At 29.9% G+C, this 72,089-nt stretch overlaps 2 protein-coding genes, 1 long non-coding RNA gene and 2 other non-coding genes across 12 annotated transcripts; 4 read left to right on the forward strand and 1 right to left on the reverse strand.

The window, feature by feature from the left end:
• The first annotated feature begins 23,695 nt into the window (after window positions 1-23,695).
• Window positions 23,696-25,914, forward strand: LOC149989287 (uncharacterized). The gene is made up of 2 exons (XR_016503012.1): window positions 23,696-25,119; window positions 25,549-25,914. It is a non-coding gene; the product is annotated as an uncharacterized LOC149989287 (long non-coding RNA).
• Window positions 25,915-27,704: 1,790 nt separating this feature from the next.
• LOC112283000 (receptor-like serine/threonine-protein kinase ALE2) lies at window positions 27,705-37,278 on the forward strand. 8 transcript variants are annotated; one of them, XR_016503010.1, is made up of 11 exons: window positions 27,705-28,328; window positions 29,581-29,824; window positions 31,065-31,892; window positions 32,357-32,653; window positions 33,083-33,466; window positions 33,686-33,904; window positions 34,390-34,788; window positions 35,269-35,515; window positions 35,671-35,818; window positions 35,941-36,768; window positions 36,964-37,278. XR_016503010.1 is itself a non-coding variant. In XM_090250574.1 (10 exons), exons 3-10 carry the CDS (start codon window positions 31,730-31,732, stop codon window positions 36,394-36,396), a joined length of 2,313 nt encoding a protein of 770 aa, XP_090106700.1. In that variant the 5' UTR covers window positions 27,705-28,328; window positions 29,566-29,824; window positions 31,065-31,729; the 3' UTR covers window positions 36,397-37,278. The 8 variants fall into 8 exon arrangements, 7 of the variants coding, with proteins under 7 accessions (XP_090106700.1, XP_090106699.1, XP_024377048.1 ...); XM_090250574.1 differs by having other exon boundaries at window positions 29,566-29,824; window positions 35,941-37,278; XM_090250573.1 differs by having other exon boundaries at window positions 35,941-37,278.
• Window positions 37,279-45,605: 8,327 nt separating this feature from the next.
• On the forward strand, window positions 45,606-48,046 carry LOC112282821 (putative serine/threonine-protein kinase WNK7). Its single transcript, XM_090250862.1, has one exon. The coding sequence runs from the start codon at window positions 46,381-46,383 to the stop codon at window positions 46,813-46,815; it is 435 nt and encodes a 144-aa protein (XP_090106988.1). The 5' UTR covers window positions 45,606-46,380; the 3' UTR covers window positions 46,816-48,046.
• Window positions 48,047-60,604: 12,558 nt separating this feature from the next.
• On the reverse strand, window positions 60,605-60,677 carry TRNAV-UAC (transfer RNA valine (anticodon UAC)). Its single transcript has one exon. It is a non-coding gene; the product is annotated as a tRNA-Val (tRNA).
• A 1,651-nt stretch (window positions 60,678-62,328) lies between these two features.
• TRNAV-UAC (transfer RNA valine (anticodon UAC)) lies at window positions 62,329-62,401 on the forward strand. Its single transcript has one exon. It is a non-coding gene; the product is annotated as a tRNA-Val (tRNA).
• Window positions 62,402-72,089: the final 9,688 nt, after the last annotated feature.

Below are 72,089 nucleotides of genomic sequence, written 5' to 3' on the forward strand. Positions count from 1 at the left end.
CTCCGTTGTTTTTTCTCCCAATGATGCTGAGGTATCCTTTACAGGTAATTCTTGTGAAGCTGCCTCTCGAGCCTTGTCTCCTCGAGTTTGCCTCTTAAAAGAATTTCCTTCTCTAGTATCATCAAAATTTCCTAGTCTTTTTTCTTCCATCAAAGCTTCATGTTGGCTCTTAGCAATATATGCATGAACTGAAAGAGACTCAACAGGATCCTCCCAACCTGTTCTTCCTCGTATTGTAGCTGCAGTTCTCAATAAAGCTTCTCGAGGTAATTTCCCTTCTTGTATTGTAGAAACGACAGAAGTCCAAAACTCACTAGTTTCCGTACTTCCACCAATTTCATCATCTACTCTAGCACCATAACTTGCACTTTCTCGTACTACTGTTTCATGCTCTTTTAAGTAATCTTGAACCAATGCTTTCATTCTTCCCTTGCCAAAATTGGTTTGAAGAAAATTCTCCCTATCTTTCAATGCTATCTTCCCATCTTTCCAGCAAATAATTCCCTGCCGTATCATATTATTAAATTCATTGCAATCTTTTCTAGTGAGTGAAGCATCATCACACCAAATGCATCTTTGTACATATCCTTGTTTTGAAACATTCTTCGAATTGTTTATAGAAGTATTCTCTTCAAGTGTTGCCAATTTGATTTGAAGATCTCGCATTCCTCGTATAATTTCTTCCATACCCATATCTGCTTTCTTTGACAAGGATGTCGAAGGTTGAACTGTAGGCATTGTCGGTGGTGTTGTACGTACTGGAGCTTTGGGTGCTTGTATTGTTTTCGGAATATTGCTCCTATCCTTCCTCCTTTCTCTTTTGGTAAGCAACCCCACCGCATCTTCAACGTTCTTCCACTTCGTTGTCAATCCTTCATCTTCTTCTTTGTCTTCAAGAAGGGGTTCTAATTTCTCTTGCAATTCTCCATCAGCAGCTTGAAGAAATAGATCAACTTTGTTCGGCTCCAATGTCAATTTTTCTACCTTCGATAATTGAGAGTACTGCCTCTCAAATTCCCTTAGTAGCTCTGTTGCTTGCAAATTCTTATTGGGCCGTTCAATCCATCCCAGAAACAGCTTCTTAGTAACGCGATCAGCATCTTCCAAGAAATATTCGTCTTTCAATGCATGTGAAAAATCCTCCCATGAATTCCCATAACGATCCATAATCGATGTAATGTGGTCTCTTATCTCTGGTATCGTGGCAAGTCCAAATAGTGCAACCATTTTCTTCTCACAAACCCGATCTAATTCCATTTCATGAACATAACATCTTAAATACCTTGAAATATTCCTCCCATCAAATTGATCAATTTTATTGACCACTGCTTGCAATGCTTTGGTTGCCAAAGCTTCCTTTCGATCATTGCTTTGCTGTTGTTGCATTGACAATGAGAAGGCTTGAAACAAACTAGTAATAGATGGATCCATGTGCATACCTTGTCCTTTAGAAGACTCCCCACCAGAAACTTCTCCCAAAAATCCTTCAAAATTTTTATTTTCGTTTTCCATAAAAATAAAGATAAAATCAACCGAAATCCAATACCTTCTACCTCAAGCTTTCACGTCGGGTTTACCACTTATGTCGTATTACGTGCTTTCCTACTCGAGAACGCGCCAGGCGTCTAGCTGTAGAAGGTAGTATGGAGATTCACCGATAGTCAAGCAGTCTATCAGTTTTTGACTGCTGGAATATAAACGACTGCAACAATGTACTGTAAATCTATACGGATGCTCTTCAACTGCTTGTCGAAGTCTTTTTTTTTTTTGCCCCAGCCGATAGGTCTCTAGACGTTACAGAGAACCCCGAACAACCCAAACTGTTAATCTTCAATACCCCTTTGTACTTACGATCTTGTATCCACTGACTGTCCTGTTAGATTAACCCAATAAATTTCATTCACTCCGCATACTCAATCCTATAGACACCCCTTTAATCCTTCAATCACAGACGTAACTCGATTTTACAAAATAGTCAAGAGTATTCAAACCCACTTCATTTAAAAATCCCGATTCACCATTACAACACTGACTTCAGCAGCGATTGCCTCAGTCTTCCCAAAACTCTACGAAGAAGAAGAATCCAAATTCTATGTCTTTCCTTCCCCGACCTGAAGCATGAAGCTCTTCTCTCTAATTCCCTTGATCTTCAAAAACCTCCAATGAAACCGAACTGGTAACCTTGCAAAAGCTTGAAAACTAGCTTCCCCCAATTCCCCAAAAGAAAAACCCCCCTAACCTTATCCTTTGAATTTCTTCAATCTTCCATCTTAGATCCGGAATTGGCTCCCACCGTCAGAGCTTAGATCCGAAATTGGCTCACGTCATCAAGGCCTTCTCCTCCGTTTTTTCCTTTAAGAGATCCATTTACCGTAAACAACGTTCCCTGAAACAGTACAGAGAACAGGACAGCCCGAAACAGAATCGAAACCCCGTAATCGGGACCACATTGAGTCACCCAACCAATTCAGGTCCCATATTGGGTAAGATGCCCGTAGTAACCTGGATGCTCGCGTAATTGGGTCAAATTGGTCTTCGCGTCAGACTGGCTGAGGCCCCTAGTAAGACTTGGATTTTTCCATAACTAGACTGCATTGGGTTGCCCCACCAATACAGGTCTCATATTGGGTAAGAGGACCTGGATTGGATTCTCGAAATTGGATCCAATTGGCTCTTCAAACCCGTCATGTGAATTGGTCCTTCTCATCCTGCTAACTCCCGTTATTAGAATCGAATGGAGCATTTCAGTATGCCCCGGCTGACTGTAACGGGGTGACTGAACCTGACCACTCAGTATTTGCACTGGAGTTGGTCGATGCTCCCAATATTCGAGGTAACTGAATATTAATAAAATTCCCCTTTCTTTTTATTTTCACTGTATACTCGTGTTACAACACGACACCGCTCCTTGTGGAACTCATCTCTAGAAGGGGAGGTAATATCACAGACATAATCATGTAAGCTAGTAATTACATATATAAATAGGTAGAAGTAAGTAGAAGTAGGTAAAAGTAAGTTAATTCTATAGTATTTAATATCGAAGCTTCTTAGAAGCTTCATAGATGCTGCTTTGACTTCATAGGTGTCTTTAATTGACTTTTTGGATTAGAAACGTGGTCAACAAGTTGGCCATGTGCCACACATGTTGTTAGCTTAAAGATCAAGCTAATTATGTGGCCTACACATAGAAAAACTTGCCTTGTAAGTCAAGGCATGTGTCTTACAAAGTCAACACATTTTGAAGGTCTTATACAACATCGCCACGCAGCCCCTAGTTAGATAGTATATATAGAGAGAAGAGTGAAGGCTTCTTCACTCTTGTCAACTCCTTTCTTGCTTGTAGTCTAGTTTCAAGGGTCTCTAGTTTTCTTGTCTTTTGGCAATAGCCATTCTAGTTTCTCTTTCAATATATATACTTGTTTAGATATATTTTGTTACCTCTCTTTGAATGAAGGCTTACTTGTTTGAATTGTTTTTTCATCGAGTTCTTATCCTTGACACTAGAAAGGCATTGATAAGATTGAAGAAGGCTTCATTCTTGCCTCTATATATACTATCTAACTAAGAGCTATGTGGCGAGGTTCTATAGGACCTCCAACATGTGTTGACTTTACTAGCCACATGTCTTATCTTGCAAGGCTAGTTATCTATGTATGTGCCAACTTTGTCTTGTCTTGATTAAAAGTAGAATATTTTTTTTTATAATAAGATATAAGCATATTAAAAGTTGTGGATTACCATCTTCTAAACTGATATTGTTCTTAATATTTTCTTTATTCTCAAGTCCTTTCTTCTACTTATCTTGAGTAATATTAGATATATTTGTGAGTATTATTATAACACAGCTTGTTGAAATGAAGAGTGCAATGGCACAAATGTAAAAGTAATTGATGGAATTGATGCTTGTAATGCATCAATTTAGCTTACTATCACAAGGATCAATAAAAATGGTAAGAAGTGAGGTTATAGAGATGATTAGAGTTGCTTCAATATCTGCACCAAATCATGTCCCTCTATCCATAGTGGAATATCCTTCAAGTATTAGAGAACCAAGAGTTGTCTTGCCCGAGAAGTTTGATGGTACAAGATTCAAATTTTGAGGATTTACCAATAAAATACAACTTGTAATTGAACTTCAACCTCAAAGCTATTCAACTCTAAGATCACAAGTTAGATTCATTGGCACACTTCTTTCAGGTTTAGTACTATCATGGTTTTCATCCTTTCTTGAACAACGAGATCCAATATTGGATAATCTAGAGGCATATTTGACAAAATTCCAATCCATGTATAGAGAACATGATATAACTTGTGTTACACCTAATAAGATCCGAATTTTGCAACAAGGCAATTAATCTATAATGTTATATGCTTTACAATTTTGACAACTTGTAACTGATATCAAGTGGGATGATGCTGCTCTTATTAGCCAACTTTCCTATCAATTACAATATGAAGTAAAGAAATTGATGCTCAACTTACTTGATCCTCAGACATTGAGTCAAGCAATTGACTTTGCTGTGAAATGCAACAATCAATTTTTTGAATTTTGATTTGAGAGTCGTACAAATAGGCCTCAATATTACTACAATTTCATAGCAATACCAACATCTCCTCAATACATACATTCAAAAGCAAAGGATATGCAAATTGATATGATATGTTTTAAACCTCTTATCGAGCAAGAAAAGACTAGTTGCTATCAAGAAGGATTATGCTTATATTGTAGAGAACCTAAACATATTACTCAACATTATTCAAAGAAGTTACGAAATCACAATATAAGGAGCATATCTGTCAAAGAAGACAATGTGCCAGAAAACAAATTTGTCCACCTATAATAGAGACCATGCGATTGGAATCTTATACAATTTCTAATGAAGATCCTATCTTCTTCTTAGAATCCTCTCTTTATTTTATAATAGATGTACATTTAGGACCTAATAATTATAAAGTCTCCACTTTGATAGATTCAAGAGCCTCAGTTTGTTTCTTAGATGTACAATTTGTTAAAAGTCATAAAATACCATTAGTACAAAAAATCAAACCTATTGATGTAAAAATCATAGATGGTCATCCATTGTCTTCAAGAAATATTACTCATGAAACACTTTCTATAGATGTAGCAATAAATGGTCATAGTAGTTGCGCAATCTTTAATATAATTAGAACTTCTTCTAAATAAGTCATTTTAGATTTATCATGGTTAAAAAAGTATAATCCTTGCATAGATTGGATTTTTCGTATCCCTGAATTTTCTAAAATCATAATTAAGGGTGAAGTTAATCCAATAGAAATTCATAAGTTTAGTACAATTAAACCTATGTTTCTAGGTACAAGAGCTTTCTTGCATGCTGCAAAAGAAGGATCACCTTGTGTCATTTATACCAAATCTATTTCTAATGATGCGAAGACTTGAAGTGGCATTCCTAGCGAATATTAAGAATTTTAAGATGTATTTGAGAAAAAGAATGGAGATACTCTTCCAAAACATTCTCCCTATGACTATTCAATTGACCTTCAAGAAGGAGCACAACCACCATTTGATCCAATCTATAGTTTATCTCAAAATGAATTGGCTGAACTCAAGGAATATATTGAAAAAAATCTAGCCAAGAATTTCATACGCCATTTCAAATCACCAATAGGAGCTCCAATCTTATTTGTGAAGAGAAAGGATGGATCATTGTAGATGTGTGTTGATTATCAAGGACTCAACAAGATCACCATTAAGAATAAGTATCCTTTATCTTTGATATCCGGACTTCTCGATCAACTAAATCAAGCTAAGATCTATACAAAAATAGATCTATGGAGAGCATACAATCTAGTACGTATTAAAGAAGGAGATGAATGGAAGATTGCATTTTGACCTACATATGGGTATTTTGAATACAATGTTATGCCTTTTGCACTTACAAATGCATCGGTAGCTTTTTGACATGTAATGAATAATTTTTTTGAGAGTTTTTAGACAATTTTGTTATCAGTTATCTAGACAACATCTTGATCTATTCTAAGAACACAGATGAACATGAACTTCATGTGTATTATGAATTATAAAAATTAAGAGATGCGGGACTCTATGCCAACACAAAAAAGTGTCTATTCTATACTACTCAAGAAAACTTCTTAGCATATATCATTTCAAATGATGGACTTATGATGGATCCTAAACAAATTAAAACAATTATGGATTGGAAGATTCTATAAACGATAATAGATATCTAATACTTTTTGAGCTTTACCAACTATTATCAAAGATTTCTCTCGAGTTGTAGCTCTACATAAACATTTGACTTCCAGAGACAAACTACAGTGGAGTAAAGAAGCTGAAGCATCTTTTGAAATTTTGAAGTCACCATTTATTTTTGCACCAATCTTATATTGTATCAAATTTTCTCATGCATTTTTTATGGAAATAGATGCATCAAATTTTGCTTTGGATGTTATATTATTACAAATGAGAGTAGATGATAAACTTCACCCAGTAGCTTTTTATTCTAAAAATATTTTAGCAGCCAAAATTAACTATGAAATCTATGGCAAAGAGCTTCTCACAATCATAGATTCATTTCAAGAATAGGATCATTATCTACAAGGCGCTTCTAATCCAGTCAGATTTTAGGTTAAAATTTTATATGTATCTTGTTTTAGCCTCCCAAAACTACTTTAATTGGCATAAATCTCAAAATATAACAAAATCCCTTCAAAACATATTTTTCTCTTGAAGGGTTTTCTCTTCTCAAACTTTAGAAATTCATAACTCTTGATCTAACTATTCAATTTGTTTCAAACTTATAGGATATGTAGAATTCATCCTTAACTCTTACAATAAAAAAAACTAACTACAAATTCACTCCCAATCTTTTGACATCTAAGATATCCTAGTAGATGCTCTAAACCCTAATTTACTAGCACCGAAGCACTATTTTCTTAATATCTCAAGAATCCAATACTAAAATATCATCAAACTTATGTAAAAAGTTTATTAACATGAAATTACACATTTTCTAAAGTTTTGAAAAAAAACCTTATCAAATTGCTCAAGATATAGCTCAAGACACAACTACTAGTAAATCGGGTCACTTACTATCCTTAGATTGCATGTATTGACTTCAAAATCCAATAACTTGTTCACTGCTACTTAGAATCTAGCAAGCAGTCTGCAAAAAGTATAGCCGCAAAAGTTCTCTTTCGAGTCGCAGTTGCCGATCCTCAATTGCCATCTGTACGCATGTGTTGTGCTAAAAAGAGTGACAGTAGCTCCCAAATCAACACCTTAAATTTGAGCGCCTATATGTCCTTCATATAAACTCCAAATCATACAATATTTGCACCAAAACCATAGCCAAAAACCTAAACTTACTGATTCTAGCCTTCAAAGCTTAAATAGCCTTAGCAAATTAACCCTAATCTCTAATATGGCCTCGGGCAGCCTCCTCAAAGCCCATTGGTCATGATTTTTGACCAATAGGAATGGAGATTTTCATCATTCATCTCCATTCATCTATATTGGTGTCCTAATTACTCCTTTTGCTACCAAAATCCTTCTTCAATCCTTTTTCTTATAAGATTTACATAATTTATGCTCTAAATACCAAATAAAAGAACCAAAATAAGTTTTCAAATGTCACGAATGTCTAACAAAGGTGATTCTAAATATTTAGAAGTTAGTATCAATCAAAACCAATTTTAAAAGCCACTATCAAAAGAAATATTTAAGTTATAAAAATTTTATAGTAATCTTTTTAAACAACCTCTTCTCAAATTAATAATCAAATTATATTCTATAACCAACTAAAATCTACTAACATGGCTTTTACTATATTGTTAAATAAATTGTACATTAAATATATAATGATATTATTTTCACATCGTAGTTGAATGACAACACGACAACGTGGAATATTGGATGGATTTTTATTGACTCCGATGGGTATAAGTAATATGCAACTGGATTGATTTGTATAAAAATAAGAAATTATCTAAGTCTACAATAGTCCATTTAGTCACAAGGATGAGTGGTCTTGATATTGTGATGAAATAACTATATCTCATTATCCGTATAGAATGATGGTTGTTCCTTTTGATAGACATCTCCATTGATCTTTTGTTATTTTTGAGCTTGTTTTAACTGTACCTTCATTGTTGCATATAACTCTGATAAACATTTTGGTAAATCTTTTGCCAGAGGATTATGTGCTTTTGAAAAGTCAAAAGTATCAAGTTATGAATGATAACCATAATTGGCAAAGAAATGTATTTCTTTTATAGAAGAATGTATCGTGTTATTATAAGCAAATTCTGCCAATGGCAAAAGAATTGTCCAATCATCTTGTTGGTAGTTGATGGTACATCTTAAATACTGCTCCAAAACTTAATTAACACACTCTGTTTTTCCATCAGTTTGAGGATAGTATGTCGAAGATAGTTTTATATCTACTTTTAGAATCTTGAAAAGGGTCCACCAAAATCTTCATACAAATTGAGTTCTTTTATCTGATATAATATCCCTAGGTAATCCCTAGTCAGAAGTCAACTATATAATCCTAATCTCCCTTATACTCTTGACATTGATACTTCCAACTTTGCTATAATAGTAGTCCTTCAACAAAACTTTGATAAGGGCCTTCAACATGTGGTGTATGAATTATTCAAGCTCAGAAGGACAAAGTGCAAATACTATGCACGTGATCAAGAACAATCAACGATTGTACATACCATAAAGATGTAGCAATACTACCTATTGGAAAAGCTAGTGGTTTTTTGGACTGACCATCGATCCTTGCTACATGATTTGCATCTAAAAAATATAAAATTACAATATCATTGTTTGAAAGAACAATTGTAGATTTTTGATATCCAGCTTAAATACAAATAAGGACAATAATATATTGTACCAGATAATTTATCATAGAGACCAGATTTGAAGGACAAATTAAAAGATAAGACAAAAATCACTACCATTAGTAGTATCATTTTAGATTTAACCAAAGAGGCAAAATGGAAGAAAGCTACATAATATTTTGTGAGCATTTGTGGCAATTCATCATAATGATTGGAATGAATACTTGATATCCTTGAAGTTTGCTTACAATGATAGTATTCAAGTAAGTACTGATTATTCACCATTTTTTCTTAATACTAGTTAACATCCAATTACACTAACAATTCTCTATCGTTCTATTGATTCTAACAACTCGACAATGAAGGAATTTATATAACGGCTTACAATAGCCTTACATGGGATACAGCATCGCCTCTTTAGTACACAGAATCAATCAAAATAATATACAAATAACCATCGGCAATACAAGACCTTCCGGAAGGGTGATCAGGTATTACTCTTCAATGTTAACTTGTCACTTGTTACATCAATCCAAATCCATAAACTAGCACCTCAATGGCTTGGACCTTTTTGCATTTTTGCAGTGATATCTAATGCCATATATTGCCTCAAGCTTTTGCCACATATTCGAGTCCATCCAATCTTCTATATTTTGAAACTAAAAGAATTTCATATCAAACCAAAGCACTTTCCAAATTAATACTAACCACCACTACCACCATTAGTTGTAGTTGATGATCAATAAGAATATGAAGTAGACAGCATTTTGAAGCATTGCTATCTTTGTTATGGTAGTAGATGTCTACAACTTCAGTACAAAGTTCTTTGAAAAGGTTATCTCATTCATGATGCAATATATGAACCTACACAAAACCTCACTGATTGCAAAGAGATAATTTGGAGATACTATCAAGAGAAAAATAAGGATGTTTCATATTAGTAGAGGGAGATTAACTATAATAGGATAAAGACAAGATAATTATAAAAATAATAAAAATTATGAAAGTTTCTAGAATTGAGGTTAAGTTAATGGACTAGATAGGATCCACCCTAGAATATTTTAAAAAAAGATTTAAGGCAGTTATTTAGGTACGGTCTACTATAGAACCTTCTAGAAAAAAACTTAAGATGGTTATTCATGTAAGGTCCACCATAGAACTTTCTAGAAGAAAGCTTAGGGCAGTAATTTATATGAGGCCTACCATAGAATCTTTTAGAAAAAGAATTTAAGGCAATTATTTAAGTAGGATCAACCACCTAAGAATATTTTAGAAAGTCTAGGATGGTAGGATAAGCTATAAATAGGATTGGCCATGGCCTTTTAGAGCATCTAATCAGCTATGGCTTCAGATCATTTTTCTTAGTAAAGTTTGGTTCTACATCTTTTTGTTCAAATTTGTTCTATTTTTGTTCCTATTTGCTTAGTTTTATCTTTCGTGTCCTATTTTGTTTAGTTCCGTTCAATTTTATTTTGGTTTGTTTTGCCCTATTTTGTGAAGAGGCCATATGTTATTCTAGATTGGAAGGATCTTGGATTTTTGAGTTAGTCTAGTCATGTTTCAAGTAATATCACAAACATACATATATAAACCAATAACTACTTATATGATTAAATAAATGTAGATAAAAGTAGGTTAATTCTATAATATCTTCTATAGAAGCTTCTTAAAAGCTTCATAGATGCTGCTTTAATTTTTTAGGTGTCTAAAATTGATTTTTTAGCTTTAAAACATAGTCAACAAGTTAGCCATGTACCACACATGTTGGTAGCTTAAGAACAAGCTAACTATGTGGTGTACACATAGAAAACTTGCCTTGTAAGCTAAGGCATGTGTCTAGCAAAGTCAACACATATTAGAGGTCTTATAGAACATCACCACATAGCTCTTACTTAGATAGTATATATAGAGGCAAGAGTGAAGCCCAATTCACTCTTCTCAACTCTTTTCTTGCTTGCAGACTAGATTCAAGAGTCTTTAGTTTTCTTGTCTTTTTAGTAATGGTCATTCTAGTTTCTTTTTAAGGTACATATTACTTTATTTTTATTTTTTCATTTTTGTTTTGACACAAATTTTTCAAGCTTATGCATCTTTTTCAGTTCATATCCTTGACATGTACATGGAAGCCAACAACAAAACTTGCAAATGCAGCAAAGAGAGTTGAAGCTTTTTATTAACAACGTCTATCAAAATAAAGATGAAGAATAGCAAATCTTTATTATAAAAGTAACAAGATCAAATAAAGATAATACTCTATCGTCTATCTTTCTTTGTAGCTTTTGTATATTTGTGATGCTAAAGAGATGGAGAACCAACAACCAATAGATTCAATTCAAGAGCTCATATTTGTAGACTTACTAGATGAGACATTTTGATTGTCACAACCTTTAAGATGGTGAAATCGAGATGAAGATCTTCAAGAATGACATGTCTTTCTACAAATAGATGGCAAGTTATAATGTATTTGATATCACGACCTTAAAAAAGACTCTTGATGTTTGTTGATTTTATTAGAAGTAGAAACATGTCTTGATGATGTTCTAAATGGTTTATTTGAAGGGAGTTACGAAGGCTTCAACAACAACCAAATAACAATGTGGTCTCTTTGCATTAGTATGAAATACTATCAATGGCTGAGAGGACCTATTAACTATCTTTGAAGAGAACAAAGATCAGAATATGTAGCAAATACAATTCATCGCATCTTAGATTTTGTCAATATATGAAGATTACTCTTTGTGGAACTTGTCTTTAGAAAGGAGGTAATGTCATGGATATACATAAGTACTCTAGTAAATACCTATATGATTAGATAGAAGTAAATAAAAGTAAATAAAAATATATTAATTTCATAATACCTTTTAGACAAGCTTTCTACAAGCTTTATAGACACTACTTTGACTTTACATATGTTTGTAGTTGATTAATAGGTTAAAAACGTGGTCAACAAGTTAACCACATGTTAATAGCTTATGGAACAAGTTAATTATGTGGTGCACATATAGAAAACTTGTCTTATAAGTTAAGATATGTGTCTTACAAAGTCAACATGTTTTTAAGGACTCATAAGACATTGCCATGTAGTTCCTGATTAAGAGTATAAATGGAGGCAAGAGTGAAATCTTCTTTACTCTTTTCAACATCTTTTTAATCTTTAAACTTGCTTTAAGATTTTCTAGTCTTTTTGTTTTTGGCAATAGCCATTCTAGCTCAATATTATATCATCTTCGACTGACTTTCAAGTTCCTTTCAATGACATAAGAGTATATTGGGGATTTTCTTTTTTCAAGATTCATGTCTTTGACATTTATTCAAAAAAAAACTTTAATATTTGAGATTAATAACAAGATTCACAACAAAATATTTTTTTGTAGTGGATTTATTTTTAAGAAGATAAGACTATATAAAAGATATTTTTATCTATTTTTAGTTTATATTAATCATAAGAGTCTTAAATATTTTTTATTATTATATATTTTAAATTATTATTAAGCTTATTGAAACATATCTTTATTAAAATATGTATTTAAAATTATAGTTTATCTTAACAAATAATATGGCTTATAAAATACTTTATTTAGATATTTTTATCTTACACTAAAAAGAAGAGATGTTTCATATGATTTATAACAAACCATTCTTTTGAAAATAGAGTAAGTTCATCTTTAAGTCATTAGGTCAATAATTATAATTAATATTAATTTTTAAAATAAAATTTATTTGAATATATTAATGGATCTTTTTTTTATATTAAAAATAACTTTTATGATATTTCTAGAAAATTAGATTTTATAAATAATCTTTTTTATTGTGAAAGACATTTACATATTTCATAAGATGAAGTATAATATAACTTTTTAAAATTATAATATTTTAAATATAACAAAAAATAAGCTTATTTTAAGAAATTTTTAATGGTTTCAAATATAAAAGGGTGTAAAGGCATTTGTTCAATGTGGTGACAAATTCTACAAAGTTGATTCTATAGACTTCTTCCACTTCTATATCTTTTTAAGTAGTCTTGGTCATTTATTTCGATAGATTTTATTATAGAACTTCCAATCTCAAATTCTTATGATTTAATATTTTTGATGGTGGATTTTCTAATTAAAATATCATATATTCTATTTTATACAAAATTATCATAGATAAAAAATAAATAAATAAATAAATTCTTTTTGATAATAATTATTAATATCATAGACTTCTATATGATTTTATAACTAATAAAATATCTTAGTTAATATCAAGATTTTAGAAGAAAAAAATCAATATATTAAAGGTTGATAATAATTACTCTTAAGTTTTTTTTATCTTAAGACTAATAGATAAACAAAATGTGTAAATCAAGTATTCAAATAATATTTGTAATGTACTATTAACTATCACGAAGACAATTTAAAAACTCTTTTATCAATATAAAACTTTTATACAATAATATAATAATATGTTCTTATACTACAAGGAATATCTATATCTATATATATATATATATGTATCTGTGTGTGTTTTCATTCCAATGATAAATTTAAAACCAATCAATTATCTATTATGAGTAATGAAGACACTGAAGTAAATTTTTTAAAGAAATTTCCGCATGTGTATATTGATCAATTAAAATTTTATTCCATTCTATATATATAGATATATATATATATATATATATATATATGGTCTAAATTTATGTAAATTATTAATAATTTAAAAATAATAAATAATAACAACTACGATTCTATATGTATCTGTGCTTGCACAACATAAAGTATTATGGTACGTACAATAACTCAAAAACATGTAATAAAAATATTTATTTATTAATTCATAATTCATAATCTTGAATATAAAACAAGTTATTCTTGTAAGACTTTAAGATGGTTTTTTTCAAACCAAGATGATTGTTTTTAAAGTATTTTATATTTTATGTGCCTACAATAACAGCAGTTCAACATGTGATTCTTTTTAGCCAGGTCTATGTTATTTAACCTATAGGGTTACTATAAAAAATCTAAATGTTTATAATTTATTTAATTTCAAACTGAATTGTTTGCTAATGCACTGGAATAATGAATTTTAAATAAAGAAAATTCAAACATATAGCATATAAATGAGTATAAAATCACTCAACATTTCATCAATCTACATATGTATTTATCCCATTTTGTAAAAGAATTACCTTAATAAGTTATTATTTGAAAAAATCAAAAAAACAAAAAAAACACAAAAACTAATATGTTTTAAAGTAAAATGGAATCCAAAACAATATATAGCTGAATATTTAGAATTTTTCTATATTTGACATTGGAGTTTCTACAAACCATCAATAAAAATGTTAGATTATGTAAAATAAATTGTAGGGCAACTACTAAGCCCTTTTTAATTTGGAACATTAAGAATTTTGTTGTATATTGTGTAATATAGGATACAACTTGTCATTTTTGTCTTATATAAGATTTAATATAGCACAAATGAATAGTGAATGTCAAAGTCAATAGAGCTACACAAGAGGGGTAGCTTTGCATTTAAAGCTTAATAACAACTTTCTACTGTCTCAAAATTGATATTTTATAACTATGAGTTAAAAATTAAAAATAAATAAATAAATTTCATTATCTTAATATAGAACACGATTTTTGATGGTTTCATGGAAAATGTCCTACATTAAAATAAAAGGTTAAACTTAAAAAATGATAATAAAATAAATTAAAACTGTCTTTCATTAGCAGGGCCTGGTGGTAACTTACTTCCAAATTCACTATTATTTTTTAGTATAATGTTTCATAAACTTTCAACAGTGCTTAATAAATTACCATTCATTAAAAATGGATTTCAAAAAATTTGGGATCATTTAGGTCTTACCAATAACATCCTATTGAGAAAATACAGAGTCTAATTTACTTGAATAAAAAACCAAAGTTATGTGTATCATATATGGTGAAAGAAGACAACACCAACATCACTGCAGTGATACACAGACTATAAGTAGCAAACCATGGTATCTGCCCTTTTTATTTTGTTTGTATGTTTATTTTTAGATGTATACAATTTCACATTTTTCAAATATTTATGATTTTGTTTGAGACATGCTTGGGACACAAGCCACTCTATTCCTAAAATACTAAAATTAAACCATCCAAGCAAATGTATGCCTCAAACGCAAAGGCATCTGATGACATGAAAGGAGTGCCAGCAATTCCATAAAACATTTCAAAAAATATATTGAATCAAATCCATCCAAAAAAAAACTAATCAAATATTATATTAATTGCACTAGTCATGCCACATTTAGCTTGAAAACGGCCACTTATAACATGGGGAAATACGTATCCAATGTCTACAGAGCCCCTTTTGCACAGAGAGGACAACAATTTATATTATTATTTTCACATTCCATTATGAATGGGGAACATACAATTTAGATCGGAGTTGAGAAAAGAATTCTTTCTGGAGGCACAAACATGCTATCTATGGGAACCATGACAATGAAGGGAAGGTGGTTTGCAAATATATATATATATATATATATATATTTAGACATGACACAATCATATTGAAATGTTGCTTAAGACACATTGCAATCACAAAACTATTATATATGTATATATATATATATATATATGTGTGTGTGTGTGTGTGTGTGTGTGTTCCTATCAAGGTTGTAAACATCAATCATTTGTTTAATCACAGTTGTTCATAATTTGCTGGGTATTGACTACTTGTGTGGACAAGGGCCCTTGCTCAACCATTTGTTTGGCTGATGAACAAATTTTCTGAAATTGCAAAAATGAAAAATTCATAGGATGCAAGTGGAGTTTGGTGTGCAATTGTTGGCAACCCTCACAATACATCCCCAAATTCTTAATCCTGTATGTAGATATATATATATATATAAGAAAATGAATAAATAAATATAAACAAATAAAGATTGCCTGGATTCAAGCATGAGGACAATTGTGCTTTCATGGGTGCTACTGTGCACACTGATTGAACTGAAGGTTTGCTCATAGAAACCAACACACTAACAATGCATTTTGGAGGGAAGAAACATTTCTCAATGATTTTTTTGATTTATTTGAGAAGAAAATTTGTTAGTTTGATTTACAAGCATGCACAGGCAAATTTATGAAAATTTTAGTAATTAATAATATATATATACATATATATATAAATATATATATATATAACTTTCTATCAATCTGTGAATGTGTTTTTGATAATTTAAGATAAAAAAAAATGTATAGTTTTCAAATAGTAAGAAAAGCAAGAATAGTATATGTACTCGCACAATTTCCAAAAAAAGAAAAAAATCCAATAAAAAAATTATAAAATTATATTTAAAAGTTTAAGTTCGTCAAATAATATTTATTCATATGTTAATTTAATTTTCATTCTTATTTGAAATTTTTTTTAATTAAGTGTAAATTTACCTCAAATCTTAGAGAGCAAAGTAAAATTCAGATATTTTATTGACCATTTTTTTTAAAATCCCGTTTTCATAGTTTTTAAATTAAGTTATTCCATGTGTAAACAACTAGAATATAAATTCCACAACATAACATTATAGATGGTTTTACATGAATAATTTGGAAACTTAATCAACATCTCTGTCAAGTCACCAGCCTTTTAAATTTATTATCTCACAAATGGGTATTTTCCAAAAGTTCATCCATCTGCTCTATGTGCATGTGACAAATCTCAGAACCAAAATGCTTTTTTTAAAAATGAAAAATATAAATACAAACACCATTGTTACCCTCTCTTAGATTTATCTTTATTTTAATTTTCCCTCACTCTCTGCATATATACACATAGAACTTAGAATGTTTCTACTTTGACTTGAAATTATCACAAAAAATGTTTGTGTCTTCAGAAATTACGTCAAGAGTTTTTGGATCTTAGGTATTTTAATAACAATTTCATATCATCTGCATCTATATAACATCAAAGTAGAGAATGATTTTAAAACCATTGTATGTTAATGTTGGCATTTGCTTCAACATATAGACTTTGAATTGTATAGCTTTTCTATAAACAAACAATTCATGAAATATTTTTATAATTTTGTTTTTCACAATGTAATCAGTTTAGCACTAAAAAAAATCTTATGACAAATTGAGCGACATTAGCCTCTAAATATCTACATTTTAAAAAAAATTATCCTTAAATTATTACAATATATATATATATATATATATATATATTGTAATAATTTATTAAAGTAATGTGTAAGGACATTCAAATAAATACAGTATAATTTTAATACTATTCATATTCTTTATAATAATTTTATTTAAAACCATTCAAAATGTTGCCATTTTGTTTAAGCATGTTGTTTGTACTCAATGGAAATTATCCACTTATTTGAGAAAAAGCTCTTGCTTGTTTATATTTTATGCAGTTAAACAAACAGCCCTGGTTTGATAAGTGGAAAAGGCACAAGCATTATTGAAAAAGTAAACAATTATAACAAACAAATTAATAACTATGGAGTGATATTATTACAAGCATGGAGTGGTGTTACCATTCATCATGGTTTTACTTGTATGGGTCTTCATGAAAGCACTATTAAGTGACATGCACTCTTAATTCAATCCATGCTTTAAAAAAGAAGTCTCAACTATAGCACATGTAAGATTAAATTGGTGCTCACATTCGCCCACTATTTTTGAGTTGCTTGGTGTGGGAATAACTAATAACATAATTAAGGTACTGCTAATATTTCCACAATTTTTGCTATTGCCACGACAATGTGGTACCCATTCAATATATATTTATTTATATGTATTCCAATAAAAAATATATATAGTTAAATTATACAATGTGAATTCCATTCAACTCAAAAAAATTGATTGGAATAAAAGAAAACTAATTAAACATGTGGAGTGAATGGCATGTTGTAGTGGCAGTAGCAAAAATTGTGGTGACATTAGCAATATTATTGCTATTGTGCATTTGCTCCAATGCACCCAAATTTTAATGTTTTGTAATTTTTTGTAGGTTTTTGTAATTGGTTGTGTATATATAAATATGCATATTAGTTGCATTTTTATATTTATGCATATGATAAATTTAAGTCCTGGAACAGTAAAATTTGAAAAGTAAAACACAATATTTTATTTCATTTTATTTTATTTGTAACTTATATCAGCAAACAAAATATTCACAATTGTTCCAAAATCAAATTAAAATTGTGCTTTCACTCTACTTGTGTGCAAATACATATAAACAACACTTCTCAATTTACTTTGTACTATGTGGGTTATCATATTTCTGCAATTAAATCCTTACCAGAAATAATATCAATGGTAATTCCTCTGTACACAACCTAGAAAATCTTCACACTATATATTACACACATGATTTTTCTCTACCAAGGTTTTCTGTGAAGGATTTTGTTTTTAAAGATCCATCATCAGTAACATTATTATTCCCAAATAAGTTCTTTTTTTCAATTTGCACATAAATCACATATTAAATACTTTTGGACCCATTCCATGTACCATACAGTTTTAGATACCAAAATCGGCCTTAACGCTAGAATAGAGCAACATTAGTAACCTAGCTTCAGAATTTACGCGACGTGGGCACTTGATTATGGTCCCTTAATACAGTTTAGGGAGGATAAGAATGCGCGGGAATAGGGGAATGAGACGCCGCGATCCTAAAGCGGAGGCACTTCGGGCTCGACGTCACCGACGCCCACACCCCAATTGGTCGTTTTTCCCCCAAGTAGTGACGTCACCCTGTTCCGCTTTTGGGAACAACAAAGTACTCTTCTTCCATTGGTGGGGACAGCGACCTTTTGGCGGGATTAGTCCTTAATCGCACAGCCTTCTGTGGGCGACACCTGGGACTTTTAATGTGGATTGGAATTGCACTGGCCACGTGGAAAAATCCCGACCGACGTCGAATCCTCCGATCGAAGATTAAAACTCCCCCCAAATGGAACCAATAAACGGTGGTGTAGCGAGAGCCACGTAGGCAGAGCAATCAAATTCTGGAGGTCGGGGAGCGGAGCTGACATGAACCCAAGAGCCGAAGCCAATGCGGAGTCGGGATCCGAGTGAGTGGGGCTCGGTGATGAATCCCGAGCCTAGAGATGATATTGCACGTGATTAGTCCTTCATTGGAGGGAAGATCACGCGGTGGTGGGGGGGGATCTTTACAGTGGGCATGGTCCGAATCGGGTGCTGGGGGGGGGTCCCAGTGGTGTTTGTCCGTGAGAAAGGGAACGTAAAAACGCGGGGCTGGTTCTCTTACTTTGAAAATTTTAAAATAGGAAAAGGCTGCAGCCGTGAGAGGGACAGATGCTTTTACTTTTGCTTTTGCTTCTGGTGTGGTGCGGCAAAATCATTACTGCGCATGGTGCCGCGCAGTACAAGCACGGGACTCTCATGAAGTCAAAGTGCGCGCGGTAAAATGATGCTGGCGGTAATAAGAGAAGTAGCGCGTTAATAGGGGCTCTGCAGCTCTTGAATGATTGAATGCAGATTGGCGTTCCCCTCAGGCTATTTCCTTTCGTGCCCCTCGTGGACTTGTTCCCTAAGCTTCCTGCCTTCATGAGGTTCCCCTGTTCCCATGTTCCCTCCTCTTCTTTCTCTTTTTCCCCCTTGTTTCTTTCCTTCTTTCCCATGTTTTCTTTTAAAGCTTTCTATGTCATGTCTTATGATTATTATTATTAGTTTTCTTGGTGTTTCTCTTCTTCTTTTCGCTCTTTTTCTATTTTTATTCTATCTTTGTTCTTCCTTTTTCTTCCGGACTTGGTTTTTACTTATTGCTCAACACAAAGTGCATTCATATATTTTGTGCGACTCTCATGTGTGCACCAGCAATGTAATGGACTTTTCTGCATCATTTGTCAACATCTCAATTGGACAATGTTTCCATGCATTCCCCCAGTTCTCATTTATGTTTACACATAGCTATAAAAATAAAAATAAAATATCACATTTGAGGAATTTGTAGAGTGCATGTGAAGAAAGTGATGATTGCAAGAACATTATTGGATTAAGCAAATGAGACTTGCATATAAATAATGGTGGAGAGAAAGAAACAATTAAGCATTGTGTGGATAACTACATTCTCTTAATAGTTCAAAGAATGAAGGTTGGACATATTGCCTGTGCACCCAATTCATGCAGTTGTAGTTTAACTATTCCATGTAATGTTTCTTCACTTCAGACTATTCTAGTTTAAAGTTTGAAATATTAAACATGTGCAAAATATTGAGATTTGAACTATGGTATTTGTGTATTGCATATGTGCATCTTTCACATGCATTATGTTTTGATTGCACAATTATATTATGCAGAAATTATAAAAAGGATGCTATATACATATGCTTTTCAGATACAATCATATTTAAAAATATCTAATATTTGATCAAACTATTGTATTGTATTATTATTATTATTTAATATTTATATATCTATGAGAATTTTAAATTTAACAAGGTTTCTACAGTAAAATAGTTTTTTGGTACATTTCGGATTTAAATTACATTAATATATCAATTTAAAACATAATACTTAGTTCTGGTAAACAAGATAACACAGATAAATTTCTTAGTAAGTAAATTATGTTCTAATAAGAAGCTATTATTTGACAAGAGTATTATGATGGAACTAGTGTCTTTTTAATGAATAGAAGAAGAGCTACTTATCTAACCTAATACCCAATTAGTTGGGCATTGTTTTTCATACAATTTCAAGTTATAAAAAGGTTTTTTTTTGCAATGAGATCTGTTTTAATCCTCGTTTGCATTATGTACATTGATTCCTTGTCTAATCTAAAATTGTGATAATATCCAGAGTGTCATGGATAAACAAGTGTATTTAGAACAAATTTCAGAATAAAAAAACTAGAACATGCTATTTTTAAGCTAATAAACAATCAAGTGTTTATATCCTTAATGAAAGTCTCTTAAAATTTCATGTACAATAATATTGAAGAGTTAACTCGAGTTAAACATAATTTTAGATTATATTACAACATTTTATGTTGCTACATTATGTTGTTTTAACAATTTCTTTTGGTTTATAACCCAAGCATATTATGCACAATCAACATATAATTAGCGTCATAAGTTGATGGATTTTTTATTATTGTTTTATAACATTTTAAAAATTGATTCCTATAACTACTTTTTAACCATTACAGATTGATTTTAAAATCACATTTATAGTTTCGAAGTGGCACCATTACATTCTATAACATAATTATACTTGGAAAATTTATCGTCCTATATTGAATCATCCAATGAAAAAACTTCAATCTTCCATAACTATTCTAAGGCACTCATGCCAAGGCAGTAACAAAATACAAATATCTTGTCATCTGCACCATTTTTAGCTGAATAGATTAATAATTACTTGTGCATGAACATGGCTATTCTAATAACTATGCAAAAGTTGTTTAAAATGACAGTTTAACTACAATAATACTATTCTGATAATTTTTTAATCTTCTGAATGACTTATGAAACTAAAGAAGACAAAACATTTCCTTGTCTGATGCTTCCTACAGAAACATTCAGTATCATTATCTTATAAAATACTAAATAAATTGAATGCCATATTTTTCTTCAAAAAAATTTAAAATCTAATTATTCAAACTTTATTTTATATGATTTATTTACAAGTTATACTCGAACATATTTTATATATATCTTGCACAAGTGTCCATTAGATTATTGTAATTTCTATCAAACTAAGAAACTTACTGTATTTATTGATATTTTTCTTTTAAAAAAAATACATCCACTTAAAATTGCAAATAAGAAATAATTTGATAGGTTAAAATTTTCATCAATATATATATATTTATATATGTATGATTTATTATTAACGTTCATAAACTCTAATAATTTGTCAAAAAAAATCATAAGAATCTGGTTCTTTAGAATTTTTTTGTTGAAATATAAGAAATAGTTGGTACTGCAAATAAAAACATTTGTTGTCTCCTTTCTACATAACAATAATTATAAAATATTGACTTATGATAGAAAATAAATATATAAAATTAAAAATGTGGTGCCCTATTAATCTTGGAAAAAAAGAATCACTATTCTTTATTATAAGAGTCAGAGGGTTTTTTTGTCACAAATGTTTACAAGAAATTGTATAAAGAATAATATTAATTTTTAAAACTTTTTTATCTTTAAATTTCATAGTAGACTATTTCTATTCAATCATCTTATTGTTTTGAGTTATCTAGCTATCTATCTATCTATATCAAATTTTAAAAAGAAAAAAAAAAAAAAAAAAAAAAAAAGGACAAGCTATACAATCACACTTAGTATTATAATACTACATTGTGTTACATGTAAAATTTTCATATAAGTTGATAATGATATTAGGTGTCCTTTGTACTGATATGGATGTATATTTTTATACAGTTTTAAAGGTCTTTCTTTTTCAAATATTAAAAAAAACTGTATAAGGTTAGAGGATTAAGATCGACTTTATTTTATTTTATTTTATTTATTTCTGTAAATCTTTCAGAATTAATTTCAGAGCACAAAGGAATATCCAGAAAGTAGAACAATTTTTTTTGAGTGAACATATTTTAGGTAGAAGAAGTTGGATTCTTTTATAATTATTAATAATCATTTAATTACTGAGCAACATAATTTTCGGCATTTTACACCTAATTAGAAAAATGCCGAAAAAGAGATTTTTCTTTACAATATTTATAAAACCAACATATTACATACATGTATATATATATATTCATACATATACAGATAAATATATGTATATACGTATTGGTGCCACTTGTTTTGCATGTAAGATGCAAGAAGGAGAAATCATCTTGAATCACATTAGTAAACTAAAGATGTTGACAGATCACCATATATCTTTGAAGATTTTTGATGAAGACCAAGATCTGATAATGACTAAATTTATTATTATTTTATTTTTATTTTTATTTCACATATACACCTCAAAACATAATCATAAAATTGATGTACATAGTACAAATTCATTAATGAAATGAAGAAACTTTCAAATAGCATGTTGCTCCATGCTGGGCTCCAGAGTTGGTGACTGAGTTGAAGCCACTACATCCCCCCCCCCCACACACACAAACATTCTCCTTGTATCATTTGCTTTGCCCTCACAAATCTTCAGTTGTGGCCCCACATGGCCTCTCTAATATCAACCACAGTTTAGGGTTTCCTCAAACATGAACCAGCTTGAACCCAGTGTTTAATCTCTATCATCGGAATACCTTAAACCTTAAAAGAAAAAAAATGAATCACCACAATGGTTTAATTGAAAAGAAATTAACACAGCAGTTTTTGCATTTGAACCAACACATAGACTTTGCCAAAACTATCTATAAAAACACATTAAACCACCACCTCCATCACATTAAACTACCAACTTCATCCTTGTAAAGTTTGCCAATCATTGGTGAGCCTGGAATGGACTTGGAATCTTTTTACATGAAGAATGATTGTTTCTGGATTTGTGCAATGGTGGTTTAGGGTAAGGTCTACATGTTGGTTCAGGGGTGTGACACAATTTAAGGTATTTTTAGGTTGTGTGTGTAAGAGAGAGCTTAGACTTTTGCTTGTTCAAGTGCTCTATAAAGTCAGCTGTCTGACACACAGCACTGATGGTGTTGCCAAAATTAGAACTGAGTTGAGGAGAGTGCAGAGTTTGAAAGAGTTGTGATCAGATTTTGAGAAGCGGGGTACTGTAGAAAAGAATTACACATCAAAATGTGGTTACCGAAATTGCAAATGAAAACAGAAGTTGGAGAGAGTTGAAGTGTCTGCTAATGCTGTGAAGGCAAATCTTTGCTGCATTAGGATGAAGATGCCTCCAAAAGAAATCTCTCCTTCTAACAGTCTAACCAGAATGCTTACTTAAAAATTTTGCACACATTGTTGGAATTATGCTGTTTGTTAATGAAATGGGTGAAAACTCCTGTTTCAAAATAAATAAACGAAATCAGTAGAAGACTTGGATTTTGATCCTTTTTCTAACAAATAGTGGACAAGTGATGTCTGATGCTAAAGAATCATCGAACAACTCATGGAATCCAAACAAGACAAGTGAGACTTACCGATGATTAAATATAAATCTGTCTTATTACCAAACTATCTATTTGATTAGGGAAAATAAATAAATATGGTTCATAATGCATACAAAAAATAAGGCATCTCAATATGGCATATTTGGCATATAATTATTTTAATAAATGCATAGAGGGCTATAATTCAACAAGATAATTTTCCATGTTTCCTACTTTGGCTACCCTAAGAAACAATAACAATTCCTCACAAATCCTGGAAGTGTAGACACAAGAAAATAAAATAAACTAAAATAAATGAAGGTAAGTGATTTTGATCCTCAACCAAACAAAATCTAAGAATCTTAAATATAGGGGCCGTAGGAAGCATGAACAAAAACATTCTGCCAAAAACATAGTGCCAACATATAAAAGATTTAATGCAGATTGGTTGTTTTTGTATTGTTTATTTGTATGCATCATCTTGACACAATATATATTCATATATATATATATATATATAGTTATTTATTTATGTGAAATACAGAACAACACCTTAGGAAAATGATCTAGACTCGCCTTACATGTTACAATATAATTATGAAAGATCAAACAGTTAAGTAAAAATTAAAAGGAACCAAATCTATACAAAAAAATAAAAATAAAAATAAAAATCATCATTGTTTATTATTGAAATAAGTCATAGATGGCCAAAAAACTACAAGGCTATAGAGACAATATTTTAGTTAGATGGTATACAAATATGCCCCAACAGTGAGATATTAAGACTTTGTTAACATTTTTTCTTCTCACTCCTTAAATCAACCCAATGCTTCTTGGATTAAACAAAGAGAAAGCTATCTGTTACAGTCATGACTGTGGTATCTCTACTCTAAAGAATGTATCCGAAAACAACAGATTTAAAATAAAATAAAAAAAATGAAATAAAGTAAGTAAAAGAGAACAAAGATAAAGTGCTTTTCAAATAGTGTCAGTTGTAAGATATGAACTTGTTCATTCCTTTATGATAATCTGCCTCTTGTGATGCCAAAGGAATGCACAAGTTCATATCAGAGAGAGTTATCACATTTACTACAGTTGTAATTTGCACAAAACAACAGAATCAGCATGTTTGGTGTGGATGGTATTAGCACATTTAGCAAGATTTAATGGAATAGGATTGAACAGAAAAATGCCTCCTCTTGGTCTTTCATAGAGTGTTATTCAGGGAGACAGGAGCTATAAGGATTTGTAAGTAGGTTTGAAGATTTCTTAAAAAGATGAAATAAGTTTTATATATATATATATATATATATATACACACACACACACACACTTGAGTCATAGAATCATTAAGGGAATAAAAAAAATGGATGTGTTTTATGATTATTCGTCATAATATTTTAAAAATTTACCATAAAATTCTGATTACAAAAATTTAAAAATCCATGATTTTATTGTTTCATCTTTGAAACTGTTATGTTTAAAAACATTAGTAATTTAAATATTTCATGGCATGATTATTGATTAATTATTTATTTTTATTCTATCATTATATATCTATATATATACACACACAAAAAATATATACCTTCGTTATTTGATACCTCTAAACTAATATTTCTTGCTTACCTCACAATATTTGCTAATAATATTTGTTTGAAGAGACATTTTTTGCAGATTGTAAACTTCTATCTCTTAACTAATAAATCTTGCAAAATTTATAAAATTTCCATGCACGAAGCTTATAAAATAATTGAGGTACTTGTGTATGAATATATTAAAAAATAATTATGATAACTGGTTGTGGTTTAAAATTTGATTTGAATGACATTTACAGTTATTGGTATATTTATATATGGATATTAATGTTTTATTCATTTATAAAAAAATAGAAAAAAAAATCAAGACTTATTGATCATCATGCAATTTTCTATCAAACTTTTATTTGTATATAATTTACTAAATTAGAATATAGTGTATCAAAAAGACATAAAAATATTGATAATTCAGAAAATTAATTTTCATTGTTTATTTATTTATTTATTTTCCTTTAAGTTTTGTGGTGAATAAAGGTTAAACACATGCATGGCTAATTTATATTATTTGATCTTATTCAAGTTTTTAGAATAGATCCATTGAAAATATCTATTAATAATGTGTAAAATTATTTGTCAATTGTCATTGAATTAATTGCATCATCAATATGTTGTTGTATGTTTTAACATAGAACAACAAAATGAATGGATTCATTGCAACTTTTCACATTCCCATTGCTTTGCATTGAATTTATCAATTCTCTTTTTTCTTTTTCTAATTTGTATAAAAGAACCAAATACATTATAGTATAAAAATGTAACTATGTATCCATTAAATAATCACTTCTTATAGAATTGCAATTCAAGCAACTTTTCTTTCTCCATTTGTCATAGGATTTGAACCTAATTGGATGATCATGGTTTTTTTTTTTCAATCTTTTTTTAATTATTTATCATTGATTTCATATACATGCACACCTCTATAATAAAGAAATAGCACACGTTTCCTTCTAAATATGCAACGTCCTTGAGCTGAGTTCACAATTGGCTATATGGATGACATCCAAAGCGGACTTATGAAATTCATCCACAAAGATGGATGAAATCAGAGACATGAGCAGCAATGTTAACACAGGAGGATCATTGTGAAGCCCTTATGTAGTAGTATCTGGAATGGAATGTTCAGGGCAAGTTCACATTACTTTGTCGTTGGTGTTGCAACATTAAATAAATAAATTGTTAAATAAATAAATTGTTAAATAAATAAATGAAAACATGTATGTATAACCTTCCAAATACAAATAATACATGATGGATGATATGTAACAAAATATGATACGCATTGTATCCAAGAATATTGGCTATGCTATCATGTAATGGCTTATTTACTAACTGTGAATTCAATAATTGTGTTTTTCCTTTGTGCTCGTTATGAGCAATCACATAAATCAGAGCTGCATGTTAAATATATCATCAGTTATCAAGTAAAATATAGCTTGAATTAGAAGAATATATTTTATTACTATTATACAATGTTTGCAAAGCTTAGAATCCTGATATAACCGTTGTTTGTTTTTATCCCTCACACGAATAGGAAAGTAGATTAAGTGGAAAATATTCAAAATCTACATCTTACTATATTCCAATCGATGGCACAAGCTGTGTTGCCAACAAGTAACGGCTAATTTAAAGAAGAATATCCCATCCCAAAACTTTCATAATGTTCTTGCTATGGTGCTTCAAGTGTACAGAATTTTTTTTTAAAAAATAAGAGTTATGAATATTCGAGGTTGCTATAAGCTTAGGAGCTGAGCTGGCATTCAACTAATTCCTCCAACAAGTAGGTGGGGTTCAGTAACAACGAGTATCATGTTTATTTACCCTAATAAATTAGTCTATGCGATTATCTTTCATGTTTTTATACCCTTAGTAAAACAGTAGACCCGGCACGAAAGGTAAAAAATTAGGAAGTACAGTATCTCCACTTCAATGTCCCAAATACTAGGGACAAGTTTCACCAGACCTTCAAGCCGAACCGGATTGTACTCAAAAGGACCATGATAGCAAGAACCTGGCAAGACTATTTATATACATATATTGTATAATATAATAGCACGGGACAGCAAGAGGTCTGGGGTCGGGGCAGCACAGGATTAGGGGGAGCAAGTCAGACCCGCGGTACAATAGTAACGAGTCATACCGGGGGTCCGAGGTGTCCAACGCATGTCAAGGGCCTACAACCGTAGAGGTGGGTACATGAGGGTCGGGGCCAACAGAGTGGGAGTTAAGGGCGGACGGAGACGAGAGCTCAAGTATTAGAATAGTAGAGTTGGAAATGGGATTGAAATAGTCTGGCTGGGTGTAATAATGCTGGCTAAACAAGTGTATGGGAGAGGTAACGCCGGGTAGAGTCATGGCGTTGTAGCCGGCGTTGACGTGTCCAGTCACGTCATTCATTGCGGGTGTCCTCTCTCCCTCTTTGCTGCGATGTGATTCCGAAGAAGGAACTCAGGCTTCCAGTTGCTGTTCCCCGTTGCCTTCTTCACCTTCTCAATCCCAACGCCATCGCTCGGGGACTCCTCCTCTCGCCGTAGAATTGCGCCCCGTCGCTGTGGAGATCATTTTCTTGCTTAGGGCGGAGGAGAATCCGAGCACCTGATTACTGGTTCACAAGTTTTTTTTTTTTTTTTTTTTTTTTTTTTGAGGTAGTAATGGTATTGGTAGAGCAGGAGGAGTGAGAGAGCGAGGGGAAGGGGGAGACGGGGACATTGGTGTAGTAGTGTGGAGTGTGAGGTGAGGGTTGAGGTTGCGGTGTTGCGTAAGAGTGTTGTGTCATCGATGGTGGTGACGGATTGGAGCGTCAGACAGGTGTTGAGCCAATTGTGAATAGCGTTTTGTTTGAGGCCAGGCGACCTAGGAGAGGTATTTTTTTATATACATTAATTTAATTGTGTATTCACAGTGTGGTTTATTCTGTTAGTATTGCTTCATTTTGCGGTGGTGTTTGATTCAAGTCAGAGCCAGAGCTACGCGGCGCTGGTCACGTTGATCCCCGTGGATGTGGAAATTCTTGATTGGTTTGGTGAAGACCTAGTTACGTTTCAACTATTTTGTTTTAGTTTCGATTCGAATTGAGTGTAGTGAAAAGCTGCTCCGTGACTGCATTGTTACGCGACAAATTGTTCGTTGTTACGTCGGAGGAGGTGATGTTTGTTCTCCGTCTTGAACTGGTTTATGCCTCACTTGATCGGTGTTCTTTTCCGGACATGTTTTTGCTGATCAACTAGATGTTCCTCAACAGTCGTATCTGTCATTGCATTGACCTGGTGTTATAGGCCAGAAGTATTTCATTGTTTGAATGACTCATTTATCTGCGTATTTTTCTTACTCGAGGGCTTAGTTCATTCTGTTTCCTCCGAACTAATCATGCTAGCTGTTATCTTTGTTCGATTCTCTCTAATATTACGTAGCCAGCACCGCTCTTAATCTACTGGTGTTTGCTATTCAATCCAATGATCACACGCTAATGCCCGGGCACTTGTATCTTACTCTGATTGTCTCGATTACATCTCATGATTTTGTCTTTACTTTTGCTGGACTCTTATTCTTTTCAGCTTGAAAACGCCTGGGAGTTTACAAACTTAGTCTATCGCTTTTTACGCAGTACGGAATCAGGATGGACAATCTTGATAATCTGCGTGTCGAACCTAGTTTAATTTGAACCACCTTGCAATCGGAGATTATGCATAGTCTTTTGTCTACTATATGTCTACACTCTCAATGTCGAAAGTCTATTGGTATGCTTCCTCTCTCCTGTCAACGTTTTCTTTCAGCATTAAAAGTTAGCGTCTGCGTGCCCTTGATTGCCTTTCCTGCTTGCATTGTTTCTTTGAACAGCCTTTAGCTTATCCTTCTATCCAGCTTCTCTATCTTTAAAGGAAATTATATTACGAGAAGCCTATCAAATCTAGATCCTTCATCTCAAGCTAACCTCGCAAACCTTCTTCATACACGAATGGTACCTCTATTGAACGGGTGAATGGAAGCATGTAGTATTTTGCTGTTGATCTGGCAACGGGCGAGCACAACATGGGAACATCCTGCGTCCTCAGATTGTTACCGTATAAAAGAGGTTGCATCCGCAATGACGCTGTATCAGTCATTTTTTCTGTAGGTGCCAGGTTACTTGGGCTAAGTTTACTGTAAAGGGTTCAACTGCCGAGGCAACAGGAGACTGGTCGAATTGAATGTCCGTTCGCACGCCAATGATCTGGTGGAATGAGCATTAGTGCTTTCTTAGAAGTGATGGCCTCTCTCACCAGGATCTGATATTATTTGGGAAAAGAACGGTTTGTATGGTCAGCCGGCAGTAATCAGAAGCATCACCGGTCATGCCGGACTACATAGATTGGGTGAAGGTACTCACTTCTGTGTGCTGTTCTTACAGCCTCTCTTATCTCCCAATAATTTAACCCCTGGTCCATTGATCATGAATTAGCTAAAATGCTTAACAGCAACCTCAGCAACTCAAAGTGCATACTTCAATCAATTATTGCACTGTTTTACTTGTAGGTGCCATGATCACCTTTATTAACTTTTTGTGATTGTGACTTTATAGTAGGGTGTTGATCCAGAGCAAGGTCTTTCTACGTAGTGGGCTTGCGCGCATGTAGTCTTATGTTTATCTAGTTGAGAAGTAGTAATGGCTGATGCGTGAACCTGGGAGCGTCGGCTGTGTGGGTAGTTTGGATTCTATTATGGACGGTTCTTCCCAGGCCCGTGCCATGTAGTTATGCATCATCTTCTGTCAATGGTCTCATGCGCGCTGAAGTTCTATTGAGTAGTGAATAGCTGCATGTGTTGCTTAAGAACCTGGATGCAGACTTTTCGATAGTATAAATGTCTTGGCAAAGGATGTCATGGCAACGGTTCAAGGCCTAGGAAGATATTGTGAGCAATGTACATGCTAGATCAAGCACGTTCTCGGTACATGATCTCCCACTGTTATTCTGAGTGAATTTTCCCTACTGTAAGACGTAATTCTTTGGCATGTTGTAGAATGCGCCTTGAGAACTAACTGCGCTTAGACGACTGCCAATTTGCGTATTGTATAGGTCTGCGTAGGAGCTTTACAATCAACCGGACACGCAATTATTTTCTATTAATTCTTCTCGTGATTGTGAACTGTCAGATAGGATAAGGTTTTGGTAAGTTTGCAGGGTTCACGACATGGGTTGTGTCTGCTATCAAAACGCATTTTTATCAGTAGCAGGATTGTTGAATGTACGTAATATGACTGCTGGGCTCTCTGTTGCCGTCATTAGCTATTCTGCACGTTCTAATTGGTAAGGTGGACGACGCGCACATTCAAATGGTTGTTTTAAAGACTTTGATCAAAAACTTTGGGGATCTGCTGATTCTCAAACCACTAAGTCTCTTAAGGCTAATTAGAGTTGCTCCGACGGACATGATTCAGATACTTATCTCACATGAAGCTCTCTTTCACCAGAAGGAATGTATGATTTGCTCTATCCTGTGAACCAGTCAATGTACCTCACTTATCTGCATGTACTTTCTCTCGAAATGTTTTCGTCCCAAATGTTTTTGCGATTCTTAGTTTCGTTTAAGCTTATGAATCATGTGCACTGGGATGTGCAGACTATTCGAGATCGCGGCTTGAGCGAGTCTGGAGCCATTTTGGGGACTAATCGATTCTCCAAATTAGTATTTTTAAAGAGATCATGTGGACGTCAGATTGAGTGACTTTGATTCATCACCACAATGCTGTGTGTTATTATAAGATTTGGAAAACGAGCTACAAGAGCCATGAGAGAAGATCGAATCGGAAAACCTCGTCAATCAAGATTCGCAGTTGATAAAAAACAGGAAAGGCTTCCTGGAGGACCAGCGCTGAAGAAACTGGAAGTCCCACTTCACTTTTGATATCTTCTTTTCCGAAGGCCTATATTAGATCTTCGTATCATTGCCTATGGTCAACGCCCCAGACAGGTTTAGCAGGCTGAGTGGCTTTTCAATGCTCAAAAGACATAGAAAGAGGCTGAAGGACGCTGATGTTTGGTATTTCAACCCACTGTCCTCCGACATGCACACTGCATTACTGCTTGCAGATGATAGAACCTTTTGTTGGGGATTTCTTGTTCCAATTAACTGTAGAGACTTGAAGAGGGATGATTTGGTGTGCAAGGGACAAGGTGGCCTACGATCAACACACAAAGCTGACAAAGCGCTAGATCGACTGACGTCAGATATGCTAACCTGCGAAGGAATAGATCGATGAAAGTGATGGCGTGGGACCGACACCAATGACACACCTGGTTAAACAAAATTCTTGTAGATTAATTTTGTTTAGTTATTCAACAACTATGCCTTGGTGGCCTCCGCAAGTTTTGATCGTAGGGTTATGTACCCTCTGCTTCTTCGTTTGGCCTCTGGAGGTCTGCGGTGGGCGGCAGCCATCACTCCCTGGTATGTTAGTCGACCAGGTTAAGATCTTGTTGGATATTCACTTGCGTTTGCTTCTTTTGGTATATTAATCATCAACACAAATCTTCTTCGCAGTTATGGAAGCATCTAGACGGTGTCTAAGTGGTTCAGAGTACGTAAAAATCTTGTTCTTGAGATGTTCCGTATGTTAGGCCTTGAAGGGACAGCCTGGAAAAACGGAGAAAGTTGACCCAATCTTTTACTTTCTTAGAATTTTTATGGTATATCATGAATTTCCTAGCGGCGGCACCACTCAATAATACCTCGGCATCTTTTAGTTTGTTTTTTGCTTCGGAATTCGCGATTCTTACTTAATCTGTGAGCTGTGCATTCTTGGTAGAACTCGGAACTGTGTTATCTAAAACAATCATGCTCTATGGGGGACTTAGCATTTGTATTTGCACCTCAGAGGCGGCTGCTTTCCAGTATGATTAACCCTGCTTCAGCTTCTCCAGAATTGCTGGCACCAACACCAACACATGTCTTCCACACAGACCCTGTTCCACACTCCGCGGCTGTCCCAGGACCTTATACATACAGCCAGAATGTTCAAGCAGTCTCACCCTCGCTTGTGCTTTCGTCTCGCGTTCCTAAGCCTGCGCCATCCCCGCTGAACCCACCTCCCAGTCCCAGTGTTAGTTCGCCAGTACTATTCCCAACATCAGCACCAACAGGTTTCCAGGATGGGCCGGGACTGGCACCGCCGCCATCAAATTCCACTGCTCCTTCTCCCTCTCCCTCTGGTACGCATATTACCTTCTTGTTTGGTTTTTTTTTTACGTGCCTTATCGTGTTCAGAATCTAGAAGAGCCGTGCGTTCCAATCTTATTACGGGGTGGTTTTGAATTTACTCACAGCTATCTAGTCCAGATTACCATGTTCATAGTTTGAAGGAAAGTTGTGACTCTTCTAGAGCTTTTTACTTGAGCACTTGAAAGTCATAATGTTGCCATCAAAGATACCACCCTGGCAAAGTGGTTGTTTGATGTCGGTTGCGAACCAAGGTCGGTGTCATAGCTGCTGTGTATGACTAATAGCTGGCTTACTATGAACCGTGGATGGTCTGGCACTCTGGTGAAGGGTTTTGAAGTGCCTGGGCAACTTTTATAATGAAGTTTCATCTGTACTAGCAACATGTCACTCATGCTTGATAATGCATCCTTGATTTGCAGGTTGCTGTACTGTCAATATGATTGCTAGACCTGGATCAAAGGCTTTAGATTGCGAGTGTGTATATCCAATAAAGATTGTTTTTGAGATGGAGAACGCCTCTAGTGCTTTCACGAACTTGACGTCCCAATTTCAACACGAGCTGGCCTCTCAACTTGGTCTTATAGATATTCAAGTGCAGATTCAGGCATTCCAATTCGGAAACAATTTTTCTCTCAATATGGTCGTCAACATTGGTCCTCTTGTAGGTTTAGCATTTTCCCCTGAAAAGATCGAAAGTACCAATAAGACTCTTAGCTCGCGTTCGGTGAAATTTAGCAGTATCCTGTTCAGCAACTACACTGTCGTGAGTGTCACAGCATTCCTGCCTTCCTTTCCGCCTACTGGTGAGTTTGTGCCTGATGCATATCATACTGAGCTGGTCATGATAGCTTATATAGAACGCTGAATTTTCATTCCCCTTTAGAACGCAATTCAATCCTCAATGCAGTTGAAGCCTTGTCTCCTCTTTTATGCGTGTGTTTGATCTGCACTTAATGGAAAATATTTGTAGTTTCAGGTCTACAGCTGAAAGCTACCTTACTGATATTGATCTGTTGCCGCAGGTAGCTTTGTTCCTATGATATCACCAACATCATCACCTCCTTCTCTGGATGGAAATCCAGCAGCTAATGCAAAGTTACCTTCTTCTGGCTTTCGTTGGCGTCCATGGAAAACAGGTGTAGTTGCAGGTGCTGGCACGCTTTTTCTAATTTTGGTATGTATTACATGGAGGATATTCCGCAGAAAGACAAACGTCAAGGATCCTGAATCTTCCAACAAAGGTATCAATTACTTCAGAATTTTCTTGGTTTTAAGTAGTCATTCTGTTGATCAAATGCTCCTCTTCATTACAGTGTAGTCGATATCTTGATTGCTTGCTGCATATTAGTTCACATGTAGTGTTGCGAGCTATGGCCGTCTTTGAGGGTCACTCACAGAAGTCACACCACTTTCTTTATGCAAGCGCTGTCTCTCGTATTTATTTGAATAGATGTTTTGATTGGACTTTTATCTGTGCTAAAGTATGTTACCTATTCTGGTAGATACATACTTAGCTTAGGTCTTCATTGTCTGTCTCCAATATTTTCGTGATTTTTTATTTTTTATTTTTTATTTCTTTATTTTTTCCCCTAAAGCACGATGGATTTATCTGAAGGTTCTACATGACGTACACTTCATTACTTCTTACGGTACTTGTAAATAGCACATGGGCTACTTTATATCTCAGTTGGAATAGAAATTTAACTTTTGATGGTTCCGGCTGTAGCAGTAAGTGCAGTGCCGAATCCCCCTGGGACTTCGTCAACAAGAATGGTTACGACTCGTGTGAAGTCATTCCCCAGGCCTTCAAATACTAGAGTTTTTTCCTATGAAGAACTGCAGGAGGCAACCAAGAACTTTTCGCTAGAGTGCTTCATAGGAGCAGGAGGTTTTGGAAAAGTTTACAAAGGAGTTTTGAAGGATGGTACAGAAGTGGCCATAAAGAAGCTGACAAGTGGAGGAAACCAAGGGGACAAAGAGTTTATGGTAGAGGTAGAGATGCTAAGTCGACTACATCATCGGCACTTAGTGAAACTGCTGGGGTTTTATTGTTCACTTGAACCTCTTCAACAACTGCTATGTTATGAGCTCATACCGAACGGAAGCCTCGAATCCTGGCTGCATGGTAAGATTATGTTTGCTTTTGATACGTAACTGTTTTGAGCCCTATTACAACAGGACATAGTGTCAGTTGCATTTAGTGAAACGTTATGACTAGCGGCTAATCACTATTCCATACCAGATATGAAAGTCTTCGTCAATTATGTGGAAGATGTATTATATTAAGTTAACCTGAAAAATTATTGAATGGATCTTGATATCGATCCCAAGAATTTTAGAAACATATCAAGTTAATAATTTTGTGATACCTCTGTTTATAAGTTTAAGGGTGTTAATATCTTACTTGTTACAATAATTGTTCAATAAGTTAAAAAGATAATGTTACAAGGGCTGATTAACAAGTCAATGTTTCCCTTTATGCGGGGTTCCAGTTTGGGCAGCTTCTCTGCTGCTGCTTAGAATGGTCTGTCCGTCAAATCAGAAAATGAGACTGGAACGACTGTGTTCGGAGTAGCTCAATAAGTGAAACCTGATGGGTGTGCAGGACCTCTAAGTTTATCACGTGACCCGTTGGATTGGAATATACGCATGAAAATTGCTTTGGGAGCAGCACGGGGGTTGGCTTACTTACATGAAGACTCTCAACCTTGTGTAATACACCGAGATTTCAAGGCCTCTAATATTCTGCTGGAGAACAACTTCAGTCCGAAGGTGGCTGATTTTGGGTTGGCTCGATCTGCCCCAGATGGTCAACAGGACTACGTATCTACCCGCGTGATGGGTACATTTGGGTAATTAATACCTTCCATTCCAACGACTAGCCCTCAAATTGCTCTCTAGTGATCAGTTACCAGATCTTTTATTTGCACAACTTAGTGAAATACATTGCCGGAGTTTAAAGAGAAAATCTGATTCTACTCTCATGCTAACTTTTCTTGTTTGATAGGTACGTGGCACCCGAATATGCTATGACTGGGCACCTGCTGGTGAAAAGTGATGTCTACAGTTTTGGGGTTGTAATGTTGGAGTTATTGTCAGGCAGGAAGCCAGTCGATTATAGCCGGCCTCCGGGGGAAGAAAACATAGTGGCTTGGGTGAGTCTTCTCCTTCAGTCAATGTAGTACTGAATCCAAAGGCCCCTCTTTCTTTCAAGCAACTTTTAGTTTTTTATTGTCTTGAAAAATAATATTAGCTGATTGTCATATCTGATGTGTAGGCTCGACCATTAATTGAAAAGAGAAACAAACTTCACGAGTTAGCGGATCCTCGAATGGGAGGCAATTACCCTCCCGAAGATTTTGCACGTGTTGCTATAATAGCTGGTACTTGTGTAGCTCCTGAATGGAGCGATAGGCCAACAATGGGAGAAGTAGTTCAGCAACTGAAGGCAATCACTGGCAGTCATGTTTATACATTCAGTCGTGATGCCGACAGAAGTATGAGCAGTGAAGGCGAGAGAGAAGGTCTTGTAGAGACTCCTACATCTGGTGCTGCCTCAAATAAAACATTAGCGACCGCGAGACATGCACACAGGTCAACAGTAACCACGTTTGGATCTGATGGCTCATCCTCTATGTTCTCCTCCGGGCCCTTTTCGGGTCTTATTGGAATTGAGAATGATCCCTTGACGAGAACTTCTATAATATCCGAAGATCTACAAGAAGGTAGGTAATGAAGTTGTCAATTTTATCTGGTGCTCGGTTGGCCTGAGAACCAGACAAACTCCCGCTACTAATGGTAGTGACGAAGATGACATACTTGATGCAGTAAGAACAGCTTCAAGGTTTTGAGACCGGACCTGAAGTCAGCATCATATTAATCTCTTCAATTGGGGACCTGGACTTCTGCTTTCATGCATAAAGTCAATCAACATGCGCACCTTGATGGCAACTGACCTGAGGTGAGAGGAAGCTGCTGATCATCTACAGAAAACATTGAAGATTGAACAAGATTACGAAAGGGCGGAACTTCTTGTTTTAGTATTGCAGCTGCCTTAACAACGAACGGTTTTTTGAATCCTACAACTTGCTGCTGAAGTTTGCTGGTTATCTCCCGCCCTTGTACTCATTTCCCTTTTCTTCTGTCAAAACATGATAAATAACTTTTTAAAAACGTTAAGCTAAGAATTTAGCTCCAAAGGGATGGGACAGGTGTCTTGTAGTGAAATACCAGAATATTGAATTTGTCCTCCTGTCTGCTACACTGAGCATGACGGAGTAATGGTGTGCTCCTGATCCAGGCTGTGAGGCTGGGGATATTCTCAAGCGTTTCTGTTCACTCGCCTGAGAGGCTCAGGCTTGCAGGACTGCTTGGTGTAAAGTATCTTGTATCACAATGTTGGTCTTCCGAAGAATGCTTTCTCACAACAGTAGTAAGATTTTTGCGCCAAGAGCTTACTGATTCGAAACGCTGAGATAGTTAGAATTTTCCGAAATGACCTCGTTTGTTCCAATTGTGGCGAGGCGCAGCAATTATGAAATCTCGCACTAATTCCGATTGTGATTCGGTCATGTATGTGCACAACCTTTTCGAACCAATAAATGCAATTTCATTATACCGAAGAGTACTATACAAATGAATGTGGATTTCATGTTTCTTATTAATATTTGTAATGTGCTGCATGAATAAATATAAGGACCCAATGCTGACACTAAAACATTTAACATTCATACAGTAATAATAAACAACACCCATATTTTACACACAAAAACATAGCACTTGATTTTAATTCAAGGAGTGCTTATGTTTGTAAACAATGGAGAGGCCACTATTTTCAAAGAATCCATAACTTTCGATTTTTTTAAGTTTTAAGTTAAGGTGAAATTATTAAGTTTCATTTGTTTTTTGTCAATCCTAGATATGTACAACTTGTAAAATCATATCTATACAACATAGTAATGGATTACACATATAAAAAAAATAGATTTAAAATGCCTTTGTTGCATGTCATGGATGTCATAAGTTTCAACATGTCTTTTATATTTGAAATTGCATTATTCTAAGAAGAAATCCAACCATTCTTTTGCTAAACATTGATGCAACTTATTCAATTATATAGAAAATTGCATTCCATCAACATTGATACTAATAAGGATTTGGCACTAATAAATGCTACTAAAAATATTTTTTCCACATCCATAGTATTACTTTGTGTTGATACATTTAGCAAAATATGTTAGCAAACAATAAGAAGTATTTTCCATTCAAAGTAGATGGTGGTTGATCCCACTTGGTTGGGCCAAGGTGATAAATTTCTCTTCAGAAAAGGTTGTTGATATGGAGTGGATGAATTTATATCCCAAGTTTGCTTGTGCTCTTACAAATAAAACTATTGCATATCTTCAAAAATCATGTATTCTTCAAAAATAGTAATTTGTAAAATCTTGAATAAATTATACTCTCTATCTCAGCTGCATGACCACATTGTATGTAGAAGTTCAACATTCTACCTTGCACCCATACAAAGTTTGGAGTAATAGATAGTCCTCCACTTCTTAAAAATAAATCTACTCATCTTAAACCAGGTTGCAAAGCTGATTGCAACTTTCATAAAATATACAAAGACAAGTGTTTTTTTATTTTATTTTATTTTTATTTTTATTTTTTTATTTTCTATTGTTTCTATGATTATAACCATGAAGAAAATAAACTAACTAATTTTTTATTTGTTACAAAAAGAATAGAAAAGAATTGAATCTAGTGTTGATTTATTTTTTAATGATGGCTTGAATGAGTGAGTTAATTTAGTAACTCTTTGAGTTAATTTAAAATTCTTCTAAATAAATTTTTACAAGCATCTTCAATTTTATTGTTTAGAAAATAAAATAACAAGGTCTAATTTTAAGGATGCAAATTTTCTGAAATTTTAAAGAATATATTTATTTTAAAATTATTTTTAAATTTTATTTATATCACAATAATAAAATCACATCTAAAAAAACCATTACAAAAATAAAAAAAGTCATAGAGATTATTCTACTTTTAAAAATAATTTTTTAATAATAAATTAAAAAAATATCATATAAGATTTAAAAAGTAATATAAGAAATAAAATATTAAATAAATTTAAAATAAAATAATTAAAAATAATCTAATTTTAAAAAATATATTTAATTACTTTTAAAGATAAAAAAGTTGAAGATTTTTTTTTAAAAAATAATTTATATATATTAATAAGAAATAAATTAGATTTTTTACATTATAAATTTTAAGATCAAAATATTTGTTATTTTTTGTTGCACTAATCTAAATTTTATAATAATAAAGATTTATATGTTTTAAAGGCCATTCTATTTTCTTCTATATGTTATTGATATTAAGGACATGAATCTTGAAGAATTAAAAGATCAAGACATTCTTGTGGTACTCAAAAAGATTAGATAATTAATCAAAGATGATACAATATTAAACTAGAATGGCTATTGCCAAAGACAAAAATACTAAAAAGTCTTGAAAACAAGACTAAGGACTAGAAAGGCATTGACAAGAGTGAAGAAGGCTTCACACTTGCTTCTATGTATACTCTTAACTAGGAGCTATGTGGCATTGTCCTATAGGACCTCCAAAACGTGTTGACTTTGCAAGATATGTATCTTAACTTGTAAAGCAAGTTTTTTATATGTGCCCTACATAGTTAGCTTATTTTGCAAGCTACCAACACGTGGTTAACTTATTGACCAAGTTTTTAACCTACCAATCAACTACAAACACATGTAAAGTCAAAGCAATGTCTATGAAGCTTCTAAGATGCTTTTCTAGAAAATATTATGAAATAAATCTACTTCTATCTATTTCTATTTAATCATATAGTTAAATATTGGAATAAATATGCATGTTTGTAATAATTGATAATAGAAATGTGCATCAAAAAACCAATAGTTAGATTTGAACAAAAGACCACTTGTTTCTTTTACAGGAACCTTATCCACTTTCTTCTATTAAAACTATATTTCTATAAATATTTCATCATCTCCCATTTTGCATTCAAAAATGTTTTATAATCTATATGATTTTTGTAAATTTTCTTTCTATGAAATTTTAATTCATTTAAAATAGTTTTCATGCATTTTTATTTTTATATTATATTTATGTTATTAATATTTTATTAAATATATTCAATTACATGATTAAATTTAAAAATAAAATAGTGATATCAATATGTAAATTTAATATATCATAAAATTTATCTAAGAATAAATATATTTTTTTATTAAAATTAATAAATTAATAAAAATTTCAAGAAAATTATAAAATTAAATTGGTATTAAATTTTCAAATATTTTAATCAGATGAATATTTGTAATTTTAAAAGCATGTTTATAAAAACATTTACAAAATATTTATTACAACTAAAAGGATGACCACCTATAGAAAATGACAAGAGTCATTTTAAGTAGGACATCTTATTGAGAGTAAATTATAAAAATTAAAAATTGAAAGTGAATAATAAAAAATCATCTAATTGGAATTTACTTCAAGGAAAATTTGAATAAATAGTTAAAGGTTTGAACTTTACCAAGGTTAATAAAATGGTGTGTAGAATATCTTGGAGGGGTCATGAAGCATTAGTATGATCTTCTTACTTAAATATAAGATGTTACAACCTATATAGGATATAATACCTTATTTTCTATCATTGTTAATAGCAGCATTGGCTACTATAATTTCTATTAGTTAAACATCTTTTTTGTAATTTTAATTTCATCATAGTATTTTAAAATATTCAATCTTTTTAAGAATATTCTAAAGCCTTTAAACCTTGCTCTAATTTCTTATATTAGCCTTTTAAAATAATAAATTAATTTTTAATAAATTCTTATAAGCTTTTAATTTTTTTAATTTTTTTAATTATAATTCCAAATAAATTAAAAAATCTTATAATATTTTTAAGATGCTCATATTTTTAAGATAATAATATTTTTTGAAACTTTAATTTAAAATTAATTAATTTTAACTTAATTATATTTTATTACAAAAATATAAATATAAATTAATTAGAAATTTTATTTTATACATAAATAATTAAAAAGTCAAAAATTCTTTTTCATGTATTTTCTATCTATTTTTATTAAATTAAATTTTTATTTATAAAGTTTTAATAAAAAATACATATGATTAGAAAATCATTTAAAATATTGATCTTTAAAACTAAATACAAATAATCACAATCACAAGAAAGTATTAAAGCAACTAGAATAATTGCTTTTTAGACTTACTAACTATAGACGTTATACTTAAGATAACACTAATTTTCATAGTATCCTAGGATAATATACCTTTTAAAAAATTCTATATAGTAAATAATACTAGATTTTATAGCACCAAGTGGTTAAAATTCAATAAATAAAAGAACTAGTTGTTGAAAGAAGTTTACTTGGTGCCAAAAGTCAAGATTCTTCTAAACTACAATTTGTATCTATTAGTATAAACAATAATTTTTTTAGATTTTAGATTTGAATGTATAGACTATTAATTCAATGCTTTTAGATTAAATTCTATTTTTTTTTAAAATTTCCTATTTGATAATTTGCCTCTCTCTCTTTAAACTCAGTTGAATTTGATTAAATTCTATTAACAAGAAAAAATTTAATTAAATTCTTAACAAGACTCATATAATTTATGAAACCTTCTAAATTCTCATAAGTAATTAGATGATCAAATAGACTATCTAATGTTAATATTTTTGTATCTAAACAACTTAAGACATTGTTTTTAAGAAAATCTACTAATTAAGATATATTGGTAGAACTCACAATTATAAAGACTTCTTTTTACTTCTATTTATTTTTATTTTTATAACTTTCTTGCTATTATGAGTAAGAATATTTTTAGAATTATAAGAAATATTTTATTTTGGAATAAAATTATATATGTAGATATAATTATTTAATGATATTTGATAGGTTTCAATATCCATTTATAAAAAAAATCTTAATTATAATTTTTTTATTTTTTAGTAATATTTAGATTAGATTAAAATCATTTTAATATAAAAGATGGTTTTTAAAAATATACTTTTTACAACCACAATTTTTATTCAAATTATTAAATTTTAATAGAATGCAACTTCTATTAAGACCATTAGATTAGTATCACATATTTTACGCTATTCCTATTATATTTCTTCTATATACTTAAGAAGTTTTTAAAAAAATGTTAAGTAAAAATGAAAACATGTTATAGTAAAAATTGTATCAATGTAGCTTGGACTTCTATTATAAGTTTAAGTAGAAGAAATTTTAATAGCTAGACTTCTTAATCTATCCATTAACTTCTATTGAAACTTAATAGATAGCTTTATTTTGACATTTTTTAGTAATATATAAAAATCTAACTAATTCTAAATTATCAATTTTATATATATATATATATAGTCAAATATTTTTTGATTGTATCAATAAATTAAAATTACATTCAACATGAATCTTTTAATTAGATACATCTATTTTCTTATTAAAAAAACCAAAGATTAAATACATATTACAAGAAAAAAAATCTAAACTAAGAAAATAGATTTATCATTGTTTAATTTTTTATCAAGTGAATGTATTTTAACATAAAACATATGAAATATATAACATAAACAAAAAAATATAATAATATCTAATATCTATATTATATGAAATATATAATATAAAATAAAAATAAAGAAATTTATTCTATATTTATTAAAAAAAGATATTGATACAAAAATTGATTCTATTTGATCAATATCAACTATTTACATATTATTTTTTACTACAATTGATATTCTTTTATCTAATATAAGTTCAAAAATAACTTAAATATTTTAATTATTACTAATATTTTTAACATATCTCTTATATTCTTTTTTGTGTCTAATTTCTCTAAGTAAACCTTATTATTAACAATAAAATCTTATATGTAATGATGTCTAATATCTATATTATTTTTTTTAGAATGATATATTTAATATATATTTTTGATCATTGCAATGAGGTAAAGTCTAAAATTATATCAAAATAAATATATTAAATATATTTAATAATACTATTAATATTAAAAATATTTTTGTAAAGACAATATACTTTTTTTTGTGATTGAAAATATTATTGAGAATTATAAAATAGACCTCTAACTTATACATCCACCAAAAATTGTAAAGTCATAATATATAGTACATCTTCTTTTATATAAGTCTTAAATCAAATCAATATTAACAAAGCTTTTGACATTTTTTTTTTATTTTTTTTTCTCAAGTTTTATATTAACATATTTCAAATATTTATAATCTATTTAAGATGGCAAGGTATCTATTTCACTACTATCTAATGGTTTTTAAAAAACTTTATATTACATCTAATAATTATATTAATATAATATAAGATGTTAGTTATATTATAGAGTATTGTATATATCCAAGTATTTATTACACTTATATATAAAATACTAGATATATAATTAAATTTTTTTATCCATATTTCTTATATATCAAATTAAATATGTGATTAACTAGAATATTAAGAAATAAACATATTAGTTTTAATTATTATTTTTTAATGCCAAAGTGTATCAATCTTTTTTTAAAAGTATTCTCCATGTTCTCCATATGATACCTAAATTCTATGTCATGCATGATCTACATGGATATAAATTTCTAATGTACTTTAAAAAAATCTTAAATATTTTATATAATATTCTCTACTTAAGTTCGTCTTTAATCTATTTTTAAGAATATTTTTCTTTGTTGCAACCAATATACCATCAATATACAATAAAAATATAACATATTTATATGAATTATCATTTCTTAATTTTTGAAATATAAAATAAAAAATTAATTTAAATAATATCCTTAGTTTACCATAAATTCTCAAATTACTTAAATCATTGCTCATAACTTTGCTGTAATGTATAAAATGGCTTTTTAAACCTAAATATATAATTTTTTTAGGTCTTTTACAATATTTGGTATAATTTATGTAATTTTTATCTTTTATTTTTTATAATTAAAATAATAAATATAATAAAAATATTATCTAACTACTATATTTTAAAATTACATTATACAATAATTACTAACAAATATATAAACAAAAATAATCTTTATTATAAGTAAAATTATTTTATTGAAGATTTTTTATTTTTTTGTATATATATATATATATATATATATATATATATTTTAAGAATACATATTTTTTTTACAACTACTTATTCTCAAATTTTATTTGTTTATTTATTTGCAAGGTTATATTAAGTAACGACTTTAATTTTCAGGTGTAGTTCTTATAAAAAAAACTCTATTTCTTTATTTTTCATTGTCTTTTGATTAAATTAATTTTATTGCATGTAAATTATTATAATCTAAAGGAAATATAAATTTAAATAATTAAAAAAAATTGTTATACTTATATAGCCAACTTTGTTAAGAAGTTTTTCTATGACTTCTACTACTTCAAACTTAATCTGTTTTATTATTAACTATCTCAAATGTATTAGAATCTAAGATTTTCTAAAAAATATGTAAGGATTTAAATGTATCATTTTTTTAGTTTAAAAAAATCAAATAATTTTTTTTTTCTTCTTCTTAAATGAATCATTATGTTTTAGCATATAAGCTTTAGTAAATTGTACGTCTTTACTTAGCATGATCTTAATTGAATTATTATTTGACCTTTTGTATCATTTTACAATATATTTATTTTCTAAAAAGATACAGAAGTATTTCTTTTAATCTAAATTTTAACTTTTTATCAATCGAATCTAAATATAAATTAGATATTTAAAAATTATAAGCCTAAAATATTTTACAAGTCTACTACTCTATATTTCTATTGATGTCTATTCTCAATCATTATTATATATATCTATATATATATATATATATACACACACAAAGACACTAGCAATATTTTTAGATTTAATCTTAAAACTGAGTTTCAACTTAATATTGCTTCTAATATTTTAAGTTCTCTTATATTTTTTGTAGAGTGCTTAGAATAAAAGAATGATTTATAATTAATTTAAATATTTATATTTATGTATGTTTCAATTATTTATACTTAATCTTATTGCCAGATTTTGAACACTTCATCTTTCTTCTAATTTTACAGCTATTAGTCTTTTGTATGTTTTTCAAATAGCAAATTGAAATACTTTTTATTTTTAAAAATACGTATTTTTATTATTTATTATATATTTTATTTTGTAAAGAAAAAATAGTGCAAAAGTTTTTAAAGCAAGAAATATAGGTTATAAGATAATTGAGTATATTTAGTCTAGACTATATTTACTATAATTAATTAAAATATCAAATCTTTATAAATATCTGGTATTTTAAAAATTCTACTTTGCAAGAATGTATAATTTTAAAATTTTAATATTATATAATTCTTTAAGTCCTTAATCATTTGTGTGTCTAAGTTGTATATGCAATAATTAAATTATGTCTATTTATTTATTTATTTATTATTTTTTCAACAGATATAAGAACACGAGTTATCAAATATCTTTTAAAAGCTCATATAAGTTTTCAATTTTACTATTCTTTAATTGTAAATTTTTTCAAAAAACTTTTAAATCTTTCACTTTAACTTTTTAATTATAACAAATAATATCTATTACATCTACAAAGACAAAATTACTTGTAATTTAAGAATATAAAATATATTATTTAATACTTTCAAAGTAATATTAAAAATTTAAATGCAAATTTTATCAAATTTTATTCTTTTTTAGGTCATATTTGTTTCCATTAATATAATTAATTTGTTACATAATATATAAGTAAAAGACCAATTATTTTAAAACATACATAATATAGTTTATTTTTTATTTTTTAAATTTTTTATTTAAAAAATATAATTATTATTTTAGATATATTTGATTTATCAAATTTTTTATATTAATATTATTTTATTTTTGTTTATATTTTTAGTATTAATATCCTACTTATAATATTATACTAGATTTTATTGCAAAACTTAATTAATCTTAATTTTAATCTTTTTAAAGTTAATCTCCTTGTAATCCTTTTCACCTTTTTCAAAAATTTGTACAATTCTTAACGTAAAAACATGATTTTTACCTTTAATTGCCACAACCTATAATTTGTCCTTTTGACAATTTTTCCTACTTCAAAATTTGTAACTTAATATGTTACATGCCATAGTTTACCTCAACCACACTCTAATATTAGTTTTTGAGTGATTAGTTATAAAATCATTTTCTTATAGAAAATTAAAAGTTACTAACTATATTGTATATAGTTAGTAAATTAAAAGTTATTAAAATTGTGGTTCTATTAATATAATTGTTCAAGCAACTAATTTTCTTGAAGTTTGTTTATGACATATTGTAATTGTTCATTTAATAAGCATAGTACCATGCTACAAGGATATTGTTGTTGCTCCCATAGCCAAAGAAATTTTACAAAAAAATGTCTTTTTTTATAAAAATCAAAATTGAATCAATGCAGCTCCTCAGTTACGAAGAGGTCTTGGGGAGGGGCTCCATCAAGGTGGTGTATAATGCATTCGACAAGGAGCAAGGCTCTAAGGTGTCTTGGAATCATGTCGCTCTCGGTGCTGACGCCAACCCATGGCAGGTGCACGACCTTAAGTGCAAAATGCTGCAGACACTGCAGCACTCAAAAATAATCAGCTGCAAAGCGGTCTAGGCCGACAACCCGAACATGAATGTGAACATCACGGAGCTGTTCAGTTCTGGAACCCTGGCAGATTACTACAAGCTGTATGGGAAGCATTTGAAAATCAACACGTTGAAGAGCTGGGTGAAGCAAATCCAGAGTGAGCTGGAGTATCTGCACACCTGGAAGCCGCCCATAGTCCACCGAGATATCAAATGTGACAACATCTTCATAAATGGAAACACGGGCGAGGTAAAAATTGGGGATATGGGGTTCGTCAAAGAAATAAGAGAGGTGAGGCTGGACATGGTCGTGGGAACGCCGGAGTTCATGGCGCCAAAGCTTTTGGACCTGGACTACAACCAACTAGTGGACGTGTATGCATTGGGCATGAGCGTGCTGGAGATGTTAACTAGGGAGTACCCGTACGAGGAGTGCAAGAACATGCGCGAGATCTTCATGAAAGTTAAGGCTGGGTAGTATCCAAACTCGCTGCAGAAGATCAACAACCCCGAGGCACGAGCATTCATCATGAAATGCTTGGCTCTTGAATCTAAGAGGCCCTCAGTGCGGGACCTGAGGTGGGATCCTTTCCTAGTCTCGTCTACGATATGTTTGAGTTCCTCATCTACATCCTTTGCGCATCATTCCTTTGGCAACGCTGAATCATCCGATGGCGCGCAAAATTCTAGTTCTAGTTCTAGTTCAGGCAGAGGAGCTGTAACTTTGCTCCTAGTTTGCTCTGCAACATTGTCATTTGAGCACATTTCAATAAATGCGCTCTTCTTTTTATCGTCTCACTATGAATCCACCCACTTGCTCCTCATTGTTTGTGTCTGATGTGGAACTTTTGGTGTCTTGAGATGAGGTTTTGCTGTCCAGTTTGGGTGCATGAATGAATGCGTTCACTTCAATTGTTTCACGTTTTCATGGTGTCCCTATGAATGAATTATTGTAGATTTTACAATTGTAAAGAGTTTGAAGAAAGCACAACACTAGAGTGAAATTCTTGAAATGTATGATTTTATATTTTTGGTGATTCTATTGTTGATGTCATCTTTAAAGGAATGCTGCTAGTTGAAGCTTTAAGTACTGTTCAAGTGGGTGATTCAGTTTCAAATCTGAAGTTTGATTTTTCTAAGGGGTGTCTGTTAAATTATTGTAAAATCATTTTAGGTTTTTAAGTTGGAAAAAATAAAAGTAAAATTCATCTTTATTACTTTGAATGATTTTATTATATTTTTAGAATTCATAAAAATCAGAACTTGAGAGGATCAAGTTTTAATAAGATACAGATAGATTTATAATATTTTGATTTTGATTTTGATATATATATTTTTTTATATATCATACGACTAGTTTATAATAAATCTTTTTTTGCACAAAGTCCTTTCTTCTAAATTTTATGATCAATTTTGGTTGGTTAAAATGTTTTTGAACATGAAAATCAATAAAGTCATTTGTATTGAATGACAATAATGTTAAAAATACTTTGGTGTATAAATTTATATAAAATCGGTTGAAGTTTTCTTCTAAATCTTTATTATATTCTAATTTCATTTTTACTCTTCAAATATATAAGCAAAGTAAAACACCTAAAGATTTTCTTTAATAAAAATAAAAATTTATAAATCAAATGAAGTGGTCAATGGCTTTTATAATTTAAACTATGTAAATTTGTAAAAAAATAAAAATAAAAAAATAAAAAAAATCTTAATATACCATGTCTAAATTTTAAAACTCTAAAAAACCTACTTGAGTTCTTATTCTATTTATATTTTTATATTTTGCTCTATAGTCCTATATCTTTGGATCCTGTACGAATATTTTTATTTCTAAAACTTTATTAATTATAAAATTTATAATAGATAAAAAAAATCATTTCAGGATAAATAAAATTGAATTCTTTCTAAGTAATAAACAACAATATTATATATATATATATATATATATATATATATATATATATATATATATAATTAAAAACTTAAAGAAAATAAATTTAAAGAAACTTATCAAAAAAAAATCCTTAAGAGTGAATAAGAAGAAAAAAAATTTTAAAGAGCAAAAATTTAAAGAAACTAATCAAAAAAAATATTTCTTCAGAATGACTAAGGAGAAATAAAAAATAAATAAAAAAAAAGCCAAGAAGAGATATGTTTATAAACTAAAAAGTTTATACAATGGCTATTATTCGGTAAAATATTATATATATATATATATATTTCTATCATTATTTTGTACATTCTAATAAATTAGAAAGCTATGTAGAAATTTAACAAAAGTCTTAAGGCTTAGAGACCATATAGTTAATTATTACAATAATTTATTGGTGGATTTTTGAATTGTTCTTTGATTTTTTTTTTCTTAAGACAAGTTGCTCTCACTATATAGTATACATCTGTATATGAATCTAATTTTCATCAAAAAATATTTTTTGGTTTTTTCCTGAAGATGATATGATCTAATTACCTTATTTCTACATACTTCTATTTATTTTTAAATACTTGAATAGTACAAGTATGTTTGATACTTCTAACTTAAATATGATTTATAGTAATTATAATGACCTTAAAAATTTCTTATTATTAATATATTTCTTAGAATTTAAAAAAATCCATTTATACATATTTTTATTATGTTTCTTATATATTGTTATATAATACTTAATTATATAAAGTAAATGATAAATTATCTTGAAAAGAACCTTATATATTGTGTTAAGAAAAATAACTTATTATTTATATTATTTCTTTTTCAAAATAAATGATTGTACTTTAAGTCGCATATTAATATTTTTTACCGACTGTAATACTTTTTATAATCCCTTTTTAATTTTTTTTCTAATTTAATTATCTTAAAATATTCCAAATAAGCTAAGAATAAAAAATAAATTAAAAATCAACATATAAAACTTTAAAAAATGTTATCTATTTGAATTTGAAAGTGATATAAATTTTTTTTTATTGTAATATCAAAACATATGAACTTTTTCATAAATTAGATAATTAATACTTAAAATTATTTCATATATAATATTTAATTTATTTATTTTCATAAAATAGTTAATAAATTAGATTAATTAAAAATATTTTTTTATTTTTGAATTTGATTTCAAAAATAAATAAATATATTAAATTAGAAGAAAATACTACCTATCAATACATTTTAAGTGGTAGAATTGTTGAATTTAATGTTTTAATGTTGTTTAGATATAAAAAATTTAAGTTGTAAAGATTTATTCGATTATCTATGTATTGATTAGGATTTAGAAGGTTTTGTAAGTCACAAGAGTATGTTTTAGTAGAAAACCATAAAAATTTAATATTAGTAAGTCTTATAGGCAATTATTCTATTTGCTATATTACTTTCTTGTGATTGTGATTTAGTTTTAAATACCAATATCTTAAGCATTTTTTTTAGTTATATTCGTTTTTATTAAAATATTTATAAATAATATTTTTAATTTAAAAATAGTATAAAGAAGAAAAATAAAAAATAAAATAAATAACATCATGACTTTTTAAGCATTTATATAAAAAATAAAATTTCTAGTTTATTGGATTATTTTATTATGAAAAATCAAAAAATAAGAATAAATTAGCTTTTAATTAATTTTAATATCTTAAAAATATTAGAATAAAATTTCAAATATATTTAGAATTTAATTAAAAAGTTTAAAGAAAAATTTAGATAAGTTTTTAAGATTTTGTTAAAAATATGAATGCTTTGTTCTAAGGTTATTATTAAAAATTAAAGCAAGGTTTGAAGGATTTAGATGGTCCTTGAAAAAAATTAGTATTTTTGAATAACATGGTGAAATAAAAATTGCAAAAAAAAATGTTTTACTAATACAAATTAGAGTTGCCAACACCTCTAGTAATAGTAGTTGAAAAGATTGTATATATACCTCCTTAGATAGATTTAAATAGAAATATAAGAGGAATTCTTTATGGCTCTTCTAGACTATTGCATATACCATTTGTAGATCTTAGTGAGGCTCAAATCCTTAATCATTTATTCAAGTTATTATTTAAATGAATTCCAATCAGCTAACTTTTCCATTATATGCTTTCAATTTTTGAATTTTTTGTAATTTATTCTTAATAAATTCAATATATAAATATATAAATATATTTATATATTTTAGATAAAAAATTATCTATAATTTTTTTAAAATTACTTATTTTTTTATTTATTATTAAATAAAAAAATCTAGTAAGTATATTGTAATTAGTTTTAGGGTGTGTATTTGTTTGATTGTCTTTCTTTCACTTGTTTTGTATCTTTTCTTATGTCTATATATATATATATATATATATATATATATATATATATATATATATATATATATATATATATATATATTGTAAATTACACACAGCTCTTAATTGATGCTATCTTATAGTTTAGGTTTAAAATATATTTTTACCTTCATAGCTAAGCATTTTAAAAATATATAATTAAAAAGTAGATTTAACTTAGAAGACATTATAGATTTTTAAAAAATGCTATATATTATTATTATTATTCATATAATATTAATAAACACATATAAGAATTATTAAAATCTTATAAAGATATCTAAATAATATGTTGTTTTATTCATAAAATTTATTTAAATAAAAATTCAACCAATGGTGCTAATAGCAAGATGATATAAACAAATATACAAAAGAAAACTATAATTTTTGTTATATGTTTTTTTTCACCTATTTATAAGAATATTTTAGAATTTTTTTAAATCAACTAAAAAATGAAGAGCCTAAATATTGATTTAGCAAATAATCATTTATAATATAACTAAATATTCTATCTAAATTGTTACAACTTTACAATTTTAAAGTTAAAATAAAGATTCTAAATAAAAAGATTATTTTAAAAATAAAATTTAAAGTAAGTTTTTTGAAATTAAGTGATATCATTACAAATAAGTATTATATCAAATGGTATTTTAATCATTCTTTGGTCTAAACATGACATTAAAAGTTTCACAAAAAATCAATAGATATGTATTTTTTTTATCTACATATGCAAAATTATTAATGGTTCAAAAGACCTTTCAACAAGCTTTTAGCAAAGTTTAAATATGCCTTTGTAGCATATATTATTTGATTAAACTTAGACTTAATTAATCTATGAATTTATTTAGAAAATTTTCTTTTTGTAGAATTAGTCTTTAAAAGAAAACGCAATATTATAGATGTTCATTTTTTATAACTGAATATAAAAAATAAAAAACAAAAAATTATTTGATAATTTTTTTAATTCAAAGAAATAAAAAATACATCCTAAATATTGACTAAATTCGTAAATAGCCATATGTATGTTATATTGCTAGAATTATTTTTTTGTACATTTGTGACTTAGGTTATTATTGTAAATTTTATATTATAGAGAAATTGTAATATAAGTTTAACGTTTAACCATAAAACATGCATGCATGCTACCTAATTTTATAAATAAAAATTTCTTTTTCCATAAATTTAAATAATTATTTAATAAACTAATCCTTCAAGTAAAAAGAAAATCCTAATAAATTTCACTGAATCTGGTATTGTCTAAAAAACTTATAATATAGTAAAAAAATACTATTTATAATTTGATATTATTATTACAATTACATGATCTTTTAAAGACACTTTTGAATCTAACCTATAATTATTAAGCTTGTGAAATATTTAATAAAGTAATTTTTAACAATCTAATTTAATTTTAAACTACTTCTACTTATTGATATTTATTTCTAATATCTTAAACAAAAATATATACCAATAATTATGTTTTATTTAAAATTTATACAATTTTAGAAGATTCTTATAATTGTTTTCAAAATTTTTAATTTTGTTTTTAAATCAAAAAATAATTCAAGATTACACTCAAATGAATAATGTACTCTATTTTCATCATCTACTTGGGACATCTTAGGATAACACTATCTCTAGAAGTCAGATCTTTGTAGAAAATATCTTATTCAACTACTAAAACAAATTTCATCAAGGTTTTGAATGACAATCTTTTAAAGTAGGATTTTAGCTCAAAAAACTTTATTATATCAATATAAAGTAGAAAGCACATTAAAAGTATTTATTAAATTTAATTAAAACTTAAACTATAAATTCCTAAACATAAAAATATAAAATTATTTTTTTTCATCAACAAAAATCCATTAGGCTTTTTCAAATAGAAATAATATTTAGAATGTCTAAGTATATATGTATATATATATATATATATATATATAGAAAGAAAGAAAGAAAGAGAGAGAGAAATGCATGTCCTTACTTTAATTAGTATTGATGAGTATATGATATAACTTCATTTATCATAGATATTTATATCTTAAATATTATATATTTATAAATAGTTAAATATACTTATCTTTAATATTAAGAAAATTACATGAAAAAATTATGTATATAAAATACACATTTAAAATTTTCTAATTTAAATCTATTCTAAAAATTTTCATTCTAATAATCTAATATTTACACGTAATTTTTTAAAAAAATAAAAAATAAGATAATATATTTTATTTAGTCACAAAAATAATTAAACGGAAATATTATTTTTAATATTATTATTTATACCTCAAAACATATTACTATGTTGAAATAAATACTTTGTAAATATAAGTAGTAATCATTGTTCATAAGTCAATTGTTCAAAGTTATTAAACATATATATCTTCATATTTAAAATTCATATATATATATATATATATATATTAATATTATTAAAAAGCCGACTTAATAATTATAATTATAAGTTTGAATTGTCACTGCATTTCAAAGCACATACATGCAAGAACTCAAAAAAAAAAAAAAAAAAAAAAAAAAAAACCATTTAAAAGGAACATAAACAGATATACATATTCCACTACAAGTCATAGCCATAATCATGTAAGCCAATAATTACATATAGAAATAGGTAGAAGTAAGTAAAAGTAGATAAAAGTAAGTTAATTCTATAATATTTAATATGGAAGCTTCCTAAAAACTTCCTAGACATTGCTTTGACTTCATAGGTGTCTTTAATTGACTTTTTGGATTAGAAACGTGGTCAACAAGTTGGCCATGTGCCACACATGTTGTTAGCTTGAAGATCAAGCTAACTATGTGGCCCACACGTAGAAAAACTTGCCTTGTAAGTCAAGGCATGTGTCCTACAAAGTCAACACATATTGGAGGTCCTATAGAACGTCGCCACGTAGTCCCTAGTTAGATAGTGTATATAGAGACAAGAGTGAAGGCTTCTTCACTCTTGTCAACTCCTTTCTTGCTTCTAGTCTAGTTTCAAGGGTCTCTAGTTTTCTTGTCTTTTGGCAATAGCCATTCCAGTTTCTCTTTCAATATATATACTTGTTTATTTATATTTTGTTACCTCTCTTTGATTGAAGGCTCACTTGTCTGAATTATTTTTCATCGAGTTCTTGTCCTTGACAGATTGACAAGAGTACACCTACAATATCAGAGCTTTGTCTAATCTTGATTAAGAGTGGATTACCCTTTTTTCTTGATAAGATATAAGCGTATTAGAAGTTGCAGATTACCCTCTTCTAAATAGATATTGTCCTTAGTATTTTCTTTGTCCCCAAGTCCTCCCTTCTATTTGTCTTGAGTGATATTAGACATCTTTTCTCTTCTAAGTGTTATCATGGCAGAACTTGTTCAAATGAAGAGTGCAATGGCACAAATGCAAGAGCAATTGAGGAAGTTAATGCTTGCAATGCATCAACTCAATTTACCACCACAAGGAGCAATAAGATTGGCAGGAAGTGAAGATATAGAAATGGTTGGAGCTGCTTCAACATCTGCACCAAACCATGTCCTTTCTCCTATGGTGGAACACCCTTCAAATATTAGAGAACCAAGAATTGCCCTACCCGAGAAGTTTGATGGCACTAGATCCAAGTTTCGAGGATTTATCAATCAAGTGTAACTTGTGATTGAACTTCAACCCCAAAGCTATCCAATTCCAGGATCACAAGTTAGATTCATTGATACGCTTCTTTCAGGTTCGGCACTATCGTGGTTTTCATCTTTTCTTGAACGACGAGATCCAATATTGGATAATCTAGAGGCTTTTTTGGCAGAGTTTTGATCCATGTACAGAGAACATGATGCAATTCGTGTTGCAACCAATAAGATCCGTATTTTACGACAAGGCAATCGATCAGTAACGTTATATGCTTTACAATTTCGACAACTTGCAACTGATATCAAGTGGGATGATGCTGCACTTATTAGCCAATTTCTCTACGGATTATAATATGAGGTAAAAAAATTAATGCTCAACTTACCTGATCCTCAAACATTGAGTCAAGCAATTGACTTTGCTGTGAAGTGCGACAATCGCCTTTTTGAATTCCGATCTGAGAACTGTACAAGTGGACTTCAACGTTACCATAATTCAATGGCAATACCAACATCTCTTCAACACATACATTCGGAAGTAGAGGATATGCAAACTGATGCAGTACGTTTCAAACCTCTTACTGAGCAAGAAAAGACTCGTCGTAGTCAAGAAGGATTATGTTTATATTGTAGAGAACCAAAGCACACTGCTCAGCATTGTCCAAAGAAACGATGCAATCACAAAATGAAGAGTATGGCTGTGAAAGAAGATAATATGTCGAAAAACGAGTTACAATAGGGACTGTGCGGCTGGAACCTTGCACAACTTCTAGTAAAGGTCCTATTCTCTCCTCAGAGCCTTCTCCTTGTTTTACATTAAATGTTATTTTAGGACCTAAACATTACAAAGTCTCTGCCTTGTTAGATTCAGGAGCCTCAGCGTGTATTTTAGATGAAGAATTTACTAAAAGACATAGCATATGTTTAGTAAAGAAAACTAAACCTGTTCATATAGAAGTCATAGATGGTCGTCCATTGTCTTCTAGAGATATTACTCACGAAACCCTTCCTATAGAAGTAATAATCAATGGTCATAATAGTTTTGTAGTATTTAATATCATTAGATCTCTCTCTAATCTAGTCATTTTAGGTTTATCGTGGTTAGAAAAATACAACCCTCAAATAGACTGGATTTCCCGAACTCTCACTTTCTCTAAAAGTATAACTAACAGTGTAGTTAAGCAAGTAGAGAGTCATAAGTCCAGTTCAATTAAACCCATATTTATAGGTGCAAAAGCTTTCTTGCATGCTGCTATGAAAGAATCACCATACATTATTTATGCTACACTCGTTTCTACTGGTGAAAAGACTTCAAGTGGCATTCCAAGCCAATATCAAGAATTTCAAAATGTATTCGAAAAAAAGAATGCGGATACACTCTCGGAATATCGTCCCTATGATTGCTCAATTGACCTTCAAGAAGGAGCACAACCGCCATTCGGACCAATCTATAGTTTATCACAAAATGAGTTGGCTGAGCTCAAGGAGTATATTGAAGAAAATCTAGCCAAGAATTTCATACGCCATTCTAAATCTCCGGTAGGAGCTCCAATTCTATTTGTGAAGAAAAAAGATGGATCATTGCAGATGTGTGTTGATTATCGAGGACTCAACAAGATTACCATCAAAAATAGGTATCCACTACCTTTAATATCCGGACTTCTTGATCAACTGAATCAAGCTAAGATCTATACAAAAGTAGATCTTCGAGGAGCATACAATCTAGTACGCATCAAAGAAGGAGATGAATGGAAGATTACGTTTCAAACTAGGTATGGACATTTTGAATACAATGTCATGCCTTTTGGACTTACAAATGCACCAGCAGCTTTTCAACATCTAATGAATGATGTTTTTCGAGAGTTTTTGGACGATTTTGTGGTATGTTATCTAGACGACATCTTGATCTATTCTAAGAATCCAAAAGAACATGAACTTCATGTTCGTCGTGTGTTACAAAAATTAAGAGATGCAGGACTCTATGCCAAGATAGAAAAGTGTGTATTCCACACTACTCAAGTCGATTTCTTAGGTTACATCATTTCAAATGATGGACTTATGATGGATCCTAAGAAAGTTCAAACTATTATAGACTGGAAGATCCCAAAAACGGTAAGAGATGTCCAATGTTTTTTGAGATTTGCCAACTACTATCAGATCTTCATCAAAGACTTCTCTCGAGTTGCAGCTCCACTTACACGTTTGACTTGTAAAGACAAACTCCAATGGAATCAAGAAGCGGAAGTTACTTTTGAATCTTTGAAGACAGCGTTTATTTCTACACCAATCTTGTATCGTGTTGATTTTTCCAAAGCATTCTTTATGGAAACAGATGCATCAAACTTTGCTCTGAGTGCGATTTTATCACAAATGGGAACAGATGACAAACTTCATCTAGTAGCCTTTCATTCAAAAAAATTCTCAACAGCAGAAATCAATTATGAGATCCACGACAAAGAACTTCTTGCAATTGTGGATTCTTTTCAAGAATGGCGTCAGTATCTATAAGGCGCTTCTAGTCCAGTCACCGTGTATATGGATCACAAGAACCTCAAATATTTTATGTCAGCACGCGTATTAAATCGTCGCCAAGCTCGTTGGAGCATGTCTTTATCAAGATTCGAGCTCATCATCACTTATCGGCCAAGAAAACAACAAGGTTTGTCCGATGCCTTGTCTAAACGTTCTTATCTTGTACCAAAAGAAGGAGATGCAGCTTTTGAGCAACAAAGAACGATTCTCTTGAAGCCGGAATAATTTCATCTTCGAGCAATAAAATCAACATTGACTGTTGATTTAACTTTCCTTAAGCAAGTCTACTTAAGTATGTCTTCAGACCCTCTTGTTCATGATATCAAGAACAATTCTTCTAAATCTCATAATCCATCTAAATTTGAATTCAAGAACAACCTACTCTATTTCGAAGGACGCCTATATATTCCAGAAGGAGAAGCTTGTTTACGTGTTCTTCAAGCTCGTCACGACTTCCCAGCAGCAGGACATTTTGAATATAATAAGACTTTGGAGCTGATATCTAGGGATTTTTGGTGGCCTCAAATGTGGAAGGCAGTTAAAGATTTTGTACAATCATGTGAAGTTTGCTCAAGATCGAAAATTCCTCATCATCGACCTTTTGGACTTCTTCAGCCATTACCCATTCCAGAACAACCATGGTCTTTTGTTTCTATGGACTTCATCATGGATCTTCCAATCTCAGGTTCTTATGACTCTATATTCGTGATAGTAGATCGTTTTACCAAGATGGCACATTTTGTACCATGTACAAAATCTATCACAGGTGAAGAAACAGCTAAGCTCTTTCTTGACAATATCTATCGCTATCATGGATTACCCAAGGATATTATATCAGATAGGGGAACTCAATTTGTATCAAGATTTTGGCGGACTCTTTTCAAGATTCTTAAAGTGGATATAAAACTATCTTCGACATTCCATCCTCAAACTGATGGACAAACGGAGCATGTTAATCAAGTTTTGGAGCAATATTGAAGATGTACCATTAATTACCAACAAGATGATTGGACAACTCTTTTGCCATTGGCAGAGTTTGCTTACAATAACACAGTACATTCTTCTACAAAACAAACACCTTTCTTTGCTAATTATGGTTATCATCCACGACTTGATACTTTTGACTTTTCAAAAGTTGATAATCCTGCTGCGAAAGATTTGGCAATTCATTTATCAGAGCTACATGCAACGATGAAGGCACAGTTAAAAGAGGCTCAAGAACAACAAAAGGCTAATGCAGATGTCTATCGAAAGGAACAACCATCATTCGTCTTGGGTGATAAGGTATGGCTACTTCGTCGCAATATCAAGACCACTCGTCCTTGTGACAAGTTGGACTATCGAAGGTTGAGACCATTTTCTATTTCTGCACAAATCAATCCAGTTGCATATCGTTTACATCTACCAGAGTCAATGAAAATCCATCCAGTATTCCACGTGTCTCTTCTTGAACCATACAAGACAGTGGACATACCAAGAAGACAACAAGTTCCACCTCCTTCTATAGAAGTGGACAATAATGAAGAGTTTGAAGTAGAAGAAGTCTTAGATTCAAGGTGATACCGAAATAAATTAGAATATTTTGTCTATTGGCGTGGATATGGTATTAGTAAACGCACATGGGAGCCAATAAAGAATCTTGTAAATGCAGCAAAGGCGTTGGAGGCTTTTCATCGACGACATCCATCAAAATCAAGATGAAAATCTTCTTTATAAAAGAAACAACATCTAGGCAAGATAACATTCTACTTTCAATTCTTGTTCGTAGCTTCGTTGTAGTAGTGGCGCTCGAGAGATGGAGAACCAACAACTAGCGGATTCAACTCAAGAGCCTTCATTTGCTGACTTGTCGGACGAGACATTACGATTGTCACAACCTTTAAGACGACGCAATCGAGATGAAGATCTTCAAGAACGACATGTTCTTCCTCGAATAGATGGTGAGATACAACGCGTTTGGTATCACGATTTGGGAAGGGACTCCCGATGTTAGGTGATTTTGCTAGAGGTAGGAACAACTCATGATGGTGTTCCAAATATTCTATTCGAAGGAAGTTACGAAGGCCTCAACAATGATCAAATAACGGGGTGGTCTTCCCGCCCTGGTATGAGACACTACAGATGGTTGAGAGGCCCTATCAATCATCTTCGAAGAGAACAGAGATCAGAGTATTTGGCGAATACAATTCGTCGCATCATAGATTTCCTCAATATATGATGACCGCTCCTCGTAGAACTCGTCTCTAGAAGGAGGGGTAATGTCACGGCCATAATCATGTAAGCCAATAATTACATATAGAAATAGGTAGAAGTAAGTAAAAGTAGATAAAAGTAAGTTAATTCTATAATATTTAATATGGAAGCTTCCTAAAAACTTCCTAGACGTTGCTTTGACTTCATAGGTGTCTTTAATTGACTTTTTGGATTAGAAACGTGGTCAACAAGTTGGCCATGTGCCACACATGTTGTTAGCTTGAAGATCAAGCTAACTATGTGGCCCACACGTAGAAAAACTTGCCTTGTAAGTCAAGGCATGTATCCTACAAAGTCAACACATATTGGAGGTCCTATAGAACGTCGCCACGTAGTCCCTAGTTAGATAGTATATATAGAGACAAGAGTGAAAGCTTCTTCACTCTTGTCAACTCCTTTCTTGCTTCTAATCTAGTTTCAAGGGTCTCTAGTTTTCTTGTCTTTTGGCAATAGCCATTCCAGTTTCTCTTTCAATATATATACTTGTTTATTTATATTTTGTTACCTCTCTTTGAGTGAAGGCTCACTTGTCTGAATTATTTTTCATCGAGTCCTTGTCCTTGACACTACAAAAAAAGTAAAAAATAATTTAATAATGATTAAAAAAATATTCAAACCTAACAAAGTCTTGATATTTTGACTAAATATTTCACCACAAAACTTAAGATACACATTTCAAAAAATTAAGCCACACATTCCAAAAACCCTTAATGCTAAAACAATCACACAATCCCATGTCACATATCAAATCCATCATATGCAAAAAAATCCAACATGTGTTCCAATTCAAAGAAAAAAAAGTAATACATTTAAATGAATAATTAGGATTTGTTAGTACAAACGTCATCTTATTAGAAATAACTTATTTAAGTGGATTATGTGGCACAATCTAAGAAATAATCACTCATTTGCCCAAGAAGGGAATATATAAAAGAGCTTTACACTTTGTCATGAATAATTGTTCTATGTTGATGCAATTCTAGAAGAATTGAAGAACTACTCTATAGAGAGTATGGTAAGAAAAAGAAAGAAAGAAAAAAGAAAAAGAAAAAGAAATCTTGTTTACACCAAGCATTGTAGTTTGTGTAGTGGTGCTCCAAAACTGTAAGCAACAATCACTTACCATGACATTAGGAATGCAAGGCACATGTTGTGTTAGGAGAACTTTGTAAGTTGTAAACTTTGATGGGTGAGTGAGAGTGAGAAGTGGAAGGGTGGTATTTGTTGGGTCCCATTGGGGGAGGGGGTGAACAAACAGTGCGTGCAGAATGTTGGTGCAGAGATGCTAGGGGTGTTGTGTGCATCGGTTTGGAAACCAGTCGGAGATGAGTGAAAGGTGGAGGTGGAATGGAGGGTGAATTGGTGAAGAAAGTGTGCGAAGCACGGAGGTGGGGCGGTGCGGTGGCAGTCAGTGGGTGGGGCTGCGGGAACCAGCAGTTGAGGAGTAGCCCAGGAGCAAAATGATGCTGAGAGAGCAGAGCTTCAGTAAACTCGGCGGTGCAGGCGGGGCTGGAGGCAGCAGGGAGCAGCAGGCGGAAAGGGAAAAAGAGGAGAGTTCCCCACGTTGGTAGTCCCTGCGGGTTTCGAACCCGCGACCTTTCGCGTGTAAAGCGAACGTGATAACCACTACACTAAGGAACCGAGGCGGATGTACCGAGGAATTCTGCTTGAAATTATATTTGTTTTGCACATCTGCTCCTCCTGCTCGAAGTCGCTCTCAAACGCCTTCTCCCACTTGGCAAAATGGCACTCAAACTACAACCCACACCTAACGCTTGCTACCCCTCCCCTCTTACAGTCTTGCTTTGACAAATAGCAACATCAACCCCACAATGAAAATCCAACTTCCCCCCACCCCACTCCACTCCACTGGAGCCCATGCCTCACCTGCCCATTTTGAGCCTTTTCGTGCTGTCATGCTTATGGAATGTCACAAATCTATTAATCCTTACTTATGAAGATATTATAATCTTGTATAGGTATACATGGCTTGTTATGGATCTTGTTGGCTTGTTATGGATCTTAACTTTTGATAAATTCCACATACACTTTTTAAGGCTTTTATCACATTCAATTGTAAGATTTAATCTTTGACACTTTTTCTAGTAAATTGTAGCCAGATATTGACATTTTATGAAACATTCTTTTGTGTAGAGTTTTTTTGAATTTGATTAAATCTTGTAAATTCTATTTTAAGGCGCTTTAAAAATTTTAATTTTTTAATTTTATTTTTATAAATGCTATTATATATATATACATATACATATATATTACTAGCAAAAACTCGTGTTGATGAACATTGCAATCTTTAGCACATTCATCCATTCCTTGTTCATCCATGCTCCCTCATTGCCATGTTCCTTTGTTCCTAAATTCCGTGACTTCCATATAAGTTAGCTCTTACTTATTGTTTAACAAAAGTAACCAAATAATTTGTTACTTTTACTAAGTGGAGTACAACCTTGCTTATCAAAATCATACAATTGCTTTGAACAGCATATATGTTTAAACACATTAAGAGAAAAAAATAAAAAATGAAAATCTTAAAACACATTTTTATTTTCTTAAAAGAAAACTCATTGGTTTGGCACCATGTTCATCAATTTTGAGTGATATTGTTATAAAAATTGGTAATATTTGATGCCACCAAACTTGTGGAATTCTTATTGTATGTAAGTTTTGTGGGATGATAGTATTTCCTTATTGAACCCAATTGTACTTACTAATGTCTCCATCATGTTATCAAGCATTCACAATGATATCAAAGCTTCACAAAACAATTTCAAGTTTACAAGTCAGAAATTCCCCACTCACTCACCAGTATTGGTCAACTACCAATGGGATAAGAAGACACTTCAGTGTGAGTATGGCCACCCCAGTGGCTCAAGAGTATTTCCATGATTTGTAGCAAGACACCCACAAAGAATTTTGTACAAAGTAACCCATAGACATGAAATTGGCTGAGAAGGAGGAGCAATGCCCTCTCCATCACATGGCCATGATTGGACAAACAGCATGACAGCACGAAAAGGCTCAAAATGGGCAGGTGAGGCATGGGCTCCAGTGGAGTGGAGTGGGGTGGGGGGAAGTTGGATTTTCATTGTGGGGTTGATGTTGCTATTTGTCAAAGCAAGACTGTAAGAGGGGAGGGGTAGCAAGCGTTAGGTGTGGGTTGTAGTTTGAGTGCCATTTTGCCAAGTGGGAGAAGGCGTTTGAGAGCGACTTCGAGCAGGAGGAGCAGATGTGCAAAACAAATATAATTTCAAGCAGAATTCCTCGGTACATCCGCCTCGGTTCCTTAGTGTAGTGGTTATCACGTTCGCTTTACACGCGAAAGGTCGCGGGTTCGAAACCCGCAGGGACTACCAACGTGGGGAACTCTCCTCTTTTTCCCTTTCCGCCTGCTGCTCCCTGCTGCCTCCAGCCCCGCCTGCACCGCCGAGTTTACTGAAGCTCTGCTCTCTCAGCATCATTTTGCTCCTGGGCTACTCCTCAACTGCTGGTTCCCGCAGCCCCACCCACTGACTGCCACCGCACCGCCCCACCTCCGTGCTTCGCACACTTTCTTCACCAATTCACCCTCCATTCCACCTCCACCTTTCACTCATCTCCGACTGGTTTCCAAACCGATGCACACAACACCCCTAGCATCTCTGCACCAACATTCTGCACGCACTGTTTGTTCACCCCCTCCCCCAATGGGACCCAACAAATACCACCCTTCCACTTCTCACTCTCACTCACCCATCAAAGTTTACAACTTACAAAGTTCTCCTAACACAACATGTGCCTTGCATTCCTAATGTCATGGTAAGTGATTGTTGCTTACAGTTTTGGAGCACCACTACACAAACTACAATGCTTGGTGTAAACAAGATTTCTTTTTCTTTTTCTTTTTTCTTTCTTTCTTTTTCTTACCATACTCTCTATAGAAATGAAGAGGAATGCCTTTACAGCAGTGTATATTAGTGGTAGTATTGAATGAATTCTTATCTAGCTACTATTATAATGTAGAAAACATTAAAAGGGTTTTAGAGTTTGTCATTAGTGAATTTATCAAAATTTTAATTTAAAAATTTGCCTTATAATTATTTATGTTTATCATTTATTAAGATAGATTTTTAATCTTAAGAAAATAAAATTAATGTCATTGAATCAATGATGAAACTTAGTCAAGAATATTAAACTTAAGATCTATATATAAATAAGAGTAGTAAATCAATTAAATTATGTTTGTTCATCTTGAAGAAAAGGTTGGTTTTTTCTAGGCCTTATATAGTTTTAAAGAGGTATTAGTTTTTACTCAATTTGAAATGGTTGATTATGGAGGTGAATTAAATATTGAATTGTAAAATATGAGATGGATTTAATTATTCCGATATTAATAGTATTTTTTCTTTGTAAGTTCCACCAATAGATCTTGATTGGTAGAATTATTAAAAATATAGGTTTTGATTATTTAAATATAAAATATTAGTATTAGGGATTTTTTTTAATGATTTAAGTATTTATTAGAATTTAGCAATGTTTATAGAGCTCAAGAGTCTTATTAGAGAAAAATTTATAAAAATGGAGTCTTAATAAATCTTAGAGGTAATTATCTTAATATTTTTACTTATTTTTTAATATTAAAGATTAGTTATTAAGACCAATATCTATATTGGCCTTCTATCTAAATATATTATTTATTAAAAATCTTTAAATATTAATTAGTAATTAAAAAATATATAAAAAAGAACCTCATATCTTTTTAGTTATTTATATTTGTCATATATATATATATATATATATATATATATATAAGAAGTGCTAGGTAGAATATAAATGTAAGTAGATTTGATATTATCTTCTAATAAAGATTCTTATAATCTTTATAGATGCATATTTGACTTTATACATGTTTATAGTTGATTGTTAGGTTAAAAACTTGGCCAATAAGTTAGCTTTGTATTGCACATGTGGATAGCTTGTGGTACAAGCTAATGATGTGGCATGCATAAAAAAACCTTGCCTTGCAAGTTAAGATACATGTCTTGTAGATTGGACATGTGTTAGAGGTCCTATAGGACGTTACTAAGTAGCTTTTAGTTGGATAGTATATATGGAAGCAAAAGTGAAGCCTTCTTCACTCTTGTCAACATCTTTCTGGTCCTTAGGCTTGTTTTAAGACTTTCTAATCTACTTATTTTTAACAATAGTCATTTTAGTTCAATATATTATTATCTTTGAATAATTTTCTAATCTTTTTGACTGACATAAGAGTGTATTGAGATTTTCTTTCTTTAAAATTTATATCCTTGATAGTGTAACAAGTGTTCTAATTTACTTTTCTTCTTTGTAATAGATGTGAGTGCATTATCCCAATTCTATTGCTATATTTTGAAGATTGAGGATTATTGTTTTTTAAACTCACTTTTAGTTTTTTGATACTAATTTTATTTTTAAAGAGAGTGGACTATCTCTATTTGTAGAAATTTTTATTTGTTCTTAGAGGTTTCAAATTATCCTTGTTTAATTTGACTTTTAAATTTGTTTGAATTTTCTATGAAAGAAAAAATTATGGATGCTATTCTTGACAAAAGTGAAAATAGATTTACAACTATTCTAGATCTTTATGAACTTGTTTAGAATTAAAAGGAATGGATTTTTATATTTATATGGCATAATTGATAAGTTTTTTGTGATAAAGTAAGCTTGGTGTGATGTTCTTTAATAGTTAACCATTCTCTAAAAAGGATTAGTGATCTTCACAACAAAATATATCATGCAAAAAAAGAGTGTTTGTGTGCATATATTTAAGACTACTTTTTGATATGATAACTACTACAAAGCTAAATAATCTACAAAATTTAGAAAGTAGAAGTATTTATTGCAAGAACAATATTCAACCCACTTTTGAAAGAAACATAAAGATGTGGCAAAGAAAACCTTGTCAATTTATGAAAGAAACCAAACCAAAAAACATATAAATATATCTCAAAATTCATAATGATATAATCTTCTTGATTAATATGAAGAATAGGCATGAAATTAGAACAAAATTAATTCTTGAATTGTTTCAAAACTTTTGTTGGTGAAATTAAGGTTATGAATGTTTTGCCCTTACATCATTACTATGGCATATAAACTTCATGAATACTTTTTTAAGAGATTTTATTGAAACTATAAAATATTATACAATTCCAAAAAATATTCTATAAATAAATATCTTCAAGACTATGGAAGTTTTTAAAAGATTATAAAAAATTGTAAAATTTCTAAGAAGATTCTAGAAGATTTTAAGAATCCTCTAAAATACTATAGAATCTTTAAGAAGCATTAAGAGTGCTATACAACTTATACAATTACTTTTTTTGAAAATTCTAAAATAAAATAGATGTTTTTTAAAGTGATAAGGTAAATTGATGTACTATAAGTACTATGTATCTGATTTGATCTTACATTTATGCAATTACATCCTTTATTTTTGTAAATACTATTATAATTAAATAAAAAAATATCTTATATGACTTAGAAAAGGAGGTAGAATAAGATTTGGAATAAAAAAACTTCTAAAAAGAATATTTATATAAAAGAAACTCATCTATAATTTCTAATATACTTTTATTTTTCAAGAAAAATGAATATTTTTCTCTTAATTTAAAAAAATAAAGCTTTAATACCATAAGTATATCTTTCAAAATTAACAAAGGCAAGAATTTTAAAAATTAAAATAAATAAAATAAGATGTTTATTAAAAAGAGATGAATAATAAAAATAAAAAATATTTCTATTCAAAAAATAACAATAATAATTACTATCATAGAAAAAAAGGCTATAGATAGGTGGAGCTATGAATGAAGCTCCACCTATCTAAAAGTTCAAATTTAATTTAAAAGTTTTAAAGAAAAAACATCTACCAATAAGCTAAAGTCTATTTCTAAATAAGAATATATTTAAAGATATAATTGATATCAAAGTACTTTTCATACTTGTAAGAATTATATTGATTTCAATAGAATGGTGTAATAAAATATTATTTTTTGAAAAGATAAAAAAGTAGCATTAAAAAATATTAAGGATATTTTCTACACAAACTATAGTAATGAAGGTATAAAATTATTAATCTAAAATTATATAGAAATAAATGACATTATAGCAAAAGAGTTTGTAAGCTATATTGTAAGAATGGAGAATGACTTTAAACTCACAAGAAATACAAAATGAAGTAAACTTTGATTATCTACTTTATCTAGTATATAGATTTAAAAAAAATACCAAAAGTCATATTATTAAAAATTGGTGCTACAATTTCTAGTACAACAAGTTAAAAAGATCTTATAGAAGCTCTTTTATTACATGAATATATTTTTGAAACCTAACACAAGGCTTTGATAGAAGAAAAGATTAAAATATATATGAAAAAAAATTCTTTAAAAAGAAAAACTTGAGGTAATAAGATATTTGGGATTTTCTTGCAAGAATAAGTAATAGAAGATTTTTTATTTATATTGAAGAAAAAATCAAAAGAAGCTTAAAAAAAAAGTAAATTATCTATATAAAAATTATTTTCTACTATTAAAGCAATAATAGATCTAAAGGAGATTTTTAGAAAATATATATTTATTAATATCCATCTTAATTATGACCTTGTTAAAATCCTTAAATTAATTAATTTTCACTTCTATTTCTTTTAAATTTTATCATTGTTAATGCCAATCTTATCTCTAAATAACCTTACTTAAATAATTTTCAAGGTCATTTACATATTTTTTACTCACCTCTAAGAAAGTTAAGTATATTTTAGGTTTATGAATATAGGCTTTACTAACACTTCTTAAGCCATTTTCAATCCTAATGAAACATCAAACAACTTTTAAGAAAATCCTAAACAATCTTATATGATTCATATAAAATATTAAAAAAAATCTATAAGCCCTTAAAAAATCCTAATAAAATTATTCCAATCTCTATCAAAACCTTGATCAAATCTTAAAAAATCCTAAAGAAATTCCAACCAAATCCTAGTAAAGACTTTAAAAAATCACAAAAAAATTTAATAAAATTTTAATCAATTCTAAATCAACTTAAAAAACCTAAAACAAATCCTAAAAAATCCTAATCAATCATAAATAGATCTAAAAATAAATGAAAAATTGTATAAATTTTTGGTTGTTGATTTCCATCAAAACTTTATAGAATCTTTAAGTTTCTAGAAAAAATATATGCATAAAAAATTTCAAAAGAATTGAGCCTGTTAATTTAATAAAAAGTCAAATATATCTATCTTAGGTGTTGGGCAGCCTCTATTTCTAATTTTAATCTTTAATTTCTTATGTCAAGATTTTTTCCTTGAATTTTCAATTTTCTTCAAAATTTTAGATTGATATTAGTATTCAAAATAATTAAGAAATTATTAACTTTCATTTCAATGTAATTAGCAGATTATTATAAATCTTAAAAATCCTCATTAGTCCTCAAAATTCCACCTTCTAAAATCTTGATATACTTGAATTTAAATAATTTTTAATTTAATATTTTAATTGAGCCCAAATTCAAGAAATACGTCTAAGAAAAATATGTTCAAAAATTTAAAAATTTCATCAATAAATCTACCATAAAACTCTCAAACAAATTCAATGTGAATCTTGGATTATTTTTCAAAAAAAAAGTTACTTGAGTTCAATTTTAATTTTACAAAGCTCTTACAAAGTTATGAAAAATTCAAATTCATCAAAAATAATTATCTTGAAATCTCTCTCAATTTTCTTATCTAATTTAATTTTTAAATAAAAAAATCCTTATATTTATTGTGGATGCATGATTTTTTACTTTTGAATTTGCTTTTGGTCTTGGTTCATAACGAATACTCCATACACATAAATTTAAGGTTTTTTTTAGATACTTTTTGGTAGAAATTAAATTTTATCAATACTTAAAGATGTCTATAATATATTTTTTTATAATATATCTAATTTTTTCTTATTTATAGCTTTATAAAGTAGATAGAAGTCTTTTTAACTAAAAAATAGCATTTACATTAAAATTTCTACTACCTCCCTATTATTTACCTATGATTTTAAAATATATTTTTCATTAAGTCTTTGATTAAATTGTTCTATAAAATGAATCTTATTTTTTTTTCTTTCACCTAATAGTTGTATTATAATATAAAAATTTAATCTAAAAGAATTATGTTTAAGTAATGAAGAACTTAAATACACCACTCAATATTTTTTTAAAAAAATGCATCTATTAAATAAAGAACATGGTTATAAAAATAGATAATATATTGAAAAATAAAATTACTTAATTATAATCAAAACTATGAGATTACTTTTTGTGCAATATCTTAGGAAGGTTTTATTATTTCTTCAAAATCTAAGAGCATCTATTGTGGTTAAAAAAATAAGCTTAAAATCAATTGGATGTCTTTAAACCTTGATTTTGTTTATAGTATTTCTTAGAATATTTTCAGCTAATTAATAAGTCATAAGTCTAGAACAACCAAATTCTTATTTATAGAAGCAACATATTTATACATACCACAAAAGAAAGATTTTTTATTTGTTATACATGCAACACCTATTTCTAATAGCAAGAAGAAATGAAAGAACCTTCCAACATAATGTAAAGAATATGAAGGCATATTTGAAAAAAAATAAAATAAAAAATACACCTATTCTATTAAAGCATCATCTTTATGATTTTTCAATTGATTTTTAAGAAAAAATTTAATTGCTATTTTGACCAATCTATAGCTTATTGTAAAATAAATTAGATTTATTCTAATAATATATTAATGAGAATTTAGCCAAGAATTTTATTTACCATTCAAAACCTCAAAATAGAAAGAATTTGTTTTACAAATGTATATAGATTATTAAAAATTAAATAAATAATATTAAAGAATCAATATCTTCTACTTTTGCTATTTGTATTATTTGATCAACTAAAGGAAGAAAAATCTTTATTTTTTAGATCTACAAGGAATATACAATATTTTTATTTAAAAAATATTTTTACAACCAGATAAATTTAGGAATCCACAATAAAAATGTTTTTGTAATTATGGATGTATTTTAAGATTATCTTCATTATTTTTAAGGCACTTCAAATCTAATGAAAACTTAAAATAATTATAAGAACATCAAGTATTTTGTATTAGAACATATTTAAAATTATTATTAAGTATGTTACATCATTTTATCACTAAAATATATTTTTAATATTATTTATTGAGAAAAAAAATTATTTAAATATCTTGTCTAAATGTTCTTATCTTAAATCAAAAGAATATGAAGCAACTCATTATCAACATCAAAGAATGTTTTTGAAACTAGAATCATATCATCTTTAAGCAATAAATTCAAGAATGTCATTTAATACAAAAAAAAAAAAAAAAAAAAAAAAAAAAACTAATCAAGTTTATTAAATTATAGCTTTAAACTAAAATAATCATAATTATCTATTTATATAGATTTATTATAGATATTTTCAATTTCAAGATATTTTCCTTCTAATTTTATAATAGTAGATTTCTTTATTAAAATTATGTATTTTGTATCATATACAAAAACTATCACAAGTGAAGAAAAAATTAAGCTTTTTTTAAGAACTTCTATTACTATCATGGATTGCTAAGAGACATTATATTAAATACAGAGACTTAAGTTTTATGCAAATTTTAAAAAATTCTGTATAAGATATTGAAGGTAGATATAAAATTATTATCAACCTTTTATTTTCAAATTGATAAACAATCAAAGCAAGTGATTCAAGTTTTGGAACAACATTTGTAATATACCATCAACTAAATCAAGAATAGGTGGCAATTCTTTTAATATAATCAAAGTTTATTTATAATAGTATAATATATTCTTCTACTTAATAATCACAATTCTATCTTATGTATGGTTATTATCCATAGTTTGATGTTTTAAATTTTTAAAAGTTGATAATCTTGTAGTAGAAGAATTCACAAATTATTTATATGAATTACATACATTAATAAAATTATGATAAAAAAGAAGCTCAAAGACAACAATAAATTAATAGAAATGTCTATTTGAAGAAACAACCTTAGTTTAGAGTTGGTCATAAGTTGTAATATCAAAACTAATCATCTTTGTAACAAGTTGGAAAATTATAAATTTGGACCATTTCTAATTAGAAAATTAATCAATTTGGTTGAATATTTATTACATCTATTAAAATAAATAAAGACTCAAATTTTTTTTTTATACGTCTCATTTAAGCCATAAAAGATGGTGGATACACAAGAAATAAGATAATTACTACTTCTATTACTAGAAGTTGGCAATAATCAAGAGTTTGAAATTGAAGAGGTCTTAGGCTCAAGATCGTCTTATATTACATAAAAAATAGCTTGAAAATGAAATAGACATTTAGTTATAAAAGAGTTGACAACAACAATGCTTAACGTATTTATAAACACCTTAATAATCTTAAATAAATTAAACAAACTTATCACAATATATTAAACTTCAAATAAATCTTAAATAATCTTAATAAGAAATATTAACTAAAATTATAAATAAATAAAAAATAATAAAGAAGTATTTAAAAGATACTAAATAAATATAAAAAAATCCTAATAAATCATGTTGAAATCTTTAATAAATACCACAATAAACTTCAAACTTCAGTAGGTTTTATATTAACCATTGATTTTAATTCGAATTTCTTATATATCTCAAATTATTCAAATTACTAGTTAAAAAAATATACAACATTTGAAGAAAAATAAATTTATAAATTGAAAGAAATGGCTAAAAGTTTGCCTAAACATTGGTTGTCTTTCTTCTCTAATCTCAATATATTTCTTTCTTGAACAATTAACTTCTTTAAAAAATGTTAAAAAATGTTAAAACATCGGTCAAATATTAGCACAAAAAAAATTCCTCTTCAACTTGTATTTTGCTTAAAATATAAGAAATCGCCACTAATTTTTAAATTTTAATTTCTAAAATCCTAATTCATTTGAACATCAAAAACTTTTTATTTAACTATCTAATTAAGCTCAAATTTACAACCTATATTCAATACAAAAATATTTATAAGTCCAAAAAAGTTTACTTATAGATGTGCTACAAAACTTATAAAAATTATCAAAATATATATTTTTTTTATTTAATATAAAATAAAATTATTCAAAATAGCCCAAATTTTGTAAAGCTCTTATTAAGTCAATACATACTTAAATACTTCAAAACAAATACTTATAAAAATTCTTTTATATATTTTAAATAAAATACTCTTTGATCAACAAATGAGAGTTCCATCCATAATAGGTTTATAATTTGTGCTTTAAGATCGGGTTTCAATCTTGGTTCATAACTAGTCTCCATAGATATCAATCTAAGATTTATTTAAGTAAGTTTTCTTGATTATTATTCTTTAATTCTATCAAAAGATGCCTATCATACTATTTGTTTTTTAATCTACCATATTTTATCATATTTTATCTTTTTTACAATCTTATAAAGTAGATAGAAGCTTTTTTTTTATAAAATGGCAGTAATGGCACTTAATAATTTTACAATCTCCTTAACTATTATCTATATTTTTAAGGTAAGTTGCTATTATATTTTAAAATTATCTATTTTATAATATAATATTTTTTTTTCTTTTTTACATAATAATCCTATAACAATACAACAACTATATCAATATGAATTCAAACATTTTGTAAAATATCATGGATATAATATTAATTAATGTATATAAGAATTATCTAAGAATATTATAAATATAGCATAAAAAATTAATATTTTTTATCAAAAACATATATCAAAAGTAAAATGAGAAGTTCAAAGACCTTATAATATAAAACAAGAGAGATTTAATTTAGAATCTAATATCTCTTTTTTTGTTTCATTTTTTGTTACTTTTTTAATATATAATTATTTTTGCTATATTTTTCTTTTACAAAGATAAAGATTCAATAACTTTCAAATTCAACTTAAGAATTATTATTTAAGGAGCTATCAGAAGAACTAATCAAATTTTTGTAATCTCTATGAAAACATAATGAATATAAACATTGTTATG

Source organism: Physcomitrium patens, chromosome 5 (assembly GCF_059467195.1).
Source record: "Physcomitrium patens ecotype Gransden chromosome 5, ASM5946719v1, whole genome shotgun sequence".
Classification (NCBI taxonomy): Eukaryota; Viridiplantae; Streptophyta; class Bryopsida; order Funariales; family Funariaceae; genus Physcomitrium; species Physcomitrium patens.

What these genes read in the sequence shown, in the direction of transcription:
- LOC112283000 (XM_090250574.1), top strand. Translation starts at nt 31,730, where the DNA reads ATGACACACCTGGTTAAACAAAATTCTTGTAGATTAATTTTGTTTAGT. An exon ending in TCCTGAATCTTCCAACAAAG is followed by an intron (nt 33,905 to 34,389) that starts GTATCAATTACT and finishes TTCCGGCTGTAG; the next exon opens with CAGTAAGTGCAGTGCCGAAT. An exon ending in CGCGTGATGGGTACATTTGG is followed by an intron (nt 35,516 to 35,670) that starts GTAATTAATACC and finishes CTTGTTTGATAG; the next exon opens with GTACGTGGCACCCGAATATG.
- LOC112282821 (XM_090250862.1), top strand. Translation starts at nt 46,381, where the DNA reads ATGAATGTGAACATCACGGAGCTGTTCAGTTCTGGAACCCTGGCAGAT.